This window comes from Monodelphis domestica, chromosome 2 (assembly GCF_027887165.1).
Source record: "Monodelphis domestica isolate mMonDom1 chromosome 2, mMonDom1.pri, whole genome shotgun sequence".
In the NCBI taxonomy this organism is placed as follows: Eukaryota; Metazoa; Chordata; class Mammalia; order Didelphimorphia; family Didelphidae; genus Monodelphis; species Monodelphis domestica.
The window spans coordinates 481,118,570-481,190,658 of NC_077228.1; the positions used below are offsets into that span (position 1 = coordinate 481,118,570).

The 72,089-nt window shown below is 41.0% G+C and overlaps 1 protein-coding gene across 3 annotated transcripts; it reads right to left on the minus strand.

Annotated features, from left to right (window-relative positions):
- Positions 1-405: 405 nt before the first annotated feature.
- DENND2D (DENN domain containing 2D) lies at positions 406-27,660 on the minus strand. Of its 3 annotated transcripts, none has more exons than XM_016429637.2 (12): positions 27,472-27,660; positions 20,003-20,181; positions 18,712-18,824; positions 15,349-15,418; positions 14,698-14,775; positions 12,496-12,636; positions 11,458-11,606; positions 7,853-8,030; positions 4,272-4,313; positions 2,343-2,427; positions 1,714-1,953; positions 406-947 (listed from the first exon to the last, which is right to left on the minus strand). In XM_016429637.2, exons 4-12 carry the CDS (start codon positions 15,388-15,390, stop codon positions 868-870), a joined length of 1,035 nt encoding a protein of 344 aa, XP_016285123.2. In that variant the 5' UTR covers positions 15,391-15,418; positions 18,712-18,824; positions 20,003-20,181; positions 27,472-27,660; the 3' UTR covers positions 406-867. The 3 variants fall into 3 exon arrangements, with proteins under 3 accessions (XP_016285123.2, XP_056675178.1, XP_056675177.1); XM_056819200.1 differs by having other exon boundaries at positions 27,264-27,592; XM_056819199.1 differs by lacking the exon at positions 27,472-27,660 and adding an exon at positions 20,968-21,949.
- Between the last annotated feature and the right edge of the window lie 44,429 nt (positions 27,661-72,089).

The window sequence follows — 72,089 nt, forward strand, 5'->3', positions numbered from 1 at the left end:
CTATAAATCTATAATAATAATAATATAATCTACTATAAATCTCCTGTGGACTGCCCTTTATACTCTGGCCACCGTCACAGCCAAGGTGGTGCCATCTCCAAAGAAGCCTCTTGTACTAGTGTTGGCATTCAATGGCCTCACACTCTTAACTCCATGGCTCAGAGAATGCATGTAGGTAAGAAAGAGGGCAAACAATTTTAGGGGCATAATGGGGGAGTCATTGGAACCTACTTTGTCCATCAACACAAACATCCAATGACCTATAACTCTTAGCATAAAGGAAAGTGTGAACCTGAAATAATTCTGGATGCAATGACTCTGGAAAGCCATGCTTTCCAACTCTGGTTCAGTTGATCACCTCCCCCATCTGTACTGGGAAACCCATGAAAGAAGCCGAATAACATCAACATTTTCTACCTTTATTCACATTCTTACAGGTTGTTTTTTTAAAGGTTTGAGCCTCTGGGTGAAAGCTGTTCTCTGCACTTACCATACTGGATGCTGAGTATATTAGTCCCTAAGGAAGGAGCAACACACCAGGCCCAGAATTTCTAGGACAGAGAATACCCAGGGGAGTCACAGTAGCTATTACCTAATCACCGCCTGATTTGGCATCCCCTCCAGAAAACAAGGGGAGAGCGCCCTGGGATCTCTTCTCAGGAAGGAAAAAGCCGGTCCCCCTGAAGATCCTGAGTACCAGCTCCAAGTACCAGCTGGAAACAGGGCTTGGCTGCCAAAAGTAACCCATCCTTGAACCTGACGATGCTGGGGTCCCGAGACCAAACCAGCGCTGGCTCAGGACAGAGTCCAAGTCCTCTGCAGACAGAGCTGGGCCGTAGGCTTGAGTAGTGACCCTGCTCTCCCACATCACTTATTCACAGTCTTTTCTTTTGGTTTCTTCTGTTTCTTCTGTTCCTCATATTCAGTGATTTTCTGTCGGAAGTACCCTGTGGAACCAGATAGACCCGTCAGATGGTCCCACCGAGGGAACATAAGCAGAAAATATTCACCCATCCTGGCAGATGCCTCCTAAATTCTTCCCATGGAGTTTTTGTTGTAAAAACCTTAATTTTAGTCTTACTAATAACTCTTAAGACAGAAGGAGCTTACATTCCAATGGAGAAGACAGCTGAAAAGTAAGAAGAGAGAGAGAAGGGAAGGTATGAAGTTGAAGGCTGGAAAGTTAGAAACAGAATCAATGTAGAAATGGATGCTCTGTGCCATTTTCCAAAATGGAGAGAATTTATTAACGGGAGATTTGGGCTAAAAAATAAGGATTGCTCCCTTGTTCCTCCAGGTTCTGGTGCAGAAACTAGCCCTATATCATGGAGAGAAAGGAACAGTTTCCAGATGTTTGTCCTTCACCCTCCTGGAAAAGTTTAAAGTGCCCCACCCCAGGCTTCTGGGTCAATGTCCTCCTCACATAATCCTGCCTTCCTTTGCCTTTTGCCTTTCCCCTTCCACACACATGCAGGGATTCTCACATAATCCTGCCTTCCTTTTCCCCTTCCACACACATGCAGGGATTCTCACATAATCCTGCCTTCCTTTGCCTTTTCCTTTTCCCCTTCCACACACATGCAGGGATTCTCACATTATCCTGCCTTCCTTTGCCTTTTCCTTTTCCCCTTCCACACACATGCAGGGATTCTCTGATCTGGGCCTTGGTCCAGGTAACTGGATCTAAACTTACATTGGTGTGAAAGTGCTCACCTGCATGGGATGTCCTGCTCTTCTCTGCTTCCTGGATGAAAAGGGAGAATAGCTGCGTCTTTACAAATTTCTTCACAAACCGACGTTTTGTTTTAGAGGTCAGGGCTTTACAGAAGGATTTCTCCTGGAAGTGGCCTTGCCTATCTGACCCCCACTTGATGTGGGAGGCATAATGGCCCACAGTCCTGATGAAAAACTGCACGAAAGGACCTGAGACATGCTCATTGATCTGTTCCAGTGCTGCAAAGACATAGAAATCCTTTCAAGACAGGTTCATTCACTGTCTCTCTTACTCAGAAGGAAGAAGCAGGGCTCTACAGAAAGAGTGGAGGGTGTAGCCTTCACCAAAGGTTGAATTCCTTGTGTATCTCAGATTAAAATTTAAGTGGGAGGTGTGGAAAGTGGCTCCTGGTTCCCTCCTTGGCCAGTTGGCAGTGCAGAAGTGAGGACATTGGGTCCACCAGTTTTGTGGACTTGGGACCATGGTTTTGCCAAATAAAATTGCTATTTCCCTCCAGGAGAGCCTGCCTCAGGGTTGAAGGCCCAAGTTTTCTTGGATACTTGGGAGTGCTGAGTAGACAAAGCAGAAAAGTGAATTTGAAGGAAGAAGATGGGATTCTTGGACTTACTCTGCAGGTCATTATTCCCCTGGGCAAGAGAAGTCAAAATGTCATTCTGCAGCTTGGGTGGCAAGACGTCCCCCTCATCTCCAACCTAAGAGAGGATTAAAAATTAGCTCATAGTTCAAATGGGGGAGGGTAGGCAGAAGGAAAGTGGGGAGAGGCAATTGGAGATTGGCGAGAATGGGAAATCAAGTCCTACCTCTAAAATTGTATTAGGGGAGTAACTAGGTGGCTCGGTGGATTGAGAGCCAAGCCTAGAGATGCGGGGGTCCTAGGTTCAAATCTGGTCTCAAATACTTCCTAGCTCTGTGACCCTGGACAAGTCTCTTAACCACCATTGCCTAGCCCTTACTGCTCTTCTGCCTTAGAACCAATATACAATATTGTGGTACAGGTTTAAAAAATAAAATAAAAACATATTAGCTTTGTGACTTTGGGTAATTCACAACCTTATATTTCCCTTAAACAACTCTAACTACAGTTGATGATAAATTACCAACAGGTATCAATGGGAAAAAGTCTCCATATCATATAGAAAAGTTCTCTATATCAGTGAAATCAAAGATCTAGACCTATCTCCCTCCCCCCAAAAAAAAATCTCTGGAAGAGTGGAAAAGAAAGAAAGAAAGGAAGGAAGGAGGGAGGGAGAGAAATAGAGAAGGGGAAAGAAAGAGAGGAAGAAAGAGAGAAAGAAAGAAAGAAAGAAAGAGAGAGAGAGAGAAAGAAAGAAAGAAAGAAAGAAAGAAAGAAAGAAAGAAAGAAAGAAAGAAAGAAAGAAAGAAAGAAAGAAAGAAAGAAAGAAAGAAAGAAAGAAAGAAAGAAAGGAAGGAAGAAAGAAAGAAAGAAAGAAAGAAAGAAAGAAAGAAAGAAAGAAAGAAAGAAAGAAAGAAAGAAAGAAAGAAAGAAAGAAAGAAAGAAAGAAAGAAAGAAAGAAAGAAAGAAAGAAAGAAAGAAAGGAAGGAAGGAAGGAAGAAAGGAAGGAAGGAAGGAAGGAAGGAGGAAAGAAAGAAAGAAAGAAAGAAAGAAAGAAAGAAAGAAAGAAAGAAAGAAAGAAAGAAAGAAAGAAAGAAAGAAAGAAAGAAAGAAAGAAAGAAAGGAAGGAAGGAAGGAAGGAAGGAAGGAAGGAAGGAAGGAAGGAAGAAACCAAAAGGAAGGAAGGAAGAGGGAAAAAGAAAAACCAAGAAGAAGGAAGGAAGGAAGGAAGAAAGAGAAAAAAGAAACCAAGAGGAAGAAAGAGAGAAAAAGAAAAAACCAAGAGGAAGGAAGGAAAGAAAAAAGAAAAGAGAGAAAAAGAAAGGAAGAGAGAGAAAGAGAAAAAGAGAAAAAGAAAAAAACCAAGCAGAAGGAAGGAAGGAAAGAAGGAAGAAAGAAAGAGAAAAAAGAAACCAAGAGAAAGGAAGAAAGAAAGAAAGAGAGAGAGAGAGAAGGAAGGGAAGGAGAGAAATCGGGAAAGAAGGAAGGGATGAGAGAAAGGAAGGAAGAAAAAGAAGGAAGGGAGGGGAGAATGAAGAAGGGAATATAGATGTCTCCCTATAACCCCTATCACCACAACATTCATCCAGGCTTGAAAGACACCCATCAACTCTCCTTTAGGTTTCAGTTTGTATCTGAATCCAACAAAGACTAACAAAGTTCTCTCCTTCCCAGAATTCTTTTGTTTCTTCTCCTCATGGCACTTATCTGTTTTATATTGCCATTATTGTTTTAGACAGTTTCTGTGGGCACATCTCAGAGCCCAACTAGGCTATAAAATTCGTGCAGAGCAGAAACTGTCTTACAGGCTTCTTCCATCCTTCTCAGCATCTTACTTAGTAAGTACCTGGCATTTGGTCCATGCCCAATCTAGGTCTGTTGAGTGGCCAAATGAAGGTCAGGCATGATAGAAGGGGACGGATAGTGGGGCATGGGGGGGAAGAGGGGGAGGGAGTGACTTACTGACTTTAAGAAGGTGCCTGCACACAGATCCACCAGCAGAACCTGAAAGAAACAAGAAATCCCTTTCATTCAGTGCCTCACAGGGACTTGGCCCAAATTCTCAAGTGAGATGGAATTTGTGAAGTACAAATGCTTCACACAGGGGCAGGCACACATTCAGTAAGTGCTAATAAAAATGCTTCTTTCCTTACCCTCTTTCCTCTCCCATTTCCCTTCTCCTTCCCTTCCTATTCTTCCCCTGAGGCTGTGCCTGCATCCCCAGCCCCAGGGAAACCTCAACACTCTTCCTGGCAGAAACCAAGCAGACTAAGGCAGATGTGAGAGCAGGAAGGAGGATGAGGGCCAAAGAAACTTTGCTTTTGTCTGTACTTCCAGAGCTTTGTATCTAGTAGGTGCTTTTGCAAATGCTCATTTAATTAAATAATAAGGGAATTCTTCAGATCCATTGCGAAACCAGAGCAGGTCCATCACTACCTCATGCCATTTATTCTCAATCAGAGCCACAGTAAGAAATCCAGTTGTGGGGGACTGGAGATGTAAGAGGGAGAGGGAGGAATGGGTCAGAAAGACCTGGGGTGTACCCACTGGCAACAGAAGATGGGTAGTTGGAGGAGAGACAGAAAGTTGCCATCTGGTAGTGCCCTAGTTTCCCTTCTCCTGCTAACTAGGCACTAATCTCAGTTGTTTCTGTGCTCATGGATGCCTGAAAGTGCTGTAAATTTCTGCCCTGGGATAAAACCCTTATTGCCCTCTCTTAGGAACACCCCTGTCTCCATGAACAAAGAAGAGGCAGACTTCCCTTCATCTCTGACCACCTAGTGTGTAACCTTTAAAGACAAGAACCTAAAAAAAAAAAAATAGAACCTGCTCTGTTCTGCTCCCTCATTAACTTCTGGGAAGCCTGACCCACCTCATCACACAGAAGCTGGGAAGAGGGAAAGGAGAAAGGAGAAGACTTGTCCCAGGAAAAGAAAAGGAGTCGCTGCCCGGCTTGGGGAGATGATGACAATACCTGATGAAAAGCAAGATGGCATGGCTAATAGAGGGATGGCCATAGAGGAAGACCTGAGTTCAAATCTCACCTCTGACACATCCTGCTTTGTGGCTGGGGAAGTCACTTAACTTTACGGTGCCTCAGGCAATTATCCAAAAACTCTTATATTTGTCAATCTGCATAGTGGGAAGTTTCTACACCAATAAAATCCCACACCCAGACCAAAAAAAAAAAAAAAGACCCAGCTATTGTTTATAGAGTGCTTTGTAAAGAGAGAATGACACTGAGGACAAAGAGGCAGCCTGAGAGTCAGGAAAGCCTGGGTTCAAGACCTGAGGTATATCCTTGCCCCATGACCTTGGGCAGATTACTGGGTCTAGGCGATTTAAATTGCAGGGAGAAGCATTGGTGCCTGCAGTATGCCAGAGTTCCCTACATCAATAAAATCACTTTTCTCCTTCTAAACGCAGCATCTGTCAGGTTTTTTTAAATAGCCACTCCATCAGTTTAGGGGTTCATAAACATGTTAATGGTCTCGAATGCTTTTCTGCAAAGAAAATCTTCCTAGTTTGGGAGCTTGCCTCCTTGCTATGGTTCCTGGATGCATCGTGTTTATACACAGCTTTTTTTGGATCTCGTTTCTCCAAGTAGAGGGCAGGAATTGCATTTCTTTGCACATAATTGCCGTTCAGTCATTTGCAGTTATGTCCAATTCTACATGATCCCATTGGAGGTTTTGTTGGCCAAAGATACCGGAGTCATTTGCCATTTCCTTCTCCAGCTCATTTTACAGATGAGAAAACTGAGGCAGACAGGGCTAAGTGACTTGCCCAGGGTCACCCAGCTCATAAGCATCTGAGGTCGGATTTGAACTTAAGAAAATGAGTCTTCCTGACTCCAGACCCAGCACTCTGTGCCCTGTGGCACCACCTAGCTGCCCCTAACAACAGAGTGGGTACTTAGAAATGTCTGTTGACTTGACTCTCTAACCTTCTGTTATGTTTTTGTCCTGAAAATGAAAATCTACAAAGATGGAGAGATTCCTCCCCCACTTGGCTTTGTTTCACTGACGGGTTCTGCAAAGTTGCCAACAGTCTTGGCAGGGGAGGTGGGGTCTGTGCGTGTAGGGGAGGGACGTTAGGGAAGAAGGAGCTGGTTATTAGGGTAGGAAGGGGTGTTGCTTCCTCTCTGGCGTCCAGAAGAGCCGCAGCTCCTGAGGACCTTGGAGCTGAGGTCAGGATATTTCAAAACCTCAGAAATTGAGCCATTTTAACTCATTGCCCAACGCATAGGGAGTGCTCCCTATTCCCACCCCCAGGTCATGAGGCTGAGGCTGTTCCTTAAATGAGAACACTTGTACTGCAGAGTAAGCAGAAAAGAAATTTGCTTGGGGAGAGAGAAGGAAGAGAAATAAATCAACGTCAGACCAGCTTTCTGATTTTATGCTCTCTAGGACTAGAGGTGGTAAAGTGGAGAGAGCTGCTGGGACAGGAGTTCAAATCTGACCTCAGATACTTACTAGCTGTGTGACCTTGGGAAAGTCTCTTATCCTTGTTTGCCTCAGTTTCCTCATCTGGAAAATGATCTAGAGAAGAAAATGGCTAAACCACTCCAGTATCTTTGCCAAGACAACCCCAAATGGGGTCATAAAGAGTCAGGCATAACTGAAAAACAACTCCATAACACTTCAAAAAAACAAAAACAAAAACCAACCTCTCAAACCTTCAAAGAAATCTTGAAAACATACCCTCAGGCAAGACACAATAACAACAACAATAACAGTAAATAATTCCAGGATCTTGGGTTCTTCCTTTGGCTCTATCCCTGGCTGAATAAGTATCTTCATCTAGGAAATGTGCCTCAGTTCCCTCATCTGGAAAATAATCTAAAGAAGAAAATGGCGAAACCACTCCTTTGCCAAGACAACCCCAAATGGGGTCATAAAGAGTCAGACATAACTGAAAACCAAATGAATAACATATTTAAAAAAAAAACCAACCTCTCAACCCTTCAAAGAAATATTGAAAATATACCCTCAGACATGACACAACAACAGCAGCAACAGCAACAGCAACAGCAACAGCAACAGCAGCAACAGAGAGATTTGCACACTGTCAGTAGTTGTCAGTAGTGTGCAGAGAGATTTGCTGTGGTTGTCAGTAGTGTGCAGAGGGAGGGGAGGAGCACTTGTAAGAGAACTGGCCAGTGGAGGGTCTCCCTCTGGAGCTATGGAAAAGGGTGCAGCCAAACAGCTCCCCCGAGAGTCAGGCTCACAGCCGAATCGCTTGCTTTCTAAATTCATTCACTCAGCCCACCCAAAGGGCTCGGAGGATAACGACTCAAGCGCTCCAATTAGAAAGCAAGCCCAGGTTTTGCAGGCGGGTGATAAGGGCTCTTGGCACATCTCCACGGTTCTTGCCAGAATCCCAAGCGTGTCTCTACTCTCTAGGCTGGACCACGAGGGACCAGCGGTCAGTTTCAGGGGAGGGACTGTAAGCGATGAGTCCAGCCTGGGTCAGGACTGAGCGAGGTGGCGTCCCTTCCCTCCATCAGAAGGCAGCGGGGCTTCGTAAGGAGGAAAACGTACCTCTTCCATAGGGCTGTCCAGAACTTCTTGGATAAACCGCTTTTGAACCCCAACCATGAAGGGCGTAGGGGAGCACACGGTGGCCAGAAGGCTCTCGGGGACCACCGGGATGTAGGTGTGGGCCCAGCTGAAGGGGTAGAGCAGGGCGGCGGCAGCATGGATGCACTGGGACAGCGTGCTGGGGAGGAGAACACGGGAGAATGAGAGGCCAGTCTGGCAGGCAAAGGCAGCCCCTCCCCAACCCCGGGCGAAAGCAGCCTCCTCAGTCCGTAGCTTTGCGTATAAGGACGGAGATGATGGAGTAGAGAGGGTACTGGCTTTTCAAAGCCTGGCTCAGCTACTGTCTCTTTCTGTGACCCTGGGCAAGTTGTTTGTTTGTTTTTAATTTATCTTTTGGCCTCAGTTTCCTTATCTGTAACATGAGAGGGTTAGACTAGATCAAGGGTCCCCCCCTCCCTTTTTTTTAAACATCCTTACCTTCTGTATTAGAAGCAATACCATTAGTTACAAAACAGAAGAATGTAAGGGCTAGGCAATGGGGGTTAAGTGACTTGTCCAGGATCATACAGCTAGGAAATATATGTGGGATTATTATTTAAAAAAAAAAACTACCTTCCTTTCCATCTTAGAATTAATACTGTGTATTATTTCCAAGACAGAAGAATGTAAGGCTAGACAATGGGTGTTAAGGGACTTGTCCAGGATCACACAGCTAGGAAATATATGTGGGATTATTATTATTTTTTAAAAAAGACTACCTTCCTTTCCATCTTAGAATCAATACTGTATATTATTTCCAAGGCAGAAGGGCAGTAAGGGCTAGACAATGGGTGTTAAGTGATTTACCCAATGTCTCACATTTAGGAAGTGTCTGAGGCTAGATTTGAACCTAGGACCTCCTGTCTCTAGACCTGGCTTTCAATCCACTGAGGCACCCAGTTTCCCCCTAGATCAAGGGTTCTGGGACAACTTATTTTTTATATACTGTATTAATTCCTCTATATTCCTATATCTGGGCTCCGAGTCTCAGAGATACCAACTAGTCTGCTACTTTTTTGCATTTTCTTTGTCCTTGGGAATCCCAAAGAATTTGGCTAATAAATGAAGGAGGCTCGGGTTCTGTCCCTATGGACTTGACCTTTCCACTTGTGGGGATGAGGAGAGGTAGAGAGATTGAATGGACCACCTCTTAATTAGTTATCACCAGTTAAAGATGTCTTGGGATGGTCAAGGGAGGGACTGAAAAATGAGCTCCTAAAAATGCATTTATTGGGCTGCCTATCATGGTCATCACCAGTTTTCAAGAGAGAGCTATGGGAGACCCATATCACTTTATCAGTTAACGATCCCGGGCTAACCAATAAACCTGATATAATGAATAAATTTATTTTCTTACCCCCAAATATTCTCAGGATAATTTTAATTGGAACAGTTTTCAACCTTTTCTTGTATCATGGACCCCTTTAGAGAGGGTCTGGTGAAGCTTGTGGGTCCCTCTCAAAATATTTTCAAATCCGTCAAATCAAAAACAATTTCCAAGGAAATCCATTCTATTAAAAATACGGTCACAAAATTTTTACCAAAAAGTTCAGATACTCTCTTAAGGTCCCTTCTAATTTTAGATCCCGTGTTATTATTTTAACAGTCCTCATCATTGATGGGGTCAGCATTGGATGGAGTTGGGAGAAGAGCAAGATGGTAGACGTATGGCATACCTCCATAAGGGCATAAGTGTGAGGGGCTGTTGGCATGCACCAAATCTAGATGGAGGACCCAAGAGGAGGAACTCTGCCTGACCCTCCCTTCCCCCAGATCAGTTCATCATCAACTAAAAGCCAGAAATAGGGTCTATAAAGTAGAATGTAGGGTCAGGAAGTAGTCACTGCATCTCCCTAACAGGGCATTGCCCCCTCTCCTCACTTTCTCCCTCTCTTCCCTTTCCCTTTGCCCCCAGCTTTACTGCCCTCCATGTGTCTGGAGTTTCTTTCACCTCTGACATCTCCCAGCTGGGGTTCTGGCTCCTCAGCCCAGGGTGAGGGTCAAGAAACTCAGGCTGGCACTCAGATGACTTGGGGAACTCCTAAGTTCCAGGAATATTCCACCCAACCTTTCCTAGATGGAAAGTCCCACAGAAGCCATCTCCTGGAGCATTCACTCCCCCAGCCTTGACACCCTTCTCCCCATAGCCCTGCTCCCCCCCTCCCCCAGTCTTCACTGAACTCTGGGAAGTGAAGAAGTGGAAAAGCCATTTCCATTTGTTGGCACTACCTGAGGCTTCCTGAGATACAAGTAATGAGACACGGAGCATCTGGCCAAAACCCAGTCTGGCTGGGAAGTCCCCTCCCCGATCCATCTTGGAAGATCCCCCTTGGAGGAGAAGGAAAATGGGAAATGGTGGAGGCAGCTAGGAAGCTCACCCTTGTTCCCATGTCTAGTGGGGGAGCTCGGGGTGGGGAGAGGAAGGAAACGGGAAATGGGGAAACGTTACTCAGTCCCCACCTTCTGGGCTCCATTCACACCCCAGAGAAGCGGTGGGAGACCGCCTTATGCGTGTCAGGAGTTACTTTCACTTCCTAAACACAGGAAAAGGCAGCAAGAAGGCTCTGGCCCTGAATTCTCCCTATTCATTCCTGGATGGGAGGGATTGGGGCTGGAAGGGCCATTTCCAAAGAAAATGACTGCTATGCCCCATAAGCATCAGTAAGGCATCTCCCCGCCTCCATTTATGACAATCAGGATGGCTCTCCGTTCTCTTTTCTCTGGTCCCTCCAGTTGGTGGTGCTCTCTTTCTCCTCAATTAACCTGGTGTGTTGGCTCCCCCAGCATCGACATCCCCTACCCCGGGGAGAGGGTTAGCTCTCCAATTGGACCCCTGTTTTATTTTTCATCTTCCTATCCCAGCCCTTAGCACAGGGCTTTGTATGTGACAGGAACCTAATAAAATATTGAACTGAATTCATTTGGTGCTCAAATCATTTATCCTTCTTCCCCCAAAACTAGAACCTGGGGCTTTGGGCCCTCAACTGCCTTCCCCTGCCCCAGCTTTCTCTTTTCTCTGACATGAATTCAAGGTTTATTGGCTTGTCGACCTCAAAAAGGCAGATGCCTTATCTGTGTTTTGAAGTCTCCATCTATTATGGGACTCTATATCTAGGGAATTCAGGGCTGCTGATGGTGTTTGCAGACTCAAGCTGCCCATGGCTCCGTGGCCCCTCTTTCCTAGCACGTCCTCTTTTTTCTGTTTAATTCTGTTTCCCTAGAGTACAGTTATTGCTGCCTCAGTGTGACTCATGATGGCTCTTTAATGATCTGAAACCTTTCTCAACACTGGGGTAGCAGGGAAATAGGAAACCTCCTGCCAAGGATCATGGGATTGTAAACTTAGAAATGGGAAGTCTGATTGGGAAATCCCAGTTTGACAGGTCTTTTCTTTTCCGGGATTAAAGAGTCAAAGTGAGGGTTTATGGAAAAGGAAAGGTGGGGAGCAGGATCCAGAAGAATGGCATTTCTCCATGTTCCCTTTTTGGGAATCCCCAATCTAGTCCCTGAATCCCAGGGAGTCTGGTTACCTCACACATATGGGCTCTAGAAACAGCCGAGCCTACCTGAGATCCTCGGCCAGGAAGATGATTCTTCTCTCTAGGGCTGCGGAGGCAAAGATTTGTAGGATCTGCTCATGACTCAGGCATCCCAGGAGGGATCGAAGATCCACATGCTCCAAGCGGGAGTCCAGGGGTCGAGTCAGAGAAATGAACTGAAAGGGGACACCAGAGCACAGCAGGGTCACCGTGGATGGATACCGGCCAGTTACCTCCCTCCAGGTCATGGTACCTTTATGGGATATAGACTAAGATATAGATTGTATATGGGATATAGACTAGATATAGACTATATATGGGCTATAGACTAGGATATAGACTCTTTATGGGATATAGACTAGGATATAGGCTATATATGGGATATAGACTAGGATATAGGCTATATATGGGATATAGACTAGGATATAGGCTATATATGGGATATAGACTAGGATATAGGCTATATATGGGATATAGACTAGGATATAGACCATATATGAGATATAGACTAGGATATAGACCATATACAGGATATAGACTAGGATATAGACTATATACGAGATACAGACTAAGATATAGACCATATATGAGATACAGACTAGGATATAGACCATATATGGGATATAGACTAGGATATAGGCTATATATGGGATATAGACTAGGAGAGATAGTCAGGAGGCCCAGTGAGGAAGATGTGCGATGGGAAGACAGAAGGCCAGAAAGGAGGACACAAGAGAGAAAGACAAGGACAATGATCCCATTTTGTGGCCTGCATGATGCTAAGAAAGCCCATTTCAATCAGGAAATAAATTACGTATCATCTTTCTGAAAGCCTGAAGTCTTTGTGGCTTTGGGAACCAAGACACCAGATTCTATTTTGTATTTGGTACCTCTGCCACCAACTCCTCCATTTTCCCATCTACTAAAAGGGGACACGTAAATAATTGGAGAAGGAATAAACAGAGGCACAAGGACACATCCATCCAGATAATATTGGCCTGGGGTATGGGGACACACTCCCTTCTTTCTTGATTTACGTGGGGGGAGTCTCCCCACACAACCTACCTCCGTCCCTGAGTCAGGAATGAAGCTCTTGAGGGTGACGGTCTTCCCTGGGGCCGGGAAGGCAGACTCCCGAAGACCTTGCATGAATGGATAGATCACAGCCATGGAGATCTGGTGCCTCTTTTCTACCTCATCCAAGATCTGTAGGGAATCATATCAAGTATGACTGGAAAACCCAAGACTCCAAGGCATTATCTGATTTGACCAATTTTCTGAGGTCTTCAGTGCCCTCTCTGGTGCTCACTCTCCTCTCTAGATTCTCCACTCCAACTAAACCAAGAGTTCTTTTTTAAACTTTAACTTCCATCTTAGAGCTTCCAAGGCAGAAGATCAGTAAGGGCTAGGCAAAGAGGGTTAAGTCACTTGCCCAGCGAGGAAGTATCTGATGCCAGAATTTGAAGCTAGGTTCTTTGGTCTCTGGACCTGGCTCTCAATCCACTGAAGCCACCTTGCTGCCCCTTGAAAACCAACCTGACCTGGAGTCCATGGACTCCCCCAAGGGCTCATGGATAGATTCCAGGGGGGTCTGTGTATCTGGACTGGAAAAAAATGACATTGAAAAAAATGTACATCTTTCTTTTTTACTAGTCTCTAACTAAAACGGAGTGTTTCCTTTCATTATTTTAAATATTATTCTGACAAAGTCCGTAGTGTTTACTAGACTTCAGAGGGGTCCATAAAAGAGGAGATTAAGAACCATCCTTCAACTGAACTAACCAAGTTTCTCTGTAATATAATAGAGATTTGGAGTCCAAAGGCTGGATTCAGATCCTATCAAACATTGCTTTTTATAAATGCACATTTTTTCCTCATGCCAGAAAGTCCTGCTCTCCCTGCCATGTTAGGTATTTATTCTGCAGAAAGGCAAGTTAACCTTTCTCTCACAGCAAAGACTCGGCGCCATCAGTGGCCAGTAACAACGAGAGGATGGAATTTTCAGATCTTGCCTCCACAAGACAAATACCTTTTCTTGGACTATTCCCAAGGCTTAAAATAATAGTTCTTTAAACAGTCATCGGGCTATACCTTTAAAAGCCTTTTCACTTTCAATGTGATGTTGGGCAGAATTTGGAATTAGAGGTTGTTGTTCTGTCTATGACTGTGCCCCCATTTAGGGTTTTTGTGGCAAAGATACTGGAGTGGTTTGCTTTTTCCTTCTCCAGCTCATTTTACAGATGAGAAATAGAGGCAAAGAGAGTTAAGGGACTTGTCCAGGGTCACTGTTCTGGAAAGGGCTGGATTTAAACTCAGGAAGATGAATCTTTCTGACTCCAGACTTGGTACTTTACCTGCTGTGCCATCCAGAGGACCAGGATTCAAATTCTGATTCTCTTCCTTAATATCTACTGGGCCTGGGGCAAAGACACTTAAGTTTTCTAGGCCTTACTCTCCTCCTTTGTAAAATAAGGGGACTGAACTAGGGAGTTCTAATTTTATTTTCCTATAATCTTGTTAGACCTTCAAGCCTGTGAAACACACTGTCATATGATGAGCCCAATGAGCTCGCTGGACTAGATGACTTCCGAGATTCTTCCTAAGCCCCAATGATAATAATAAAATAAATAATTTTATAATGATTTAAAAATTGCATCTACATACATGTGTAATACATTTGACAAACTCAACCTCATTTGATCCTCACAATAACCCTGAGAGGTAAGTGTCATTATTGTCCTCATTTTACAGAAAAGGAAACAGAGGCAGGCAGAGGTTAAGTAATTTGCTCAGGATCACACAGCTAGCTAATAAGTGTCTGAAGTTGGATTTGAACTCGGGTTTTCCTGACTCCAAATCCATCTCTCTATCCCCTGAGATCCCTTATTTCTTCATTGATAACATGGAAAAAGAAGTGAAGTGACTGGACTTATGCCAGACAATTAGTGGGCAAACTAGGGCAGGAATCCAGGTTTCCTATTTCCAGGTCTAGCACTGTTGCCGCCATGTTGGAACTTCCACTCTCCATCTCAATCTATTTTATTTGTTTGCATGTGTGTGTGTGCTCCATTATTTGCAAGTGAGCAAGATGGAAGCCAGCTCCTCTTGGCACCTTAATTGCATTTCTGACCTCAAACTCCAGGGAGACAGGTTTAAAGGGGTTGAAGCTAGACAGGGAGGACAGCCAGTCAGAGAAGAGCCGTCAAACAGGATGAACAGGTCCAGAGCCCTGGCGGGGCAACTGGGGAATCCCTGGCCCATCCCTACCTTGGAGAACAAGCCGAAGCAGCCAATGCAACTGATGATGCAGTACACTCTCGGGAGCCGGGGGCCTCGGCCAGCGGGCTGGAGACAAAGACAGGGAGGGAGGCGATTTCTCAGCTTAGGACTTTTCCTAGGAATCTCCCTAATTGGGGGCAATGGAGTCAAAGGCTTTGGCTCACAAAATAGGCAAAGCAGAAGGAATGGAGAAGGGGCTGACTATGGGAGACTCAAGGATGGGAGCCACTGCATGGTTACTGACATTCAAAAGTTTGATTTATTCAAATCTTACTTAGTCAAGTAAAACAGAGAAGGGGAAAGGTTATTAACTGAGAAGGAAATAGCAAAGGGAGAAAGAACTGGCTGGTCAGTGAGGAAAAAGGCCAAAAGGAACCAAATTCCAGGATATAGAATGATAGATGATGCTGCCAGAATGAGGATGAAATCAAAAGAGTAAGGGGAGCCAGACTGCCCCTAAGGACATCCACAATCCCAACTCTAGCCAGGGACATGGTAGAGGGTGCTGGGGGAAGACCTCAGCCAGGGAACCAGGGGTGGGGATGATCCAACCTTCCAAAGTCTAGATGCAAGGGCATTTATGGAGGGTACTCAGCAAAGGAAATAGCAACATTTCTGGGCAGAATGGTGGAGCAGTACCAAAAGTCGCCTGCAGTAGCCGATCTTCCTGGTCCCATCCATGTTGGTCAGGACAAAAGAAAAGGTTTCCCTGAAGTTGAGAAAGGGAGAGAGAGAGAGAGAGAGAGAGAGAGAGAGAGAGAGAAAGAGACATTTTCAGATTTGATCCTGAAACAAGAGAGCCTCTAACCCTTGCCTAGTCTCCACCCCCTGCCCAAAAGTTCCCCCAAGGGTCAGTTACTTATCAGATTCTGGGGCCATCGCTAGCAGGTACAAACTCCAAGACGAGGTAAAGGGACGATTAACGCTTTGGGGGTGCCTTATGGTAGGGAATAGGACCCCTCCTCCCTGCAAGCTGGCTAATTCAGCTGCTTAGAGTTCCAAGCCCAATGAAGAGTTCATAGGCTCCCCAAAGGGAAGATATTAGAATCTGCCAACTGTAATCCACCATGGGCAACTAGGTGGTACACTGGATAGAGTTCCAAGCCTGGAATCAGGAAAACCTGAGTTCAAATGTGACCTCAGACACTTCCTGGGCAAGTCCCTTAATTTTATTTGTCTAGCCCTTGCCCTTATGTCTTATAGTTGTTACTAAAATAGAAAGTAAGCGTTTAAAAAAAGTCAATCCATAATTCAAAGAGCTTTACTTTGTTTTCTGGCAAAACTCTAGAACATATTGTTAGAAGAATGGTTTAGACATCATAAAAAGCCAACATGACTTCATTAAGAATTGGTCAAGCAGAGGCAGGTAGGTGGCTCAGCGAATTGAGAACCAGGCCTAAAGACAGGAGATCCTGGGTTCAAATCTAACCTCAGACACTTCCTAGCTGGGTGACCCTGAGCAAATCACTTAGCCCCCATTAACTAGGCTTTCCCATTCTTCTGCCTTGGAACCAATACTTAATTTTGATTCTAAGACTAAAAGTAAGGGTTAAAAAAAAATAGGTCATACCATATTAATTTTATTTCCTTTTTTAGGATTACTAGACTGGTACATCAAGAAGAATGTTGTCATCTAATTTACCTAGATTTTAAGAAAGCCTTTGAGAAAGTCCCTCATGCTGTAGAGATGTGGGATAGATAAGCAGTAGTACATTTAGGCGGAGGCAGAGCTGGCCCCAAAGTAATCATTAATGGATCTCTGTCTGCTTGGAAAGATTGCCAGTGGAATGCTCCAAAGTTTAGGGCTGGCGTTGGTGCTGTAGAACATTTTTATCAGTGACTCAGTAAAAAGCACAGATAATGTGTTTATCAACTTTGCAGATAACAAAATTATAAGAGGTAGCTAACTCACTGGATAAAAGAGTTGGGATTCCCCAACAACTAACCAGACCAAAATGGTGGGCCAAATTTAACAAGATGAGATTTAAAGTGGATAAACACTTGGATCCAAAAATCTTTACAAGAAAAAAGCCAGGGAGGCAGATGAGATAGCTGTTCATCTGAACGAGAGCTGAGTTTTCATGGATTACAAAGTTTAAAATATGTCAACAATGACACATGGCATATAAAATGGCTGTAATCTTTAGGTACCATTAAAAGAGGGGTAGTGTCCAGGACACTAACAAAGGTTGTAAATTCCATTTTTTAAAAAATAACCCTTACCTTCCGTCTTGGAGTCAATACTGCGTATTGGCTCCAAGGCAGAAGAGTGGTAAGGGCTAGGCAATGGGGGTTAAGTGACTTGCCCAGGGTCACACAGCTGGGAAGTGTCTGAGGCCAGATTTGAACCTAGGACCTCCCATCTCTAGGCCTGGCTCTCAATCCACTGAGCTACCCAGCTGCCCCCGTAAATCCCATTCTTAAAGCTGGAAGGCATTCCATATCTGGCCTTTTATTTTCAGTTTGGGGTGCCACATTTTGGAGTGGGCATCGATAAGTGGAAAACATCCAAAGGATGCCAACCAGGATCATAAAGGGCCTTGAGATCACACCATATGAAGATTCATTGAAGACACTGAATATGTTTAAACTGGGGAAGAGAAGGCTCAGAGAGAACATAATGACTGTCTTCTATAAATATTTGTCATGGAAAATAGTTCTGCATTGGCCCCAGAAGGCAGAACTAGGAACAAGGAATAGAAGTTGGAGAGGGAGATTTCAGCTTGACGTAAGGGAGAAATGTCCTAATGGTCAGGGCTCTTCAAAAGTGGAATGGGATATCTCAAGGGAGTAGTTAATAGCTTTCCATTTACAGAGAGCATCTTTCTAGCAGAGGCTATTCACCCATTGAGTATGTGGTACAAAGGTTCCTTATTCTCTATAGCATAAGAGACTTTTGTCAAATGATTTTTTAAAAAATATAGGTAAATATATATAACATTCCCTCTGATGCAACAGTCTGGTAACCCTTTCAGTAAAGGCATTGAATTTCATACATCATGACCTTTCTTAACAAAGCCGTGTTGGTTTTTTGTGATTACTGTTTCCTTTTCTAAATGTTTACTAAGCATCTCTCTAAAACTATGTTCTAGAATTTTGCCAGAAAACAAAGTCAAACTTGTTGGACTATGGTTGGCAGACTCTAGTCTCTTCCCTTTGGGTGAACCTTTGGCTTCATTAGGCATAGGACTATAACTAAATGGCACGTGAAGTCCCTTCTAACTCTGAGATTATATTATTCCGTAATTTGTGCCATGGTCAGTAGGGACCTGGTAGGAAAGAGTATGTGAATAAATTCGGGAAAAATCATAAGTAGTGGGAAAATAATTCCAAAAGGAAAATAATGATGATATATATCACACACATATTTAAATATATATCAAAGGATACACACACACATGTAAATGAGGGAGATAAGCAGAGAGAGACATACAGAGAGAAGGAAACAGCCTTATATAGTGGCTAGAGATCTAGCCTCAAAGTCAGGAAAACCCAGTTTCAAATCCTGCCTCTGAGGTACACTGACTGTGAGAACCTAGCCAGTTACAGCTTCTCAGTGTCCCCAAACAACTCTCTAAGACTATGAGTTCAGAGAAGGTGCCCATCTGTGTTGGAAGAGAAAGTTCCTCATCAGGATTTTCCTTTATCAATGAAACCATAGGTCCAGTTTTTTTTTTTAAGTATAATAGCAAAAAATATATAATTGCATATATATGCAACCTGTATAGATATGTGTGCACATATGTATAAGTGAGTGTATGTGTGCATATATGTACATATACATCATTTATCTATTGAGATACAAGATGTCCCAAAAGTCTTAGTGCAACTTTAAGCTTTAAGAGCTGTAACCCTGTATATGCATTCCAATAAATATAAAATAGAGCCACAAGTAGACTCCCAAAAGGAAGAGGGAAGCTACTTCTTCCAAATTACCTAAGCTCCCTGGGACCATGGAACCCTTCCTCGACCTCCCCCTCAGTCTCAATGCTGAGTCCCTACCTGGGATATTCAGTGAGTGGCGCCCACTCGTTGCCATCGGGGAAACAGAATAACGGAATGGCGCCATGTAATCGTTCTTCTTCTTCCTTCTGGCCCCGGAGCAGATTTTCTCGCTGGAAGGGAAAGGATGATCAGAAGCAGATAGATAAGTGGGAAGTTGGGTGAATTGGCTGGTTCCTGGGGTCTTGAGGGTCAGTTCTCTTGCTTGACCAAAGGTTCCAAAGCGTTCTCTGCTTCTAGCATAAAAACCTTGACTAGGGCTTCACTGTGGATCTTCCAGGGCTGAGACTCCCTCCTCTGACCTGGTATTCTCCTGGGGACCCAAGTTTCACTTTCATTGATGTCCCTATTATCTATACAGCGAAGATGGAGGCCAGGACCACCTCCCAGGGTCAGAAATATCTACATAGCATGGGACTCTGAGGATAATAGATACACAGGTAGAAGAGACCTCAGGGCCATTTATGTAACCCCAGTCTGCTTAGGAGGTTCCCCAGTGTTTGCACTCTCAATCCCAACATACATGTACATCCATAATCGCTCTCTGTCTGTCTATCTGTCTCTTCCCTTCTTCCCACTGCACACTACTGACAACCACAGCAAAGAGATGGTCAAGAAGCCCAAGGAGTAGGGAGGTTCTACTAGGTAGACCACATAGACATTCATGCTGAAGAGTGTCAACCCTCCAGTGGCAACAAGCTAGGGTGAAGGTTATCTGAAGGGTATCCCATGGAGTCTGGAGAACACTCAGGGTACCGAGAGGAGAGAAGGGAGCACTGGACCCAAGCATGTCTGCTGAGGACGGTTCAAGTAGCCTCTTGAGGGCCTGAGTTCAGACAGTGAAGAGAAGTTCATACATGTGGGCTGCCCTTGGTAGCAGAAATTGGATTTGGGTTTAGGAAAAATTACCACTTGGAAATTCTTGTGTTTAAAAATAAAATAGATATATAAATGTAAATATTAAGAATGTAAATAAAATAAATAATTAACAACAGGTAATTCAGAACAAGGTTAATAAGGAAAGGCAGAGAACTCACTATCCCCTCTCTTCCTCCCACTCCCCTAAAATAAACTGAAAGGGGCGGCTGGGTGGCTCAGTGGATTGAGAGCCAAGCCTAGAGATGGGACCTCAGACACTTCCCAAGCTGTGTGACCCTGGGCAAGTCACTTAACCCCCATTACCTAGCCTTTAACACTCTTCTGCCTTAGAACCAATACATAGTATTGATTCTAAGATGGAAGGTAAGGGTTTAAAAATAAAATAAAATAAACTGAAATAGATGCTCCTCACCTTTGGGAACTGGTAGGTTATGGTGGGCTCATAATCATCCCCTGAATTCTTTTTTTTGAGAGAAACCACAAAGAGATATTCAAAAAAGTGTGGTCCCCCTGTGTAGTTGGTCAAGGAGGACTCTCTGATGCTCTCTTCTGTTTCTTTTTTGCCTTCTCCACAGGTTTCCTCAGCAGGAACTGAAATAAAAAGATTAGATCTCATTCACACAGGCTCCCTGAGGCACCAACAGTAGGGATCTGAGAGTCAGGAGACCCCTTCTGTGCCTTCAGATGTCTCTAAACCTAAGAAAGATAGTCATAGAGAGAGGCTGCCTTTCAGCCATATTATCAGGACTCTGGGATGGGAACAGTCAGCCAGCACAAAGAATGGAAAAGACAAAATAAATCACTTGGAAAATACGTAGAAACAAAGAAGCCCAGGAGTTCCCCAGCTCGCCCCAGGTCCCTACACATTCCAGTACTGAAGCAGCCCTAAGAAGCCTAACAAAACCATTCATTTTACCTGTAACACAATCCCCACTTAAACAGCGATCTAGATTCAAATTCTATTCGTGCTATTTGAGCAGAGTTCTGGGGAATAATAGATGTAATGCTAGAAGGGACCTCAAAGTCTCCTCATTAGAGAAAAAGAACCTGAAGCCTAGGGAGGAGGGATGATTTGCCCAAAGACACATAGAGCCGGGATTTGAATCCAGGTCCTCTGACTTCAGAGTCAATATTTTTTCCACACGCTTCATTGGACAGAAGGGGTAGAAGACAGAGGCTCAGAGAGGAAGGAGTGACTTCCCTTAGGTCACATAACTAGTTAGTAGCAGAAGGTACCAGTGGCACAGGTGGGGGTAGGGAGAGGGAAGCTTACTCATGCAGGAGACAGGGGAGGAAAGGGTAAGAGTGGGTCAAAAATAGAGAAGTCAGCCAAGCGAAGAGGGGAAGACGGCATCCTCCTGTTAACAGCGGGCAGACCTGTCCATCGTGGTCTCCGGGGAAGCCGAAGACGGAAGAATCTGAATACTCTGCCAAACCCTGGTCTATCCATCTTCCCACGGCTCGAGACATCAGCATCGAGGTCCTACGTGCCCCAAACGCAGGATCCATCCATCCCAGTCTCTGGCCACCTACTCAATCTCCCCCAGAAGTCCTCCGCATCACGTCTCCAGGAGGGGAAATCGGTTCCTCTCCCTGAGCACCCACGAGCTGTGTGAGAAGGATGTGGCAGGACCCAGGAAGGCGGCAAAGCCCCAGTCCCGACAAAGACGGCATCCTGGCACAGCCGCTCAAACATCAGCTCCTCCCAAGAGCCTCCGGGTGTGGTGAGAGAAAAGGTTATGAGCAAACACCTCCAAGACCCAGCTGCTCCCAGGCCAAGAGCCTCCATCTAGCTAGCAGATTGTGCAATGAGCTTATTTATGTTTAATGAGTGACTTGGGAATGCCGATAACCGCCTAATGACATGTAGGAGAACCTGATCCACTCAAGGATAGGGATCTCCGCTCTGGGTCGCTCTTCATTCTTGGCCTTTCACTTAATCAGTCCAGCAACAAAAAACAAACAAACTAAAAACCCAGAAAGTACATGGATCTCTGGGCTTCTGGGATTTCAAGTTTGAGTCCTGAGCACGGAGGGGCAGTGGCTAATAGAGCAATTATAGTTCCCTGATTGTTTAAATCAACGAATGATTCGGACCAGGAAGAGAAGCTCTGGCAATTCCCAACAGCCAACAAGAGTCTTAAGGGTGCCTCTTCTGATGATGAAACACAGACCAGAGTCCAACTCTGGGCCCTATTCCCGCCTGCTCTCTGCTGCTCCAACAAGGAAATGACATCAGGAGCCCCTGCCACGCTGGCCAGAGAAGTGGCCAATTGTTTACAATTCTCCCACTCTCAGCCCTTCACTTCCTACATTGACATGGGGGAGTGGGAGGGGGGACTACCCCCCAAAACAGTGGAGTTTGCTCCAAGGCTTCCTTGAGCTATCCAGCAGCTCAATTTAGGAAGCAAGAGATTCATTCATTCATTCATTCATTCATTTGACATACATTTATTAAGTGTGATGGGCACTGGGGCTTCCAAGATTTGATAACTGGCTATCCAAGGGGACTGGAAGTCCACAACTGCAGTGGCATTCTCTCAATCCCCCCTGATGCTTTTCAGGGGCTCTGAGGAAAAGACAGACTCAATTTTCTTGCTCAAGTCAGAGCTGGCACCAGCCCCAGGGGTGAGTCCCTAGAGAGATCTCCATCTGGCATCATGAAGAACTGAGCAACTGCTGTGCCCTGAGACACAGTCAAGAGAAGTTACCCAAGAACAGATTTCTTTCCTCTCTTAAAAAAAATGTTTAAGCATAAGATGACTCCGATACAAGGGAATCACAAAATCAGAATTACATATCAGGAGGACCTTCCAAGGACATCTAATCCAACTCATGTTTGGGCCAGAATCTCCTCTATAATATGCTGAAAATGGGCCATATAGCATGAGAGAGGAGATTATGGGGTAGGGGAAGACTAGGATGAGATGGTAAATAAATTTAATAGCTGATTCTAAAAAAAAAAAAAGGACATTTTCAAATTTAATCTGCATTATTCAGGGGCAGTTGGGTGGCTCAGTAGATTGAGAGCCAGACCCAGAGATGAGAGGTCTTGGGTTTGAATATGGCCTCAGACACTTTCTAGCTGTGTGACCCTGAGCAAGTCACAATCAAAATGGTCCCATGATCCACATGAGCCACCCAAAGCTCCCCTGTTGTGTACAGTCTATACAGGCCTGCAGGCCTTGCTCTGTATATCTACTGCTTTATTGTGAATAATAGAGAACTTATTTTTGTGTGTGCCATGTTGTAGGTCTACACTGAGTGAAAGGAAGACAGACTAGGGGTAGTATTACAGCAGTAATAAACCAGAACCGAAAAACAAAACAAAACCCAATACACCGTATTTTTTTTCAAAGTGATAGAGAAAATTAGAATGCAGATTTTTTTAACCCTTACCTCCCATCTTAGAATCAATACTATGTATTGGTTCCAAGGCAGAAGAGTAGTAAAGGCTAGGCAATGGGAGTCAAGTGACTTGCCCAGGGTCACACAGCTGGGAAGTGTCTGAGGCCAGATTTGAACCTTCTCTATCACTTTCTTAAATCTAAACAGCCCTGATCTGGTTAACATCTGCTGTTTCAGAGGAGTAAATGCTCACACTGAAAATTTAACAACAGGCTCTGGCATCTATGCCTTTGGAGAGAGCAAACCATTACACTTTTGGACAGCTTTAATTATTAGGAAGTATTTCTTTACATGAAATTAGTGTCTGCTTTTCTGCAACTTGTTCTGAAGGCTCCTAGCCCTATCATCTAGAGCCAACTGGAACCAGACAGAATTATATACCTGATTGTGATGATGGCAGCAATGAAAGGGGAAGATGTAATTTAGGACTGGACTCTGCAAATCTCTAAAAAAAACCTTGAATTGCTTTGAAATCAAGAGGGTGAGGCATTGGGGCTCACTGAGGGAAGTTTAGAAGGAACTGGAAAGTAAAAGCCCCAAAACTAGTGGCAAAGTCAAATTCTCAGAACTGGAATTTTCCAGGAAATGGAATCATGAAGATAAGATAATATTAGAACTGGAAAGGGCTTTGGACATGACTAGTTTAGAGTTTCTTAGCCATTTTTGTGTCATGGCCCCCTCCAGGAGTCTGGTGAAGCTTATGGATCAGAAGAATGTTTCTCAATGCATAATATAAAATATAAAAACACAAAGGAAATCAATTACATAAAAATATAGTTACTAAAATACTTTTAAAAATAAGTGGATGGACTCCAGGTTGCAAACTGCTAATGCAGTTCAACCCCCTCATTTTATAAAAGAGAAAATGAAAACACTAAGAAATTAACTGACTTGCTTAAAGTCATATAGCTAAGAGATGGCAAGATCAGAATTTGATTCTAGCTCTTCTTCCAAGTCTAGTGCCTATGTGTGTGTGTGTAATGTAACATCTCATTTGAAGACCACTTCCTTGTCTGAGGAAATACTATGTCCTAACTACAAATGGGGAAACTGAGACAAGAATAAGTGAGTAAATAAGAATGAGAAATCCTGAGCAGACCTTGAGAGGTCACCTTTGGGTTGGAATAGAATTCAGTTGTTTCAAACATGTCAGAACATCTCCTGTTTGTGTAGATTTTCAAATCACTTCAGATAACATCCTTCAGTCCTCCAGGAAATCCTTCTCATTCAGAAATACCTTATGTTGCATTTCTAACCCATTTCCTCTTGTTTTATACTCATTTAGAGTTATAAGGGCAGAAGGTCTCAAGGCAAGAGTGTCAGGGGGTTGGGAGGAGGGTAGCTAGAGTTATTGTGCCCCAGTCCCAAAAGGGAGTATTGCTTTATTTCCTTTTTATTTCAGGGGAGACCCAAGAAAGAATATAGAACCTATATTGAGCTGGGCATCTAAAACAGAAGAATGAGAGCTAGAGGTCAGTGACAATAGAAGAGCTTCAGGGAACCTTTAACTCCTAGAAGCATCTAGGTTATACATTAGTTAGAGCACTGGATCTGGAGTCAGGAAGACCTGAATTTGTATCTAGCCTCTGACACTCCCTAGCTATGTGACCCTGGGCAAGTAATTTAACTTTTTTTTTTTGCATCAGTTTCCTCATCTGTAAAAGAGACATCTACCTAACAGGGCTGTTGGGAGGATCAAAAGAAATAATAATTGTAAAGCATCTGGCACATCACTTTGTTACATTCTAGGTTAAAATGGAATGAATGAAAATAATCTTCCCCTATAATCCTTTGCTGAGAAGTCAGGCACCAAGATGAACCCATTCAACCAGCCTACAGCTAATCCTACAATAATTGGATGCTTTTTCATCCCTCAAGGAGCTCTGCCCAGAACCCCTACTGAAAATCTATAGATTATAGGGAGGCAGCAGTGTTAGGGGTGAAAAAAAAGGACTGATCTGAAATCAGGAGACTCGAGTTCAAATCCCAGATATGTCATTTCCTACCTTGATTCACTTAACACTTAACTTGTCTATAAAAAAATAATAAAATGCCTATAAAATGAGTTGGACTGGAGGGTGACTAAAATTCTTTCCAGCCCCAAAGCTGATGATCAGATGACTAGTAGAAGCATCAGAGAACTGGCCTCTCTCTCCCTTCTGTCTTTAGCTACTTTTGAGCTGAGGACTATTTTGAGGACCCTTCCCCCAATGAAGAAACCACTTTCCCTCCCTCCCCTTCCCTACTTAGCAGAACTAAACCCAAAAAGCACAAAGGAGGAAGCCTAAGTCTAGGAGTTTCCTAATGATGAGGGAAGAGGAAGAAAGGGGTGGAGAGGAGCTGGCACACCTTCTTGCCTAGGCAGGATGCCAAACCCCAGGACAGGTAAGACTGGCTACTCTACTATTTCCAACATTTTAGTGCTCCCTCTCCCTGCTACCAGGAATAGCTGCTGAAGCCAGAAAAACCTTAATTCTCCAGAACAAACCCCATATACTTCCTTAGAACCAAGAGTATTAACCAACAAACATGTCAAGGCATGGGGAGGGAGAGCATTGTTAACAGAGTGAAGTCTTCCAAAGTTAGTAATCAGGTTTGGGAAATGGAGGACACATTCAAACATTATGGTGGAATCAGAAAAGATCTTTTCAAGAGCACCCCAAACTAAGGCCACTTTCCTTCCTCTCCTTAAAATGGGTTTTTATGGTCCAGTAAAAGATCAGTCAGTCACAGAATACCTTGCTCTTTCCCCTTGCTTAGACATGTCTAGGAGATTCTATAAAGGGTATGAGGAATGGACAAAACATTGAGCCAGGAAAACAGAGTTACATGAGGGAGGGAGCAGAAGGTGGCAATGGAGAATTAAGGACAAAATGAATACAATTTTGAAACAGAAATTAGTAAGATTGGACACCAACTTTCCTCCTTTTGGGTGTGTGTATATGAAATTAGGTTGGGAAGGTGCTGATTCATTGAGACTTTTTTTTTTAACCCTTAACTTCTCTGGTACAAGCTATACTCAGTATCAACTCTAAAATGGAAGGGCAAGGGCTAGGCAAATGGGATTAAGTGACTTGCCCAGGGTCACACAGTAGGATGTGTCTGAGGTCATATTCGAACCCAGATCACCCTAACTCCAGGCTTGACCTGCCATAATTAGAGGAAGAAAATAGTATTGCTTTTCTGCCCCAATAAATAACCAAGTGTATCCTGCCGCAGTATCTCCCTACTGCAACTGCCAAACTCTTCAGGATACCAGACCACTTCCTATACTAGAATGCCAGGCTGCTGTGTATCATACCCAGATCCTCACTCAGGACATGACTAAATTTCCCCCATCTCTAAAATTATAGCCCATTTCGACAGAGCAAATATGTCATGATCGGTGTGTGTGTGTGTGGGGGGGGTACTATGGGTAAATTAATTAAATCCATTAAAAGATAAAGCTGGAAATTGAGTCCTTCAGAGTCACCCAGTCCATCTTTCTTATTTTGCTGGTAAGGAAACAGGTCTAGAGCATGAAAAGTGACTTGCTCTGGGTGACAGGATGTTGGTAGCAGATCAGGCCAGTTTAGCCCTTAAGAGACCAATCCTTGAGATTTGGGGTACGCGGTGAGCCACCCTCACAAACTCGGAGTTGTCAGGTGCCTTGAGGACTGAGAATGACTCACAAATGCCTTACATAGAATCAGGCAGAGCCACAAGCGACTTGTGAAAGGTAAAGGGGGAACTGGGACTGAAAGCCGAACAGGAGATCAGGACTAGGACCAAGGGTCGGGCCAGCCCCAGGACCAAAGCAGACTCCCGAGGCTGGGCAACACTGCCATGTGTTGTCAGTGGTTGCACCACCAGTTTCCTGCCAGGAGGCACACGTGGCCCTGGGCCCCACAACAGCTTCCTCCGGGCGGTGGGTTTCACCACCCATCTCCTCCCTGATCTCAAACCTAGTCATGACCCCACCCCATCCTACTCCCCTTAACCGCCACGGTTCCCGAGGTTCGCTGGCTCCGCCTAACTCTCACTTCTACCAGACTCCCCCCCCCCTTCCTTCTCAACCCTCAGCCGCGATACATCCCCTTCTGGACCCCAAACTTCCCAGCCCCAATTCCCGTTACTCCCCGGAACCCCTCACTGTCTCAGGCTCTGGACCGCCGGACCCGGCTAAACCTTGGGTTCTGGTGCCCTAATGACCTTCACCCTGACACTCCTCCCCCTACCTCACCCCCGCCCCCAGTCCGTCCCCTACCCCTGGGACCCGCACTGACCCCAGCTGCGGCGCTTCAGTCTCAGGCTGGCTCGGATGCGGCGGCCGAGCCCATCCATGGCCCCCGCAGGGTGCGGGACTCCTCCGGCAGCGGGTGTCCCACCGTCCCCGCCCCCCTACTCCACCCCACCCCCCACTACTGCCACGGCACTTTCACTTTCACGCGAGGGAAGGAGAGCGGAGGGCGGTCCGGGGGCGGGGCAGCTCACCTTCCGGGCCCTGGAGCCGCCCTCGCCTCACCTGCCCCAGGAGCTGGCTCCAGTTCCAACTTCGGAGCTCCAGCCCCGGAGGCTGACAGCAAACCCGCGCTTTGCTCTCCGGGAACTGGGCGGTGCTGAATCTCTGGGGCTGGGCTCTCCGACCCTCCCGAGGACACTCGACTTTCCGATCTCCTCCTCTCCCCGCCCCCTCAAAAAAAAAGAGGAGGGAGCCGAGTTAGAGATAATGAGCGTGCTAATTACTCTGCCTGGGTCGGTCCGCAATTGGAGAATCGTGCTAAGTTTGGGGCGTCACACGTTGGGAAAACATTGGCGAGCTGGAGAGCTTCCAGGGGAGAATGGCCAGCATGTTGGGTGGATTGGATACCAGCCCATACAAGGATAGGTTGGAGGAACGGAGGGTGTTTAGCCCGTGGAGAGACAAGCCTGAGGCTGGGGAGTGGAGGTGGGAAGTAGGGCAAGAACGCACAAGATGGGGGGCTTCAAATATAAGACAGTCTACGAGTAAGAGGAATTCTGCTTTGCGCCAGGGGGCTAAACCATGAGCAATGAGTCCTCTAGATGGAAATCTAGAAATTAGAGCTGTCCAGAAGTAGGATTTCTGTCTCTAGAGGTAGCAATCTTTCATTCACTGGAGGTCTTCATAGAATCACAGATTCAGAGAGAAAGGGGACCTTAGAGGCCATCTAGCCTAATTCTCTCATTTTATAAAGAAACTGCCCCACCCCTACAAAGTTCAGTGACTCCCCCAAGGTCACACATCTAATGACAAAAACAGGATTTAAGCTGAGGTCCCTTTGACTCTCAGATCACTTCCAGGGGAGGCTGGGTGAAGACTTGCACGGATCTTGAGAGAATGACTATATATATTTAGCTTAATTTCCCCCCCCCTTCTCTCCACCTATATCCCACTTGGGCTATTGGAACAAGGCCAGATGGTAGAGTGGAAAGAGCTCTGAAATCAGTGGGCTGGAGTTCCTCCCTTCTAGGTTTACTACCTTTGTGGCCTTGGGCAAGTCAGGTGACCTCCCGAGTCCAAACTATCTTTATCTGCAAAGTAAGAAATTTAATTAGATGGCTTCTGAGGCCCCTTTCCACCCTGAATCTATGATTCTATCTCATCTCTCCCCATGTCCCTAGTCTTTGTTACCCTCTCAGCAGTCCTCTCCACAAAGCCTTGCTCTTCCCCCTGCTCTCTCCACCTCTAGGCTCCTTTCTTTCAGCTCTATATCTGCTCAGACCCTTAAACCTCAGTTGTTAGACATGAACCTCAACATTTGCAGAATCCCCCCTTTTGATAAATCTAACCTTCCACACCCTGGAAAGAGGATTGTTCTAGAGGATCCTCTGTTCATAGCTCTTCTGCCCTGGCTGTGCCCCCAGATCCACTGGTTCCCAGAGAATATAACACCTCCCATTTTGATTAGCAAAGAAAAAGGATCCTCTAGGGAACTTGGTTAAATTCCTCCATAATGCAACCCCACCCCCCACCCTACCCCACAAACCTCTTCCAAGCAGCATTCTGAGTTCAGACTATCCAACTTTAGGTATGGAGATGGGAGGTTGGGGGTGTGGCATTGAACCCTAGCATTAAATAGTCTAGCCTAAGCTCAAAAGAGTCTGACAGCACTTTAAGTCTCTACTCTGCAATTTAGGCTCAATTACATACTGTCTTGTATTGTTTTCTGGTTCATGCATGTATGCCGCTCTCCATACTCCATATCCATTTCACCACCAACTCATAAGCTTTGGAAAGAGATTTTACTATATAGTTGTTTTGTTGCCCCTCTTTCCCCATCAGGGCATGTACTAGATAGTCAATGATTGATTATTTGACAAAACTGGGGGCTCAACTTTTGCCCAAATTTTCCATCCCCATGCCACATCCCTCTCTTCCTTTGAAATCACAACTCCAGATCCTTCCTCCAATCACTCCTCTTTAATTTTCCTTCAGTATTCAGTCCACCTCTATTCATATTTTAATAGCCAAGGATATATAATTTCATTGATATAAATATTCTTTCTGCCTATGCAGAAAGCAACCTCTCCATTACTTTATCACTCAACCCAAACTATTCTCTCAAAAGTTATCAATAATCTCTTAACCAGCAAATCTACTGGCTTTGTCTCAATCCTTAAATTTCTTTATCTCTTTGCAGCATTTGACACCGATGACCACCCTCTCTCTCCTGGCTATTTCTTCTTTTTGTTTTTGTGACTCTCTTCTTTCTTGGGTCTTTCCTTGCAGGATTGGCCATTTTTCTATCTCCTCTGCTGGAGGATAATCAATATTCCATCTTCTAATTATGAGTTTATCCTTGCCTTTTCTCTTTAGGCTCTCTGTGACTTCATCAGTGACTACAATGATCATTTCTACAAAGACTACTCCTATAGTCAAGCCTTTCTTCTCTCTTGAATTCCAGTACCAAATCAACAACTGACTTGAAGGTCTCAAAGGCATCTCACACTCAACATAGCCAAACTAGAATTTATTATCCTTCTCTTCCAAGACCTTTCTCCCAAACTTCCTTATTTCTCTTGAGGACATTACTATCATTTCGGCCATCAAGATTCACAACCTCGCTCATGGATAGGACGAGCCAATATAATAAAAATGACCATCCTACCCAAACTTATTTATCTATTTAGTGCCATACCCATTGAACTACCAAAATACTTCTTCACTGATTTAGAAAAAACCATAACAAAGTTCATTTGGAAGAACAAAAGATCAAGGATATCCAGGGAATTAATGAAAAAAAAACACATATGATGGGGGCCTTGCAGTCCCTGACCTAAAACTATATTACAAAGCAGCAGTCATCAAAACAATTTGGTACTGGCTAAGAAACAGAAAGGAAGATCAGTGGAATAGACTGGGGGAAAACGACCTCAGCAAGACAGTATACGATAAACCCAAAGATCCCAGCTTTTGGGACAAAAATCCACTATTCGATAAAAACTGCTGGGAAAATTGGAAGACAGTGTGGGAGAGACTAGGAATAGATCAACACCTCACACCCTACACCAAGATAAATTCAAAATGGGTGAGTGACTTAAACATAAAGAAGGAAACCATAAGTAAATTGGGTAAACGCAGAATAGTATACATGTCAGACCTTTGGGAGGGGAAAGGCTTTAAAACCAAGCAAGATATAGAAAGAATCACAAAATGTAAAATAAATAATTTTGACTACATCAAACTAAAAAGCTTTTGTACAAACAAAACCAATATAACTAAAATCAGAAGGGAAACAACAAATTGGGAAAAAATCTTCATAGAAACCTCTGACAAAGGTTTAATTACTCATATTTATAATGAGCTAAATCAATTGTACAAAAAATCAAGCCATTCTCCAATTGATAAATGGGCAAGGGAAATGGATAGGCAGTTCTCAGATAAAGAAATCAAAACTATTAACAAGCACATGAAGAAGTGTTCTACATCTCTTATAATCAGAGAGATGCAAATCAAAACAACTCTGAGGTATCACCTCACACCTAGCAGATTGGCTAACATAACAGCAAAGGAAAGTAATGAATGCTGGAGGGGATGTGGCAAAGTAGGGACATTAATTCATTGCTGGTGGAGTTGTGAACTGATCCAACCATTTTGGAGGGCAATTTGGAACTATGCCCAAAGGGCGACAAAAGAATATCTACCCTTTGACCCAGCCATAGCACTGCTGGGTCTGTACCCCAAAGAGATAATGGACACAAAGACTTGTACAAAAATATTCATAGCTGCGCTCTTTGTGGTGGCCCAAAACTGGAAAACGAGGGGATGCCCATCAATTGGGGAATGGCTGAACAAACTGTGGTATATGTTGGTGATGGAATACTATTGTGCTCAAAGGAATAATAAAGTGGAGAAGTTCCATGGAGACTGGAACAACCTCCAGGAAGTGATGCAGAGCGAGAGGAGCAGAACCAGGAGAACATTGTACACAGAGACTAATACACTGTGGTATAACCGAACGTAATGGACTTCTCCATTAGTGGCGGTGTAATGTCCCTGAACAACTTTCAGGGATCCAGGAGAAAAAAAACACCATTCATAAGCAAAGGATAAACTATGGGAGTGGAAACGCCGAGAAAAAGCAACTGCCTGAATACAGAGGTTGAGGGGACATGACAGAGGATAGACTTTAAATGAACACTCTAATGCAAATACTATCAACAAAGCAATGGGTTCAAATCAAGAAAACATCTAATGCCCAGTGGACTTACGCGTCGGCTATGGGGGGTGGGGGGGAGGAAAAGAAAATGATCTATGTCTTTAACGAATAATGCTTGGAAATGATCAAATAAAATATATTTAAAAAAAAAAAACAAAAAAAAACTTAAATACTCAAAAAAAAAAAAAAGATTCACAACCTCAGAGTTATCTTTGCCTGCTCATCCTCCTTTACCCTGGTCCCACATCCAGTAAGTAGCAAACCTTGTCAATTCTACCTTTATGGTTTTTTCATTTATCTGTACCCTTCTATCTACTCACACAATCATTTTCATCACATCTCATCTGGTCTACTGAAATAATTGCTTCTTTTTTTTTAAAACCCTTACCTTCTGTCTTAGAATCAGTGGTAGGGGCTAGTGTAGTAAGGAATTTAGGATATTGGTTAAGTATTGATTAAAATAATATATTTGATAAAGAGATGGTGGGGGGGGGGTGGGTGAAGGCAAGGCACAACAACAAAGTATCTTACCACAGCCTCCCCTTCACAACAACATGGATAATCTTAATACTTCACTGGGCAATGGATGTTAAGTGACTTGTCCAGGGTCACACAGCTAGGAAGTGTCTGAGATCAGATCTGAACCTAGAATCTCCCCGTCTAGGCCTGGCCCTCAATTCACTGAGCCACCCACCTGCCCCCTACTGCAATAGTTTTGAAATAGGTCTCCCTGCTACCAGCTATCAATCATCCTCCATGACTGCCCAAATGATCTTTGTTAAGGACTATTCTCACCATGCTTAATCAATTATTAGTTCTCTATGGCCTCTAGGATCGATGATAATCCTGTGTTTGGAATTTCAAATTCTTTACAACATGATTCAAACCTACCTGCCCAGTCTTATTTTCCACACTGTAGAGTCCATCCAAACTGGACTTCCTACTGTCTTGCAGATGACATTCCATCTCCCATTTTTCTGTATCTGTACAAGCTGTGCTTCAAGCCTGGAAGTCACTCATTCCTCACCTCTGGCTCTTAGAGTTTCCAGACTCCTTTATAGCTCAGTTCAATGTTATCTCCTATATGAGACCTTTCTTGATTCCCTTCCCTGCATTCTGCTAGTATTTCACCCTCAAAATTGCTGTGCTTTTATTTTGTCTTCTTCCATGAGCACTTCTTGTCTCCCCCAAAAGAATGTAAGCTGATTGAGGGTAGGAATGATTTCTTTTTTGTCTTTATCCTGGCACCAAGCACAGTGCCTGACATACAGCAAGCCTTTAATAAAAGTTTGTGGGTCGATTGACTTAGCAGATAGCTTTGGAGAATTGCTATGATCAAAAATGTCATCAATCTGTGACCAAATTGATGATGAGCCTCTGGATATTTAACCTGATGGTCCTTAGGACAACAGCCAGGCCTCCAAGCATTTCCAGATTATGAGCTGCCAGGCCTTCTACTCCACTGGCATAGCTTTAAGAACTCAGGCAAATGGAAGCATACACTTTTTCAATTGTTTATTTGGGTTTATGTTTGGGGGGTTTGGTTTTATAAGATGACTTGTTTACAAAAATGAACAATATGGAAATTTTAAAAGGAAAAAAGAATATTATTAAAAAAAGAACCCAGGTTCCCTCTCCATGGTGATGAAATATCAGAGTAGTACTTCAGTGGGAGGGCCTCAATATAATTTTTTAATTTTCAAAGATATTTTATTTTGCCTATTCCATGTAATAATTGCTAACACAAATTTTCCAAAATTACAAGATCCAAATCATCTTCTTCTCTCACTTCCTCCCCCTCCTCAAAGATGGCAAACAATTTGATCTGGGCCATACACATATTATCATACAAAACACACTCCCATATTGGCTAGTGTTGTAAGAGCACACTCATAAAAAATCAAAACCCCAAAATCAAATCATTATACACTGGTGTAAAAAATAGGGTGCTTTGATCTGCATTCAACTCCAACAGTTCTTTCTCTGCAGGTGGAAAACATTCTTTGTCCTAAATTCTTCAGAACTGTTCTAGCTCATTGCATTATTGAGAGTAGCTAAGTCTTTCACAGTTGATCATCAGACAATATTGCAGTTACTGTGTACAATGTTCTCCTGGTTCTGCTTATTTTGCTCTGCATCAATGCACATAGATCTTTCCAGCTCTTTCTGAAATCACCCTGTTCATCATTTCTTGCAGCACGATAGTATTCCATCACCATCAAATACCACAATTCGTTCAGTCATTCCCTAATTCATGGACAACCCTTCAATTTCCAATTCTTTGCCACCACAATAAGAACTGCCATAAATATTTTTGCTCACGTACATCTTTTCCCATTTTTTAATGATCTCTTTGGGATACAGACCCAGTAGCATTTCAAAACAATTTTTGACCAAATTTGTATCTCTCCCATCTCTGTTAAAGACAGAATGTTCCTGAGTGTTAGAACATCAACTCTTCTTGAATCTGCTCCCCAGGGTCTAGATTACCTTCTGTGGGTACTTTCTAATAAAGATGTACTCTCTTGTGTAATCTTAGCATACCATTATCCCTTTATAATGAACTTGTATAATGTTGTCTTCCATATCTATCCAAGTAGAAGCACATCATCAGACCTAAGGATGGGGGAATTTTTCAGCTATGACTCCTTAAAACTATCTTCTAAGACTTGATGGATTATGATTTGCATGTAGAGATTGGTGGATCCCTATAAAATCACAGGGCAGCTGGGTGGTGCAGTGGATAGAGTGCCAAGACAAGTCAGGAAAATTTATCTTCGTGAGTTCAAATCTGACTTAGGACATTTATTATTTTTGTGACCCTGGGCAAGTCACTTAACCTTGTTTGTCTTAGTTTCCTCATTGGTAAAATGAGATGGAGAGGGAAATGGCAAACTGTTCCAGTATGTTTGCCAAGAAAAGCTCATATAAAGTCACAGAGAGCTGAACATAACTGAAAATTACTCACCCCCCAAAAAACCCAAAATCAAAGATCCTTGAAATATTGTGCTTGTTTCTTATTCTCCTCCTAGACAGCTAACTCCATGAGGGCAGAAACAGTATCTTTCCTAAAGTTTTTATCTTCTCTATCCTGTATTTATCAGAGTGCTGTGCATATCCTGGATACTTTTAAAGTCATAAGAACACAGATTTTAGACCAAAAGAGACCTTAGAGGCTAGTGAGTATAACTCTTTCATTTAACAGATGAGGAAACTGAGGCACATTACAATGTCATGTCCAAGGTCACATCATAATATTTGAGATAGAGTTTAAACTCAGCTCTTTCTGTTTGTTTAAATGAAACATTGAATATCTTTATATGCATGCTTACTTGCCCCCACTAGTTTTTCATCTCACTGAGAATAGGGAAAACATCTCATTTACACTGTATCACCCCCAATATCCAGTGGTCCTTTCCCCTATACTGGGGTACATAAGTCGTTCTGCTTGATTTATTCTACTCCCATTCCCCATAGTGATGATCCCAAACCTTTCCCATTCTCATTTAAGAAATTCAATCCCACCCAAACACTACACAGATCGACAGTTTTCTATTTCACTGAAAAGATTTCTTTCCTCAGTTATAGTACTCAGATTTCTCAGTGGCAAAAAGCTGAGTCCTTGCTAACCTTGCAAATTGCTCTAGTATCTTTGCCAAGAAAACCCCAAATGGGGTCAATGAAAACTTGGGCATGACTGAAAAAACGACTGAACAACAATCAACATTAAGTTTAATTCTACTATCTTCACCACTAGTCTCCTCCCTGGTCCTCTAGCCATTTCTCCGATTTTGCTCTGAGTCTCATCCCTTCTCTATCATCCATTTTCATTATCTCTGCCTTCATTGACTTTCCCCCTTCTGCCTTGAATAAACAACATGCTTAAGTCTCTCCACACTTAAAAGGGTTGTCCCCAATTCTTCTAAACTAGGGATTATTATCCTTTTTAAGTGTCACGGACCATGTTGGAAGTCTGGGGAAACCTATAAACCTCTTTTCAGAATAATGTTTTTAAAAGTATAAAACAAAATGCATAGAATTTTGAAAAAATGAATTATTTTCAAACAAAAGATGTATTTTCCTTTTCAAGTTCTCAAGCCCCCTGAAATCTATCCATGGATCCTTTGAGTGTCTGTGAAGCCCACCCAGGTTAAGAGCTTCTGCTCTATACTATCCAGCTACTGACCCATCTCTTTCTTTGCTTCCTTTCCATGGTAAACTTCTTGAAGAAGTATTTTGCATTCATTTCTTCCACTTTCTCAACACCCACTCTTTCCTCAACTTGTTGCAATCTGATTTCCTTCCTTACCACTGTACTAAAAACTGTTTTTTCAAAGGCTGATAATAACGTAATCATCAAATCTAAAGACTTTTTTTTTCATTCTTTATCATCTTTAGCGGCATTTGACTTTGCTGACTATCTCTTTCTTCCTAATATTGTCTCTTCCTCAATCATCCACCCTAGACATCTTATTATCTGTTCTAAGAACAAATGTATTTTGTAGATCAACATGAGATCATAACATGGAGGACTTTGCCCATTAGCCTTTGGAACTCTAACGTCCCTTGCTATCCTGATTGGTGGGCTCATATGTTTTTGATGGCCTGCTTTATCTAGCTGGCTAAAGCCATATCATCACAACCCAACCTATTTCCTTTTTAAAAAAGGGAAATTTTCTTAGCAATAAAATGAGAAAAATATTCAGTAAAGCTACAGCACTAGTTCATTTGGTGTCAGATTCCTTTTTTTACGTATTTGCCATTGTAGTGTAACCAATCAGATGGGTGATACTGAATTTTATGCTAATAGATATCTGTTAAGCTTAAGGAGTGCCAAATTACTCATGTGTTGGCCTTCTTTTTTTTTTCTTTAAACTCAGGTGACCAGGAAGCTATGCTCCCTTAGACTAGTTAAATCTCAAAAATAGTTTCATTTCCTTTTTTGGAATTACTTTATTTTTTTTTCTGAACTAAACAAATGATAAATAAAATGAACATTTCCATATCCATTGTAAATAAAGCAAAAGGGTGTTATATAAAATTGTAACTTCTGTTATACCTAGCTTGCTTTTCTTTTTAAACATATGATAAATTTAATGTACAAGATTCAGAGCCATCTTGCTTGAATGTGATTCATTTTTGACCTTCTTTTTGTTTTTTTTTAAAATTTTTTAAGAAGAAAAACATAACCCTTGTAACAAAATTAAATCTCCAAGAAAATCAAATTCCTACCTCGGTCATATCCAAAAATCTCTCCCTTATTCTGCATCTTGAGGCCCTCTCTTCTCTATCAGGGGTAGGTGCTATTACAGTAGAATTTTAACAAAAAGGATAAACTGAGGCAACTTCTGAGCAAGATAACATTTATTAGCAGGGGCATGTTAACTGTTAATAAGCAGATCAGTTGCTTGCCTCCATTCATTCTAAAGACCCCAAGTGGACAGGCATTTCCCTTTTTATAGAGTTTTGGGTAGTAAAGAGCAAAGAGCAAAGCAGGGAAAATGGCATTATGGGATTGAATACAAAATGATAGGTTATAGAGATGAGGTGCATGGAACAACATAATTGATTAGAAGTTTGGTAACTGGAATTTGCAATGACCCCTCTTCTTCTCCCAAGATGCAAAGAAAGGTTCATTGTTAGAGTCCAGGTGCAAGATAGAGCTCTAATTTTTGGACAGAAAACCAGACATCCTTGAAGGATAGCTTCATTGCACAAAGATATCAGGCCCAACTCCCTTTCTTTCTCACACAGTCTCCAAGGCCAGAAAAAATTCCTTGAGGCAGGAAAAGACCAGCAAGAGAGCTGGATTTCTAAATTTAACCCATTACAAATAAGTTGAACTCTGGACTAAGTTCAGAAACAATGAGACATGATTCATGTAGTTATAGGACAAAAGCAGTAAGGGAGAAAATCAATGACTTGTAAATAGGATCAATAAGAAAATGATACAGGATCAATTTTAATTTCAGTAGGAACTAGGTAGCATGCTTCATCCTCAGTTTTCTAGTGCCATAATTGGTCACTGTATTGAACAGAAGTCTTAAGTCCTGTCAAGATTTTTGTCTTTATAGCATCATTGTGATTATATAAATTGTTCTGGTTCTTCTCACTTTAATCTCCATCATATTATATAAATCTTCCCATATTTATCTGAAACTCTCCTTGTCATCATTTCTTAGGGTATAGTAATATCTCTTGACAGTCACATACCCTAATTTGTTAAGTCCTTCCCTTGCTGATGGGCACCCCTTTAAGTTTCTAGTTCTATGCCATAACAAAAAGAGCTGCTATTCATATTTTTGAACACATAGATCCCTTTACTCTTTCTTTTGCTGCTTTGGGGCATAATCTAGGTAGTCATATCCCTGGCCATCTTCCCATTAGCATTCTCTCCTACATATACTTCTGGGAACTATACAATCAAATAATTGATTCAACCATTCTGGAAGGCAATTTGGATGCCCAAAGGGTGCTAAAAGGCTTCTTGCCCTTTGATCCAGCCATACCACTTCTGGGTCTGTATCCCAAAGAGGTAATAGGAAAAAATACATGTACAAAAATATTTTTAGTTGCACTCTTTGTGGTGGCAAAAAATTGGAAAACGTGGGGGTGTCCGTCAATTGGGGAATGACTGAATAAATTGTGGTATCTGTTGGTGATGGAATACTATTGGGCTCAAAGGAATAAGAAAGTGGAGGAATTCCATGGGGACTGGAACGACCTCCAGGAATTGATGCAGAGTGAGAGGAGCAGAACCAGGAGAACATTGTACACAGAGACTGATACACTGTGGCATTCATTCCTCCTTAGATTTCAGCTCCAGGTCTCCTCAATTCTAAAATAACTTTCCCTTAATCCTTCTACCCTACCCAATTACTGTCCCATTCTCTTCTCTTCTTTGTTGTCAAGAATCCTTTAAAAAGCGATTCACACTAAATGTTTCCTCTTTCTCATCTCTCCCTCCCTCCACATTTCTCAATGTCTTGCAATCTTCTCAAGTTAGCAATAGTGTTCCATTTGATTGTCAGATCCATTGGTTGTGTCTTCATCACTCAGTCTTGACTTCTCTTTCCTTCTTTATCTTCAGAGATACTGTATAATTGGTTGTATTATCTTTCAAACTACCTCTTTCTGCCTTCCTTACCAGCAGCAATATTCTCCAAGAATCTACCCTTAATATTCTTCTCTATATATACTTTCTTCCTTGATATTATCACTTGCTTCCTGACTTCAACTATTCTATTCCACAAACATTTATTAAATACCTGTTATGTATAACACATTGTTCTGGGTTCTGGAATTAAAAAATAATGCAGTTTCTACCCTCAAGGAACCGATCTGCCTCTGATGGGGACTCATCAAGTATACAGATAATTATAACACAAGGTAGAGAGTGAAGAGAGCAACAGAAGAGGCTGGACAAAGTGTTCCACAAAAGATAGTGATCAAATCAATGAAGTGAGCATGCAAGTAAAAAGATTTGGACAAAAACACATGAAAAATATTCAAATAAATAGTAGGAGTAGAAACTCTGAAGATTAAGGAAAAATTAATAAAACTGAAAAAGGACAACTGAAATTTATTTAAATGATTTCTAATCTTTAAATTAAAATTTAAAAACATTTTTCAATTTGAGGGCAAAAAAGACAATGACAATTGGGGAGATGGGAATCAAGGAAGGCTTCATGAAGGAGACAGCTCTTGAAATCAAGGGGAATAAGCATTTATTAAGTACCTACCATGTATAAGGCATTTTATAAATATTATTTCACTTGACCCTAGCAACAACTCAGTAAGGCAGATGCCTATTTTATGGTTAAAGAAACTGGCAAAGATTAAATGACTTGCCTAGAATCACACAGCTATTAAGTGTCTGAGGTCAGCTAAGAACCCAGGTCTTCTTGACTTGAGTTCAGGGCATCATCTACTGCTCCACCTAATTGTCTGAAGAGCCCTCCCCCAAAAAAAGATGAGGACCTCTCAAAGGCAAGAAAGTGTGGACGGAGCTTGTATAAATACAAGGAAATGGAAGATAGAATGTTAAACTGGGAGGACACTTCAGAATCTGATGTGGCTGGAACTTAAGAGTGTGAGATGGAGAGTAACTTTCATAAAGCTGACTCTTAAATCTGATCTCAAACCCTGAGCTCTCTTGAGCTTCAAATTTGGTGTGGTGGATAGAACAGAAGATTCAGAATCAAGATGTCTAGGTCCACATCCTATATCTACAATGGACTGGGCCACCAGCATAACTTTGGATAAATTCTTTCACCTCAGATCATGGTATTGGGTTAGAAGATGATTTAGTCCTCTTCAGCTCTAAATTATGTGATTCATATCTCCACCTGCCATTAGGACATATGATTTCAAAACTTATTGGAACCTTAGAATTCATTTAGTCTAATCACTTCATTTTAAAGATGAGGACACTGGAAGTGTTGAAGGGTCAAGTAACTTGCTACAGGCAGCTGAGGCACAATGGCTAGAGCCCTGGAGTTTAAATCTGGCCAAAGACACCAACTCGGTGACCCTGAACAAATCACTTAACCATTGTTTGCCTTAGTTACCTCAACAGTAAAATGGAAATAATAACACCACTCACCTTGCAGGGTTGTTGTGAAGATTTTTGTATTATTTGTAAAGTGCTTAGCATAGTGCCTGGCACTATGCTAAGATTTTATTTCCCCTTCCCTTCCTTTTCCCACTTTGTTCAATATTACAGAAGTAGTTAACAACAGAGCCAGAATTAAAAGACTGGTCCTTTCTACCTTTAAATCTAGTGTTCTTTCCACTAACTCAGACTCTTTTTCCAGTGACACCTCAAACACATCATTTTTGTGGTTTAGTCATTCAGCCTTGTCCAACTTTTCATAATCCCACAGACCATAGCATGCCAGGTCCTTCTATATATCCTCTACTATCTCTCAAGTTTGTCCAAGTTTATGCTTGTTGGTTCTATGACACTATCTATTTATCTCATCCTCTGCCACCCCCTTCTCCTTTTGACTTCAATCTTTAAACTTGGCATGCCCCAACCCACATTTACTGCCTTTCTATATAAATACACTCTTTCTACTTTCACTGTTTTTGTCAGTGGTATAACAATCACAAAGGAAACCCCACCCCAAACAAAAAAAGACCCAAACTTTATATTATTCTCTCTCTCTCTCTCTCTCTCTCTCTCTCTCTCTCTCTCTCTCTCTCTCTCTCTCTCTCTCTCTCTCCTTACTTTTTGAAACTTCTTCCATCAAAGCATTCTGAGACCTAGATTCATCCAAATACTTTGTTGAGGCCACATAAGACCAGCTAAAAGTTATAGACAGTGGGCTTTCTGTGCCCTCATTATTCCAGTTCTACTTTTTCCTCAGGAGAGAATCACAGAGCCACAGAATTTCAGGTGAAAAGGCCATCTGGTCAACCCATATCTGAAAATAGAATCCCCATACCTAATAAGTGATCATCTAGTCATTTGCTTAAAGACTTCCAATAAGGGGGGGGGGCAGCATATCACTTGATAAAGTTGGCCAGTCTACTTTTGAATAACTCTAATCATTAGGAAATCTCTTCTGTCAAACCTAAATTTGTCCCCTTGCCATATCCACCCACCATTTCTGGTTCTGCCTTCTAAGGACAAATAGAATACAATAATTCCTCTTCTGTAATATAGTTTTTTTTTTCAAAAAAATGAAAACAACTATTCTGTTTCTGACTAACTTCTTCTTCTTCAGATAAACACCCTCCAGTTACTTCAGCTGAATATCATCTGGCATAAACTGATAGCCCTTCACTATTCTGATTATTTTTCTTTGAATGCTCTCCAACTTGTCAATATCCTTTCTAAGAGATGGCCCCTAGAACTGAGCACAAAGCTCTAGATATGGTCCAACAAGAACTGAGTAGGGTGGAATACAGAACAGAATTATCTCCTTATTCCTCAGAGCTGTGCCTCTCAATGCAGCCCATGGTTGCCTTTTTGACTGATCTTGAGGATTTTATAGCCAGGATCTTTTATAGCCAGCTGTTGTCTTGGACTTCTTCATTTTCTATCCATGAAGGCAATTTGCTGTTGTTGTTGCATTATTGCAATTGTATCTAACTCTTTGTGACCCCATTTGGGGTTTTCTTGGCAAAGATACTGGAACGGTTTGCCATTACCTTCTCTAGCTCATTTTACAAACAGGATGAAGATGACTGGCCCAGGGTCACCTAGGTAGTGAGTGTCTAAGGTCAGATTTGAATTTGGGTCTTTTTGACTCTAGGCCTGGCACTCCATCCAATATGTCACCTATTTCCCTGTGAAGTCAATAGTCTATTCAGAAAGTCATAATGTAATGAAATAGGTCCCTTTTTGCCCACCCCCATGACAATCTGAAGAGTTTGTTCCTCCATCACCATTCCTGAAACTCGATGTCCATCTCTATGGTTATTCACCCTCATTACAATATGGGGGACATATGGTCTTTTAGAGGCTCAATCCAGTTTCTAGGGGAGGTTGATCAATTCCCTTATGGCCAAATTCTCCAGAAGGAAGCCTCTTATCCAGGTAACAGTTCTACCATGTTTGCCCATTAATAATTTATTATTAATAATAGATTCATGCATTAGGTACCTCAACCTATTCCCTGCTGGTTTGGCATTGCTTTGTTGATGTCCACAGAATCCTGATGACCTTCCAATGTATAGTCCCATCCTATCTCCTCTTGTATTCTCTAACATAAAATGCTCATAAAAATAGCAAGATCATGCATTATTTTATTTTGTTTGATATTGAATCTCCTTAACTCTCCTAGACTGAAATTGCACCAACCACACATCAAGTCAAGTCGTCAAGTCAATAATCGTTTATTAAGCATCAAGCCTATATGCCAGATATCATGCTAAGAACTAGGAACATGAGCAAAGACAAAAAAAAAATCCTCTTTTCTCAAGGAGCCCAAAGTCTAGTAAGAGAGACAACATATAAACAATCATGTACAAACAAGCCACATTAAGGGAAATTGGAGGTAATCTCACAGGGAAAGTATGACAAATAAATGCTAGGAAAGTTTTCTTATAGAAGATGGAACTTTAGCTATTATTTGAAGGAAGTCAGTGGATAAAGATAAGGAAGTTCTAAGCATAGGGGAACGACAGTAAAATTGCTTAGTCAGGAAATGAAATGTTTTCTGCAAGAAACAGCACTCATGGACCCAATTCCACTGCTTTGGGGCTCAGAAGTTTTTGACCTGATCTATTTCTAACCTGGACTGATTTGCCCCTCCTTAGGAAGCCTGGTGTCTACCCTGCTCCTTAGGGTTCACCATATGTCTTTTTTTTTAAACCCTTACCTTCCGTCTTGGAGTCAATACTGCGTATTGGCTCCAAGGCAGAAGAGTGGTAAGGGCTAGGCAATGGGGATCAAGTGACTTGCCCAGGGTCACACAGCTGGAAAGTGTCTGAGGCCAGATTTGAACCTAGGACCTCCCATCTCTAGGCCTGACTCTCAATCGACTGAGCTACCCAGCTGCCCCCCACCATATGTCTTAAAGCTGAACTAGCTTTAGCTCTACCAAAGCTCAAAACTCAGTCTCAGCAATCCACCAGTTTTATTCATTCATTCTCAGACAACAAACATTTATTAAGTATCTGCCATGTACCAGGTACTATGCTGAACCCTGTGGATACAAAAGGCAAAAAATAGTTCCTATTCTCTAGGATGGACAAACATGGAGTAGACAACATGCAAGCAAAGATGTAAACAAGCTATATACAAGGTAAAATGGAGATAACCAACAGAAGGAAGGCATTAACATTAAGAGAGATTGGGATGGAGGCAGCTAGGTGGCACCATGGATAGAGCATCAGGCCTGGAGTTAAGAGGTCCTGGTTTCAAATTCAACCTTAGAGATTTCCTTGGGCAGGTGACTTAATCCTGTTTGCCTAGACTTTGTTCTTCTGTCTTGGAGTTGCTACTAAGAAAATAAGGGTTTTATTTAAAGAGACAGACAGACAGACAAACAGACAAAGACAGAGACAGAGACAGAGAGATTGGGGAAGCTATGGATATGTAAGAGAAAGTTAGCTCTGGTTGACCAAGGTAAGTGGTAAATGGTACTGAGCCCTAGTAGATGGTTTTTCATCATCTTCACCATTATAATCATCATTATCACCATTTTCTCCTCCTCTTCTTCCTCCTCTTCCACCTCCCCTTTCTTTTTCTTCTCCTCCTCTTCTTTTATAAAGGAAACTAATTACAAATCTGTTCCCATCTCAAAAGGTGCAATACCACTGGGTACTGAGATCAGGAAGTGAAAGGCTGGTTTTCCCCCAGCAACATTGTCTTTGAGAAAATGGGGGATGGGGTGAAGGCTGTTTACCACCTTCCACTCCTATAAAAGGGGATGGAACTTCTACCTACAGCAATAACCAGAGGAAGTGCTCTACTCATTGGGTCTCCACAAAGTGGTTGTATTTCCTGCTCAACATACCTAAAAGCACAGCTCTGTTTTCTCCTCCTCCAGCCCAGCCACTGACTCCTTCTACCCCATTCTGATATCTTCCCTGAATTCTCATTCCTGGCATCAAACTCTCTGCTTCTACCTCAAAAGTCCTGCTGTAGGTTCCCATGCACCATTCAGCCACTTGCTTGACCCTCCAGGCCACCCATAGACCATTCTCCCTCACCTATAACAACAATAAAAACAATGATGCTAACACATCCACTGCACAGTAAGGTTTGCAAAACCTTTACCTTCAGGGAGATTGGTATTGTTAAAATATCATTATCCCTATTTTCCCCTAATTGGGAAAATGAGCTCAGAAAGCTCAAGTATTTGAAGAGCTATCATGTGGATGATTCCATGAGGAGACATCGGGAGCCATGGTGGAAGTGGCAATGAGGTAAATTGAGTCTTGGACTAGAACTGCCCACAAGTGTAATGAGTTGCCTGGAGAGGTGGGCTCATTGGAGGTCTTCAAGTAGCAGCTGAACAAACTATTTATTAGATATATTATAGGGGGGATTATTTATTTCTTTTTCCATGTCTTGGATTAGACGGTCACTGAGGACTTTGAGCTCTAACTTGGGTGATTCTGCACTTGCCTATGGGCACATTACTTAAGTATGAGAGAAGGGGGGGTACTACTCAGGATTTCTGGCAGTTTTGACCCTAATATATGGCCCTCTTCATGTCTTTACAGCAAACAACCTGTGGTTCCTTCTTCCTTCCAAACCCTACTCAAAGCTCAACTTTTCCATGAATATTTCTCCTGCTTACTCTCCTATTCTGCTGGGGCACTGTGAGAGGAGTGCTGGAGTTCCATTGTTGAAGAAGGAAGTAGAGAGACAAATAGATAGATAGGTAGATCTAGAGACCTATAGATAGATGAAGAGATAAAAAAAAAAGCAAGAGCCAGACAGGGAGGCACAAGGTCCATGAACTCCATTTATTATGACAAAGAGAAAGACTTTTTAGTGAGTAGAATACTAAGCATCACAACATTCGGGGGGGGGGGTTACTTTCCCACAGGATGATGCTTATGAAAATGACTTCACGCAAGAACATTATCAGGGTTGCAATTACAGATGTAAGTAAGCAAGTTGAGAAAGCTTAATCTATCCCATGCACTTAGGCAGGCTCGGGACTTTCAGTTTTTATATTACTGAGACTTCTTTGCTCTTCAGAGTGAGGAGGGAATCAAGGTTTAGTGATGACTGTTGGCTGAGAGCAGCAGTGCCTTTGTGTGAGAGATTGGGACCTTGCCAGCATGGCTGCTTTCCTCAGTGGGCCTGTCTTGTCTTTTATATATCCTCACCCTATTCCATGTTCCAATTTCTAGCATCTTCTCAGTTCTTACTAATATACCCCCCAAAAGCTTTCCAGTATTTCCAAAGTCTTACTGCAAGTTTTAAGCATTGATAGTTTTGGGAACATTTTTCCACTAGGCTTCCTTGCTGTTCCTCTCCTACGTAATCTAACAGGTCACATAAATATTTCTGAAACAGAATCCATAGATAAATTAGTTTATTGTTATGAATAACAATAATAATAAATAGTATTTATTATTTACATGGCTCACTGGATTCAGAGCTGGGGTTAGAGATGGGAGGTCCTGAGTTCAAATTTGACTTCAGACACTTCCTAGCTGTGTGACCCCAGACAAGTCATGTAACTGCACACAGTATTGATTCTGAGACAGAAGATAAGAGTTAAAAAAAATAGTAGCTCATATTTCTTTAGCCCTTTATAGTTTTCAGAATCTTTTCCTCACAATAGTCCTGTGGGGTATATATTGTGAATAGTGGTTTATTCTGAACTCCAAATAAGACTTTGCAGAGGAATATTCTTTGTTAAACCATATATCTCCAGTTTTTTTTATTCTGAAAACATGATTGTCATTTTTAGAAGTCACCTAGGTCACCACTTTGTTTCAAGGCCGGATGACATCCCTGATGACCATTATCCACGTGCTCATCCTAAGCTTTGGAAATGGGCAGCAACTAACAGAAAGACATCAGGTTGCTTTAAGAGCAGAGGAACCGAAAGGAGCAGAAGTTGTTTAAGTCCTACAAGACCCTCAGAAGCAGCTGCAGAGGCAGAGTGAGAACCCAGGTGTTCTGGGCTCCCAAACCATTACTTCAAGTTTTAAACTGTACTTCCCCTCTCCCTGCTAATTCTTGCTTTCTAGTTCCCTTATTGACCTTACAGTATAACGGATTTCCCAGCCCAGTAGACGAAATCTTCCTGTATAAGCAAGTCATCTGTCTGGTCTTCTTGTCACAAGTTTCTCCCCACTCCAGTTCATATTTCACTCAGTGGCCAGTCATTTGCCTAAAGCATAATTGTGACCCAAGGCCACTACTTCCACCCCTCCATTCAGTAAAGGTCAGTGACTTCCTATCATCTCCAAGACCAAATATCAAAACCTCTGTTTGGTGTTCAAAGCCCTTAATAGCTTGCCTCCACTAACCTTTCCAGTCTTTTCCTACTGTGTAGCCCAACCCCACTCACAGGTACTTGGTGAGCCAGTGACACTGATCTCCCTACCGTGCCTCCAACAAGACATTCTTTCTCTCAGCTTTTAGCATTTTCACTGGCTGCCCCCATTCCCAGGATGCTTTCCTTACTCATCTCTGCTTCCTGGCTCTCCTGGTTTCCTTCAAATCCCAACTAAACTCCTGCCTTCCATATAATAAGCCTTGCCCACTCTTTCCTAATTCTAGCACCTTCCCTATATTAATTCCCATTTTTCCTGTATATGGCTTGTTTATATATAGATGCTTGCAAATTGTCTCCCTGGTTGGATTATAAGCTTCTTGAGGGCAGGAACTGTGTTTTACCTTTCTTTTCCCCACTACTATGGGCTAAATGCTTATTAATTGCCTGTTTAGTGACTCAGATATATATGAGAAGATCCTGGAGGACCAAATCAAGCTTCATTAGTCTCATTTGGAAGAAGACATTTTCTTTCTTTACTTTTTTAGAATTTATTTATTTAATTAATTTAGAATATTTTTCCATGACTCCATGATTCATGTTCTTTCCCTCCCCTCTTCTCTCCCCCTTCCTATAGCCAACGAGCAATTCAACTGGGTTTTACATGTATCATTGATCAAGAACTGTTTCCATATTATTAATATTTGCACTAGGGTGATCATTTAAAGTCTATATCCCCAATCATATCCCCATCAACCCATGTGATCAAGTAAATGTTTTTCTTCTGTGTTTCTGCTCCCACAGTTCCTCCTCTGAATGTGGATGGTGTTCTTTCTCATCAGTCCCTCAGAATTGTTTTGGATCACTGCATTGATGCTAGTGGAGAAGTCCATCATGTTTTATTGTGCCACAGTTTATCAGTCTCTGTGTACAATGTTCTCCTGGTTCTGCTCCTTTCGCTCTGCGTCAATTCCTGGAGGTTGTTCCAGTTCACATGGAATTCCACCAGTTCATTATTCCTTTGAGCACAATAGTGTTCCATCACCGAGAGATACCACAATTTGTTCAGCCATTCCCCAATTGGAGGGCAGCACCTCATTTTCCAATTTTTTGCCACCACAAAGAGTGCAACTAAAAATATTTTTGTACATGTATTTTTCCCTATTACCTCTTTGGGATACAAACCTAGCAGTGGTATGGCTGGTTCAAAGGGAAGGCAGTCTTTTAAAGCTCTTTAAGCATAATTCCAAATTGCCTTCCAGAAAGGTTGGATCAATTCACAACTCCAGCAGCAATGCATTAGTGTCCCAATTTTGCCACATCCTCTCCAACATTTATAACTTTCCTTTGCTGTCATATTAGCCAATCTGCTAGGTGTGAGGTCGTACCTCGAAGTTGTTTTGATGTGCATTTCTCTAATTATGGAGATTTAGAACATTTTTTTAATGTGTTTATTGATAGTTTTGTTTTCTTTATCTGAAAACTCCTATTCATGTCCCTTGCCCATTTATCAATTTGGGGAATGGCTTGATTTTTTTGTACAATTCATTGAGATCTTTATACATTTGAGAAATTAGAATTTTGTTAGAGGTCTTAGTTATAAAGATTTCCCCCCAGTTTGTTGCTTCCCTTCTAATTTCGGTTGCATTGGTTTTGTTAGTACAAAAGCTTTTTAATTTAATGTAATAAAATTATTAATTTTATATTTTGTGATATTCTCTATGTCTTGCTTGGTCTTAAATTCTTTTCTTTCCCATAGATCTGATGGGTAAACTATTCTATGTTCACCTAATTTACTTATAGTTTCTTTCTTTATATTTAGGTCATTTACCCATTCTGAATTAATCTTGGTATAGGGTGTGAGATGTTCATCTGGACCTATCTCTCCCATACTGTTTTCCAATCTTCCCAGCAGTTTCTACCAAACAATCGGTCCTTATCCCAAAAGCTGGGATCTTTGGGTTTATTGTACACTATCTTGCTGAGGTCACTTACCCCAAATCTATTTCACTGATCCTCCCTTCTGTCTCTTAGCAATACCATATTGTTTTGATGACCACTGCTTTATAGTACAGTTTAAGATCTGGTGCTGCTAGGTCCCCCTCCTTCACATTTTTTCCATTATTTCCCTTGATATTCTTGCTCTTTTGTTCTTCCAAATGAACTTTGTTATATTTTTTTCTAATTCAATAAAAATGTTTCTTGGTAGTTTAATAGGTATGGCACTGAATAAGTAAATTAATTTGGGTAGATTGTCATTTTTATTATGTTAGCTTGTCCTACCCATGAGCAATTAATGTTTTTCTAATTATTTAGATCTAGTTTTAATTGTGTGGAAAGTGTTTTGTAGTTGTGTTCATTTAGTTCCTGTGTTTGTCTTGATAAATAAATTCTTAAATTTTTTATATTGTCTAGAATGATTTTAAATGGAGTTTCTCTTTCTAACTCTTGCTGCTGAGATGTGTTGGAAATATACAGAAATGCTGATGATTTATATGGGTTTATTTTGTATCCTGCAACTTTGCTAAAGTTGTTTATTTCTACTAGTATAGGGAATTTTCTAAGAGGCTCAGAACTAGCTCATTACTCTAGAGAATCATGATATAGGGCAGCCTTGGTGAAGTATTGGCACACATGCCCAGCCAGTACTGGGGGAACTGCTTTGTTCACCCTCTTCCCAGTACCCAAGGACATTTTTGCATGTCCCACCTCTTTGTCTAGCTACCTAAAGTGAGGACTTCCTCTCTCCACTCTCTGGGGGTAATGCAGGATGCTCACAGGCAGTTTGAAGTTGCAGTTTGGGCATGTGAACTTGAAAACCTTTGCCAGTGCTGGTATAGACCTGTAATCAGAGGCTCTGAGTTGGAATCCTAACTATATTGCTCACTACCTATGAATTCAGGCAATTCTGGGCAATTACCCTTCTATAAAATGAAGAGGTTAGACTAGATGGTCTATAATGTCCCCTGGAGACCCAAAGTCTATATGGTCTTTAGAATATGTAGATTTTTCCTGTATTTGCTTTGATACCTGCCCAGGTAATCCTAGAATGCTAATAGATCGTAGGTTCCAAAGATTTAAAACTGCATGGGTGCTAAAAGGTCATCTCAGGCAGTCAGTCAATAAGTGTTTATTAAATGTTTACTTTGTACCAGGCATTGTGCTAAGTGGCAGGAGTATAAAGGAAGCAAATGGCACTTCCTACCATTGAGGAACTCACAATCTAATAGGGAAGACAATATGCAAACAAACAAGAAAAATTGGAGATGATAAGCAGAGGGAAGGCACTAAAATTAAGAGGGACCCAGAAAGGCTTCCTTTAGAAGGTGGAATTTTAACTTGGACTTCAAACAAGGGAAGTCAAGAGGCAGAGATGAAGATGGAGAGCTTTCTAGACATGGGTGCCAGCTAGTAAGAAAGTCAGGAGTGGAGAGATGGAATGTCTTTTTGGAGGTTAAAATTAATTGATTATAGAGTACATGGGAGGGTTTAAAGTATAAGTAGATATAGATTGGAAAGGTAGAGTTGGTATGGGCAGCTTATGAAAGGCTTTGAACTCCAAAGGATTTTATATTTGATTGTGGAAATTATAAATAGTCACTGGCATTTATTGAACAGGGGAAGTGCCATGGTCAGACTTGCATTTTAGAAACAAAGATTTGACAGCTGAATGGAGGATAGGCTAGAATGCAGAATCTTGTGGCAGGAAGACCAAACAGCAGGCTATCATCTAGGCCAATTCTCTCATTTGTAAAAATTGGACTTTTTTATTTTTAGTTATTTTGAACTTGATAAATGCCATCCTGAACATTGCCATATACAAATGTGGCAACAAGGTGGCATTGTGGATAGAGTAAATTGTAGACAGATCTACGTTTGATTCTGGATTCTAGATCAGGAAGATCTAGGTTTGATTCTAACTTCAGACACTAACTATGTGACCATGGGCAAATCATTTAATATCTATTTGCCTCAGTTTTTTCAACTGTAAAACAGGAGTGACAATACCACCTACGTCCTAGGATTGCTATGAGTTCTTTATACTATCCATTATGCCACCTAGCTTCCATGGTTGGAATGGTCAAGCCTTTGATTACCTGAGCTCCTATTCAGAATTCTATGGACCCTGTTTTGTCTGTACTCAAATGGTTGACAGGTTTCAAAGTCTCTTTGATCTCTTGGGTTCAGAGAATTGGGGTCTTCAGGATGCTCCTCTGGAGCATCTCAGGTCAAACTGCTGTGGGCTTCCTGCCCTCCTTTGACTTTTGTGTCAGAGCAATGGCTACAAGTTTCTGAGGTTCCACAGACCTCCCCACTGAAGTACTTCGAGTCTCCTTCCCCCTTGCACAGAGTGCTGTAAACATTGAGATTCTCTGTAGCATCTCAAGTCCCAACCTCTGCATTTATCAGAGGAAAGAACTGAAGTCTAGTGAAGTAAATTAACTTGTTCATAAGCAAGCATCCTATTAGAAGGTACCTCACATGATCAGTACAGAGAAGGGTGACAAAGGAGAGAAGCACCAAGATGAACTCTAAGTGATTGTACTGGCAGCCAGAGGACCTGAGTGGTTGGAATTCTCTTTGGGATATGGACCTAGTCATGGCATTGCTGGGTCAAAGGGTGTGCAGTTTTATCGTCTTTGGGGCATAGTTCCAAATTCTTCTTCAAAATGATTGAATCAGTTCACAACTTTGCCAACAGTGTATTAGTGCCTCATCCCCCCCCCCAAAAAAAAAATTCTCTCTAACACTTACCATTTTCTTTTTCTATCATGCTAGGGAATCTGATAGGTGTGAGGTGGTATCTCAAAGGTGTTTCCATTTGCATTTCTCTAAAAAGTTTAGAATGTTTTTTCACATTACTATTGATCACTTTAAGTTTTTCTTCTGAAAAGTGCCTGTTCATATCTTTTAACCACTTATCAATTGGGGAAAGGCTCTTAATTTTTATGAATCTAGTTTAGTACCTATTTTTTTAAACACTTAACTTGCATCTTAGAATCACTACTTAGTATTGGTTCCAAGGCAGAGGAGTGGTAAGTGCTAGGCAATGGAGGTTAAGTGACATGCCCAGGGTCACACAGCTAGGAAGTGTCTGGGGCCAGATTTGAACCTAGGAACTAGGAACAATACACAGTATTGATTCCAAGACAGAAAGTAAGGGTTTAAAAAAAAAAAGGAAAGAAATATTCTGTCAGAGAAATTTGCTGTAAATTTCCCCCTTTTCGGTTTCCTGCTTTCCTTTTAATTTTAGCTGCATTGGTTTTGTTGATGAAAAAACATTTTAATTTTATGTTATCAAAATTATCCAGTTTTATCTCTCATGATCCTCTTTGCCTCTTGAGATGTCAAGGGTTCTTCATTTTATTTTATGTCACAAACTCCTTTGGTAGTCTGGTGAAGCCTGTGGATTTTTTCTTAGAATATATAGGATAACATAAGAAAACAATTATAATGAAATAAAGATGTAATTTTTTCCACCCAAGTTCAGAGTCTCTCTGAAATATATCCACTTTCAGAGTCTACGGTCACCAGATTAAGAATATATGGATAGTACACCAGGTCTGGAGCTGAGAAGATCTGGATTCAAATCTGTTCACAGATACTTCCTAGGTGTGTGACCCTGGGCAAATCACTTAACCTCAGGTGCTAGAACTTACCTTGCTTTTGCCTTAGAATCAATACTAAAGACAGAAGGTACAGGTTAAAAAAAAAAAAGAATACATGGACTAAACCGCAAGTGTCTAATCTTTCATCATTATATGAATGATTTGTGCCTAGAGTGAGACCCCATATCATTGTCCTCCAGACACTTTCCTATCTTTTATTCTGGGGTGAGGGGGTGTGATGGGCATCCCTGAAGAAGTGAATCATGTCTGAGACCAATCACCTGGGTGCTCACCACCCTCAGTTCCCAGCATTTAAATGTAAGTACCCTTTCCAAGCCAGCCTTGAAAAGAGTCACAATATGGTAACCTGAAGAGATGTAGGTAAGGGTAAAATGCATCCAGCAGGGTTTGTGTAATTTGAAGGAAGAGAGAGGGTGGGTAGCCCACTGGCACAATGGATACTGCACTGGTCTTGGAATCAAGAAGTCTCATCTTCTGGAGTTCAAATCCCTCTTCAGACACTTCCTAGCTGTGTGACCCTTGACAAATCACTTAATCCTGTTTGCCTCAATTTCCTCATCAATAAAATGAACTAGAGAAGGAAATGACAAACCACTCCAGTGTCTTTGCCAAGAAAACCCCAAATGGGGTTATGAAGAGTAAGACACAACTCAACAACAATAGCAGCACAGAGAGAAAGAATTAAGACTGACTATCTTGGGCTATCTCTTCCCTTTCTGAAGTTTGCCACTGCCTGGTCTCCAGCATCAGCAGCAGTCTGGAAATGCCTGTGATCCTAACTCAGGTGTGCCTCTTGGTCCCTATGGTCATGGTAGCAAATTGGAGACTTGGCATTAGCCCGAATATGATCATTGTCAAAACAAAAGCACTTTTAGGTCTCCAAGTAGGGTACGAAGGTGAGAGGCCCCCAGAAACCAGCCCACATCCTGTATGAGTGTACTGGGTTCCCACGTTTGGTTTTCATCTTATAGTCACTTTATACAACATCCTTCTCACTCAGAGCCCATTGGGTGGTAGGAACCACCAAATCACTAACCCAAAAGGTCACCCAGGCAAGCTCCCCACCATTAAGCAAGTCAGGGCTGCTACTAGCTATCTGGGTGACTTCAAGTGAACCACTTGGCCCTTCTTGACCTCAGCTTTCACATTAGTAAAATTTGGGGGATGGGTAATGCTTCTTCTACCATTAGTGTTTTATGTTAAATCAATTCAAAACAAATTTTGGTCTAGTTTGCTTTAAACTTGTGATTTTTATGAAGTAGATGCTGAAGCTCAGTCTAACTGCTTGGTGCTGCCCAACTCAACTCTGGCTGATGTTCAGAATGTGTGAGTTTAATTTTAATATCATCTTTAGCAAAGCATGTTTAGGCAAACCTCCGGGGGGGGGGGGGTGGAGTCATTCTTTCTAAAATCAATAGAAATTCTTTGGATTATCTGCTGCTGAGGGTGGTCATTGTCACTTTTCCCTTTTTCAGAATGATAATTTCCTTGTTACTCCTTTAAAATTTTTTCTCTTTACCTTTCTATCATATAGTCTTTCCCCACTTCAGGATTTCAGACTGTTAAGAAAAGATAGCTTTTTTGGGTAGAAGTTAATTTTGGAACTGAAAGGAGACTCAAGGATTATCCAGTACAAACACAACTCACTTTCTAGAAGAGGATGCTGAGGTCCAATGAGTTTCTTAAAACCATATAGCCTTTCCTTCTATTCATCTTTATCCTTATTCAAAGTTGGATTTCCATTGACCTACTCTAGGTGCTGAGCTTCCCATAAACCATCAGAGGGCTCCCTCTGTTACTAGATTGACAGATTTTCACACCCACACACTTCCTCTAACTCATAATGGCCAGAACCTTGAAAATCAGAAGGGCTCTGGGGGAATTTTAAACCAGAGGACTCCATGTCCTGGTCCTGGCCCTTACCTCTGGCCAGCTTTGTCTAAAATTCTGCATCTGTTAATACTGTGGTTATTAGAAAGAGCGCTAGAGATATAGAATAAGACCTATATTTTCAGATGTGGCCACGGTGTTGATTTCTTTTGCTAACTATTCAAATTTGTTAAATGAGAAGGTCCAATTAGTAGAGAAAGAATTAGTACATAAAAATAACAAAGATGCAAAAAATGGAAAAGGAAAAAATATCAATAAAACAAAAAATGCAAAAAAGAAAACACAAAAGTTCAGAAGGGTGACAAAACAGGGCAATTTTGTTTGCTACTTTGTTAAATTTTATATATCATTAAAAATCAAACTAAATATATGGCTTCATATATAATCTTGTTTTTGTTCATTTTATACTGAAATATTTGAGTGTCCTGATCATTTTTAGGCTCATAGAAATGGAAAATTGGAGAGAGAATGAGAGAAAGATAGAAGGAGGAAGGACAGAAAGAAGGAAGGGATGAGAGAGGGGAAAAGGGAAAAAAGAAAGAAAGAAAGAAAGAAAGAAAGAAAGAAAGAAAGAAAGAAAGAAAGAAAGAAAGAAAGAAAGAAAGAAAGAAAGAAAGAAAGAAAGAAAGAAAGAAAGAAAGAAAGAAAGAAAGAAAGAAAGAAAGAAAGAAAGAAAGAAAGAAAGAAAGAAAGAAAGAAAGAAGAAAGGAAGGAAGGAAGGAAGGAAGGAAGGAAGGAAGGAAGGAAGGAAGGAAGGAAGGAAGGAAGGAAGGAAGGAAGGAAGGGAGGGAGGGAGGGAGGGAGGGAGGGAGGAAGGGAGGAAGGGAGGAAGGGAGGGAAGGAGGAAGGAAAGAAGGAAGGAAGGAAAGAAGAAAGGAAGGAAGGAAGGAAGGGAGGGAAGGAGGAAGGAAAGAAGGAAGGAAGGAAAGAAGGAAGGAAGGAAAGAAGGAAGGAAGGAAGGTAGGAAGGAAGGAAGGAAGGAAGGAAGGAAGGAAGGAAGGGAGGGAGGGAGGGAGGGAGGGAGGGAGGGAGGAAGGAAGGAAGGGAGGGAGGGAGGGAGGGAGGGAGGAAGGAAGGAAGGAAGGGAAGGAGGGAGGGAGGGAGGGAGGAAGGAAGGAAGGAAGGGAGGGAGGGAGGGAGGGAGGAAGGAAGGAAGGAAGGAAGGGAGGGAGGGAGGGAGGGAGGGAGGAAGGAAGGAAGGGAGGGAGGGAGGGAGGGAGGGAGGGAGGGAAAAAAGTAAAAACAAAGAATAAAGACAGACATAGAAAGATAGAAAGAAAAAAAGATAGATCTCAATGAACCTCACTACAGCACTCTCCTGAGGATCCTGGCTTCAGGGACATGAACAGTTTTTTCTTCCTGGAATTCTCTTCCACCTTACCACATGGGAAGCTCTTCTAGACCATGACTCCTGAATAACCCAAGCTAGTTACTAGTAGCCTAGAGGCAGTGAATCCTATGTGGGATAGGGGAGGAGACATGAAGTTAGAACAAGATTTTTCCTTGACTGCCTCGAGGTTAGATGATGCAAATCATGTTGACAGAGTTGGAAATGGGAAATTCTCTGAAGGAAATTGGCAGGTTGGTCAAGAAAGGAAACCCAACAGTGGTTACCACCATGATATAATATCATGTGCTGAAATAGTTTCTCTTTTACTTATGTGCTAAAATAAACACACCTGAATAAACACATCTTATACAATTACCTCATCCAGACACCTCTCTTTGAATTTTACCCTGTCCTCAAGGAAGCCCTACCTGCACACTTCCTAGGATGACCCCTGTGAGCTAATTCAACCTGAGCTATGCTGGGTTTATTGAGCACTAGGCTACTATGTTCTGTTCTTCTTAGTCTTGATTACCAAAACTACTCCATTGACATTTCCTATTTTTTTAACCTTACTAAAGAATTTTAATGATTACTGCTATAGGATATAGTTTAAGCTTTGGTAATGTTATGTTCCCTTCACTCTGACTTTTCTTGTTATTTCCTTTGAGATTTTTTTTACTTTTAGTCCCTTCAGATGAATTTTATTATTATTCTTAGTTCTAAAAAGTAGCCCTTTGTTAGTTTGATTAATATGGTACTAAATCTATACATTTACTTTTGTAAGAATTTATTTTTCATATACTATATTAATTCCTACATATTAGGGAGAATTATTGTGTATTCCTGTGTCTGAGATCTGGGTCAGAGATTCTATCTAGTCTACTGCTTTTTGCATTTTCTTTGTCCTTGGGAATCTCAAGGAATATCTTCCTTTTTAAAAGAATTTGATTAATAAATAAAGGGGAGAAGATTTTTCCAGGGTACATGCAAAACTTTACTTGTCAATTTGGGGAAGGGCTGAGGGTTTGATGGACCACCTCTTAATTACCTACCACCAGTTAAAGATGTCTTGGGATGGATGTGACTAAAAAATCTGTTTATTAGACTGCCTGACCCTGTTCAAGTTGTCCCTGGTCCTCAAAAGAGCCACAGAGACCTGTAGCATTTTATTGGCTACAATGCTAGCCTAACCAATAAACCTGATATCATCAATATACTTATATTTGCACCCCAAAATCAGTCTCCCTAGATAATTTTAATCGTAATACTTTATAATATGTATGTTACATTATACATGATATATACATTGTGAATTTATGCATTTATATGAATTAATTTAGGTAGAATACTATTTTTTTATATTGATGAAGTCTAACTATGAACAGGGTCAAAATCTCTCAAGCTAGAAGTCTTTTTTTACTTCTGTAAATAATTCATTCAATAATTCATTCATATTGAATTCATAATTCAATAATTCATAAATAATTCCTGAATATACCTTCAAAGGTAAACTCCCAGATATTTTACACATTTTGTAGTTATCTTAAATTGAATTGTTCTATTTCCTCTTCTTCCTGGATTTTGTCAGTAAAATACAGAAAAGTTGATGATTGTGTGGGTTTATTCTATATCCTGCTCTTTTACTGAGTTTGTTGACTCTCTCAGATTTTCTAAGTAAAAGTTCATCAATTTATTTTTTCTGTCTTATCGTGGTAGTGAGCATTTTTAGAATTACAATGAACATGCACAACTTTGTTTTGCTCTTAAATTTCTTTTATTTCTCCATAAGAAATAATGTTAGTTCTTAATTTTAGATAGTTTGTCTCAATAAAGAAAGGCTCATTTTTCCTTATCCTTTTTAATGCTTTAACATGAATGAAAGCCGAGTTTGTCTAAGGCTTTTTCTGTATTTCCCGCTTTTTAAAAAACCCTTATCTTCTGCTTAGAATTGATACTAAGCATAGTTCCAAGGCAGAAGAGTGATAAAGGCTAGTAAAATTGGGATTAACAGACTTGCCCATGGTCACACAGCTAAAATGTATCTGAGGCCAAATTTGAACCCAGGACTTCCTGTTTCCAGGCCTGGATCTCTATCCACTGAGCCACCTGACTATTCCTTTCCCTGTATCTTTTAGTATAATCCTCTTACTTTTATTTATTTTACTATTAATACTGGAAAAATCAACCAAGAAAACAACTACTGACTTCTGGTAAATAAGGATAGAGAGACTAGACCTCTGGTTTCATTGGTATAAGGAACTCCTGGGTGAGGGAAACCTTCTACCAAAATCAAGAAGATAACTTTTCTGAAACTTACAATCTTAGAGAACTGACCAAAGAACTGAAAGATCAAGAGACTTTCCCAGAGCCACATGGCCAGTAGGTATCAAAGGCAGAGTTTGAACCCAGTTCTTTTGACTTTGGGGGTGTCTCTCTATCCATTATGCCATGTTGCTGCCCAGAGCTCTCATATAGACATACACATATATTATATTAATATGTAAATTCTATTATATATAATCATGTGGGCAGCTAGGTGGTGCCATAGTGGCTCAGTTTCCCAGTTACACAGGACTAGGTTCAATTTCCACACTCGCTGTCTTCCTTCAAGTCTTCGAAGAAAAGAGAAAAACTTGATTTAAAGTTGTCCTGGGGTTTTCAACATATCACTAGCGTCCAGTTTACATTGTGGTTTGCTTCTCCCAATGAGCAAACAGAGTGAACCACAGGTAAAGCCCCACAGACCAAAGTGGACCATGGATAAAATGACATCAATTCCCTGGAGACACAGAGGAACAACTACCCAGACCAATGACACCTTCCTTAATAACTAAGCAAGGAACCTCTACACACACTCTCCTACCTTTTACCTTCTTTACTCTCTCCCGATTTCTACATTTACTTATCTTCTTACCTTGCCTTAATTACTTAATTACTATACCACTATATATACTACTCTGCTACTGTATTCTCTTATAATAAAACTTATTTCCTTGGGATGGAGTCAGTTGAGTCATCAATCAATTCTTTGGACGAGACCCAATAAGAATAAACCCCATCATTACTAAATTGTATGACGGCGAGCACGTCGCTTAATGTTGTTGACCTCCATTACTCCATCTGTAAACGAGCTAGAAAATAGTAAACCATTTTAATATCTTTGCCAAGAAAACCCCAACAGGGATCATGAAGAGTCAGATGCGACTGAACAGTAGTAGCAGTGATACATACTGAAACAGTGATATAGGTATATTGATATATATGTAGCATATATAAAATATGTAAATCTCTAAAGGGATACATAGTACAAATAGGTGATAGTTTGGTCCCAGAATTAAACCAAAAGATTCTTCAAGTGGGAAGATTGCCTTTGACCAGCTCCTTTGGTGACTCCAAGAATTCCCCATAGAAGAAAGAAATTATTGATTGCCAATATTCAACCAGTTTTTGTTATATGACTTCAAAACATGGACCATTACAGCCTCTAAGGAATTGAACATGAAGATTACTCAGAGAGTAAGGAAGGGGGAAAAGTGAGAATTTCAAGTGGATAATAGCAGGCAGAAGCATAAACTAAGAAATTATTTGGAAGAACAGAAGGAAAAGATGCCATCAGAGAAATATACTGAAAAGAAAGATGGGCTCATAGGGAGGCAAGAGTAATGGATGAGTGGACAGCCTGAGTGTTCCAGTGGTCTATTCCTGATGTTGAAGGAAATTGAGGCAGGCTCTGGAATGTTCAGGGTAACCCTTTGACAATCTTTCAGCAGGACATAGACAAGAGTCTAAGTACAGGATGGGTAGACATGGATGGGTATGTGATATGCATCATTGGAAGAAACGCCTGAATGGATGATATGACAAAGCCATCTGGGCATTTGTATTATCACGATTTCTTTGAAGGCTTGAATTTTTTTGGATATGTGTTGTTCAGTTCTTTTTAGTTGTGTCTGACTCTCTGTGACCCCATTTGGGATTTTTGGCAAAAACATTGTCATTTCCTTCTCCAGCTTATTTTTCAGATGAGGAAATCAAAGGAAACAGGGTGAAGTGATTTACCCAGGGTCACACAGCTAGTAATTGTCTGAGGCCAGATTTGAACACAAATAAGTGAGTCTTTCTGACTCCAGGCCCAGCACTGTCCACTGAGCCCTTTCTAGCTGTTCTTTTTTGATATGGAATTGAGTTTAATGGCTTCTAACAATTTCCTTTACTCCCCCTTCAATTGAGGCAAAATTTTAATTTCTTTTTTTAAAAATTTGATAATTTAATTTCTTTCTTAAAAATGAAAATGTCTAGTGGATTCTCTATTGTTCTTTTAAAAAGTAGACCTTAGTTTAATTGATCACACCAATAATTTTATTTAGTTTTGTTTTGAACTTTAAGATCATAGATTATGGGGTGGAAGACCAACTAATCCAACTCTCTCATTTAACAGATGAGAAAATTTCGGCATAGATTTATCCAGGGACATATAGTTACTAAGGGACAGAGGTAAGCTATGAACTCAGGTCTTCTAACTTCAAATCCAGAATTTATTTCACTGTGCCACATTGATTTGTCTCTTCTTTAGGTTTTCACAATTAATTCTGCTATGGTTATGTAGGGATTACTAATTTGCTATTTTTCTAAAGTTTTTGTTTGTTTGTTTGATTAGAAATTTGCTGGGATCTTATAGTTGTTCTGGTTCATTCTCTTCATCGTGCACACCAGGAATGTAATGCTTAAAGAGATGAATTGATTTGCAGAGAGCAACACAGGCAGTAAGTAGGAGAGGTGGGATTCAAACCACTCCAAATCCAACCTTCTTCTCTTCCTTCCCTAGGGAAGTCTCTTTTTACTTCTTTCAAATTTTTCCTTAAGATCTCCAAATTCACTCCTTGTTTTTCCATTTCCCTCTTCTTTCATTTCTTTTTTTTTAGAACCCTCTTATTTTCTGGCTTAGAATTGATATTTAGTATTGATTTTAAGGGAGAAGAATAGGAAGGACATGTCAAAGAAGGTTAAATGACTTGTCCAGGGTCACACAGCTAGGAATTTGAACCCAAATCTTCTCAACTCCATGCCTGATTCTCTTTTCACTACTTACCCCTCTATATACATTTAAAAAGATTAATAGTATATGTGTAGCCATGACAATTGTGCAACTAGGTAGCATAGTGGATAAATTACCAAGCCTAGAGTCAAGAAGACTCATCTTCTTGAGTTCAAATCTCCCCTCAAACACTTACTAGCTGTGTGATCCTGGGCAAATCACTTAACCTTAGTTACCTCAGTTGCATCATCTGTAAAATGAGCTCGAGAAAGAAATGGTACACCACTTCAGAATCTTTGCCAAGAAAACCCAAAATGAGGTCATGACTTTACAACAAATCCCTGACATATTGCTCTTTCATTCTATAGAATGCAGATCAAAATGACCAAGCTTGTTGTTCACAGGGATTTACAGATCTGTCACAATGGATCCTCATCATCACCCCAGTAGGGTCTATGGTCCTGTTGGCAAACATTAATATAGCACTTTGAGGTTGGCAAAACACTTTCCATATATTATCTCATTTGATCCTCACAATACCCTGTAAGGTGAACAATATTATTATCCCTGTTTTACAGATGAGGAAATAGAGGCTGAAAGAAGTTAGTTAATTTGCCCAGAGTCCTATTGCTAGTAAGGGTTTGAAACTTAATTTATTCTCAGGTGTTCTTGAGTTGAGACCAACATTCTATCCACTGTTCCACCTGGCAGACAAGATTCAAATTCAACTTTACGCAGTATTCTTTTTTTTTAAATATATTTTATTTGATCATTTCCAAGCATTATTCGTTAAAGACATAGATCATTTTCTTTTCCTCCCCCCCACCCCCCATAGCCGACACGTTTATGCAGTATTCTTTTCTCTCACTTTTTAATAAACTTGGAGATGCCGTGGTCATTTATTTGTTTTTACATGATTGTTGTCATCCGGGAAATTGTTCTCCTAGTTCTACATTAGTTTATACAAGTAAAATAAACACAAGTCCAATTATCACATTCGTAACTGCTAGTATTTCTTATGGCACAGCACTATTTGATTACAGTTATAGACTCCCAGAATGCCAGCTGTATGCCATCACTTGTTTAGCTAGTCACCAACATGATCATTTTCTTACAAGGTGCCCATCACTTGACTTAACCATTAGTTCTTTTTTCCCTTCCTTATTTGTGACACTCTCACACTAAAAAATGATGGGGACGAGTCTCAGAGCAATCATTGAAACAGTTATGCAACTTGGGCCAGATCTGACTAGCCTTAGATACCACCCTTACTGGAAAGTTGGCCTCCTACTATCAGGGGAGGTGCCAGATTTGACTTTGGCAATGCTGCACCTGAGCAAGGAAGACCAATTTATAATTAATTTGCCTACCCAACTGCCTTATGTAGTTGTTGATCTGAAGAAACAACAGTGAAATATCTATGAAAAGGGTACTACCTGGGAGATGCTGATAATGAATTGATGCCTTTCCCAAGACCCAGGGGTTACTTGGATCCCATCCTCCACAAATAGCTAAATACGCCCAAGAGTAGGGCTGTAGCAAGCCTAATAATCTACTGATATCATGCATTTCTAGCAGCTAAGTGGCACAGCAGATAGAGTTACAGGTCTGGAGCCAAAAAGACTCATGTTCCAGAGTTTAAATCTGACTTCAGACATTCATTAGCTATATGATCTTGGGTAAGTTACTTTACCCTGTTTGCCTCAGTTTCCTCATCTGTAAAATGAGCTGAAGAAGGAAATGGCAAATGTTGACAGGCTGTGTGACCCTGGGCATGTCACTTAACCCTGTTTGCCTCATTTTCCTCAATTGTAAAATGAGCTAGAGAAGGAAATAGAAAACCATTTCAGTATCTTTTTTTTTCATTTTTTAATTGTCAGGCAAAGCACAGCTCCATATTGGCCATTGTTGTATGAGCAAACATATATAGCCAAAACCCTAAGCTAAAATCATAAATACACATTCCAGTATCTTTGCCAAGAAAATTGCAAAAGGGGTCATGAAGTCAGACATGACTGAACAGCAACAAATAATGCACCTCCCTTCTTCCTCCATAAACAGCCCAGCTTAATGTGACATTGGAGGACATTTGGATCCTCCCTCTAAACGTGTTGATCACATGCCTATAATGCCTATATACCTATTAGCTGTTCAGATACATTGGTTCTTAGGTTCACTCATTTCCCTAGTTATTGTATCTCTTCCAGAAAAAGCAATGGGAGATTCCAAGAGTATCAGACTATCAGGATGATTTCTCTTTATCAGATGAAATCTCCTCCACTATTAACTCCCATATGTAGTCTCCTGGGCATTTTCCTTCTTATTAAATCAGTAGTTTTGCAAACTACTTAAAGAACAATTATGTAGCAGTTATATTTATTGAGGCTGTATGGAATAGTGACTAGAAAGTTGTTTTTAGAATCAGAAAGACCTGGGTTTAAATCCTGCTTCTAATTTACACTGGCTCTAGGAGAAAGGGCAAATAACTTAATCTCTCAATGGTCTGGGCAACTGTCTAAGAGTATGTTAGAAATGAGTTAACAACCTGTGTTGGTAGAGGGAATTGCCATAGTAGGAGTTCACCAATATGATAGATATCAAGTTAGATGAAGATATTGTAACTGAGGGAAGTTCTGTCACAAATCCAAAGTATTCCAAACCTTATATTCTTCTTTGGTTATAGTATTCTCTAGATCCTTCTGTTTTTCCTGACTGGCATTCTCTAGAGCCTCCTTGCATTCTTCTCTGGCTATCTTATTTTTCTAGAACTATGATGGTGAATCTATGTCACACATGCCAAAAGAACACACAGAGCCCTCTCTGTGGGCATGCTGGCAGTTACCTGCCAGAGTTTGTTACTAGAAAATCAAAGGGACTCAGAGTGGAGCTGTTCCTCACCCCATCTCCATGTGCCTGAGGACATTCCTCACTTCACCCACCCTTTTGCCCAGCAGCTTCCTCCCTCCCCTGTCTTGGGTAAGAGGGGATTTGGGGGGCAAGGTGGGCAGAATGGGGTGCAATACTAAGTCTGGGGGGTGGGCATGGAATTCAGTCTGGGAGGTGGGGTGGGAGCAGAGCCCAGCACTCTGTCTTTAAAAGGTTCACCATCACTGCTCTAGAACCTCCTAATATTCTTCTCTGGTTATATAGTATTTTCTCTAGACCCTCGTATTTTTCTCTAGCTATCATTGTCTAGAGCCTCCTTATGCTCTTCTCTGGCTATATTATTCTCTAGAACCTCCTAATATTCTTCTCTGGCTATTGTATTCTTAAAATCCTTCTTGTATTCTTCTCTTTCTATCATATTCTCTAGAACCTCCTTGGGGTCTTCTCTGGCTATTATATTAGATTTTTCTCTAGAACTTCATATTCTTTTCTTCTTTAAATCATAGCTACAGACTGCCCTAATGTTGCAGAAATGTGAATAAACATACCAGTTTGAGGTATAAGACATGGAAGACTAGGTGAGCTTTCCAGAGTCAAAATAGCTTATTTGTTTTGAGACTGAATCTCACTATCTCAACTAGATTCAAAGAACATTGAATATTCATAGACCTGATCCCAATATTGATTGACTTGGAAGCTTTAACTTGTCCCACCTTTCCTACTTGGGCTGGTTGTCCCCAGTCTGTCAGTGTGGTGACCTTTTCCTCTAATGGACTCACCATATTTGTGTCAGATTTGGCTCAGATTCCCAGTTGGGTTAGCCCCATTACAGCTCAGAACTCACAAATTCAACTGGGAGTTCAATTCCAACAATTCAACTGATTCATCCTCCTCCAAAGGAAGGCATTCCAAATGGGCACAACTACAATCCCTGATCATGTTAGTTTGAATTCATACATCACAAAGTTCAGTGATGATGGATTTGGATAGCTATATTTTTTAAAAATTAAGCTATATTTTAAAACTTTTATTTAATTTTAATTATATTAATTTAATTTTTTTTTCATTGAACTCCCAGTGAAGAAACTCTCTATCAATGAAGATTGGTGCTTGCACTGTAACCTGTAGGCACAGACTTTACCTGGGGTGCTAAGGGTTAAGCGACTTGCCTGCAGTTGAAGTCAGAAGAGGGTCAGAGGAGGGATTTTAATCCAGGTATTCCCTATCCAGAGATCAGTTTTCTATTTACTCTGACACATTGCTCTCAATCATCCTAAGCATACATGTATATATACAACATATTTAAATGTCTATCATCCTATATAGAAACAGAAGATCCTATATACAAAGAGGGTGATCTAATCTGACCTGGACTCTGGGTTCAATAACTGAGTCTTTGTTCGTTGTTAATCTCCCTGTTGCCTTCCCTGTTCCTGTACATGATTTAATGCTAACTGAGTGGTCCAGATTTCCTTTTGCAGGTGTTGTTTGCAACTCATTTTTTGAGTCTCTGCCACAAGTAGGGATTGCCTTCTTGGTAATTAGAGGGCAGAGTGTTTATAATTGTTTTTTACATACTGTACCCTTAGAAAGATGTAGACTTAGGGCCAGCTAGGTGGCTCAATGGATAGAGAGCTAGGAGGACCTGGGTTCAAATTTGACCTCAGCTACTTTCTAGCTGTGTGACTCTAGACAAGGCACAACCCCAATTGCCTAGTCCTTGACTTTCTGCCTTAGAGTTGTTACTAGGACAAATCATAAGAGTTTGGGGGAAAAAAAGGAAAGAAGTAGACATAGTTCTGCTATAGGTTTGCTATGTAACAATACTAACACAATACTAACAGATTACATCCATATAATGCTGTAAAGCTTGCAAGATGCTTTATATGTATTGACTTATTAGATTTTTGCAACAACACTGGGAAGTAGGATAATCCCCATTCTACAGATGAGAAAACCAAGGCTGAGAAATTAATTGAATGGTCATTTTTCCATCTGGCTATTAATAGCTTGGCATACTTCCTCTGAAATCTGTATTAATTTTACCATTTGTCAATGGGGGAATGGTTCTTACTTTTACAATATTTCCCCCTATTTACTAACTTCCTTCCTTTTACTTTCATTGCTTTTATTTTTGCAAAACTACCTAAAATTTTGTAAAATCAAAATTGTCACTATTAGCTTCTTGTGCAAAATGCTTTTACATAAATAATTTCATTTGACCTTCATAACAACCCTGTGGGGTAAGTAATATTATTATCCTCATTTTAGAGATGAAGAAACTAAGGTTGAAAGTGGCTAAGTGACTTGCTCAGGTCACACAATTAATAAGCATCTATGCTTCATTTCTGCCATACTATTTTCCAGTTCTCTCTTCAGTTTTTGCCAGAGTGAGTTCTTCTCCCCAAAGCTCAGATATTTGGGCTTATTAAACACCAGGTTAATATCTATACTCATTTATTACTATGAATTTAATACCTAATCTTTTCCACTGATCCTCTTCCTTCCTTCCTTGCTTCTTTCCTTCCTTCCTTCCTTGCTTGCTTGCTTCCTTTCTTTCTTTCTTCCTTCCTTCCTTTCTTTCTTCCTTTCTTTCTCTCTTTCTTTCTCTCTCTTTTTTCTTTCTCTCTTTCTCTCTCTCACTCTCTTTCTCTTTCTCACTCTCTTTCTCTTTCTTTCTTTCTCTCTTTCTTTTTCTCTCTCTTTCTCTCTTTCTTTTTCTCTCTCTTTCTCACTCTCTTTCTTTCTCACTCTCTTTCTTTCTCACTCTCTTTCTTTCTCTCTTTCTTCCTTTCTCTCTTTCTTTCTCTTTCTCACTCACTTTCTCTTTCTTTCTTTCTCTCTTTCTTTTTCTCTCTCTTTCTTTCTTTTTCTCTCTCTTTCTCACTCTCTTTCTTTCTCTCTTTCTTTCTTTTTTTCTCTCTTTCTTTCTTTCTTTCTCTCTTTCTTTCTCTCTCTCTTCCTTCCTTCCTTTCTTTCTTCCTTTCTTCCTTCCTTCCTTCCTTTCTTTCTTTCTTTCTTCCTTCCTTCCTTCCTTCCTTCCTTCCTTCCTTCCTTCCTTCCTTCCTTCCTTCCTTCCTTTCTTCCTTCCTTCCTTCCTTTCTTCCTTTCTTCCTTCCTTCCTTCCTTCCTTTTTTTCTTTCTTTCTTTCTTTCTTTCTTTCTTTCTTTCTTTCTTTCTTTCTTTCTTTCTTTCTTTCTTTCTTTCTTTCTTTCTTTCTTTCTTTCTTTCTTTCTTTCTTTCTTTCTTTCTTTCTTGCTTTCTTTCTTTCTTTCTTTCTTTCTTTCTTCCTTCCTTCCTTCCTTCCTTCCTTCCTTCCTTCCTTCCTTCCTTCCTTCCTTCCTTCCTTCCTTCCTTCCTTCCTTCCTTCCTTCCTTCCTTCCTTTCTCCCTTACCTTCCATCTTAGAATCAATATTGATTCTAAGGCAAAGGTGGTAAGGGCTAGTCAATAGTGGTTAGGTGACTTTCCCAGGGTCACACAGCTAGGAAGTATCTGAGGTCAGATTTAAATTCAGGACCTCCCATCTCTAGGTCTGGCTTTAATTCACTGAGCCACCCAGCTACTCCTCCATTATATTTTTTAGCCAGTACCAAATTGTTTTGATGATGATCACTTTATAATACAGTTCAAGATCTGATTGGAGCATATAACTGGACAAAATAAATCCTAATAATTGCTTTCCCTCCTTTTAAATTCATTTGTTGTGCACCGACCCTTTTCATTTTTAATACTGGTAATTTCATTTTCTTTCTTTTCTAAATTAAATTAATCAATGGTTTATCTATTTAATTGTCTCCCCCCTCCCCCATAAATCAGCTCCTTGTCTTCAATATTAGTTTGATGTTTTTCTTACTTTCAATTTTATTCATTTCTCCTTTGATTTTGAGGATTTCCAATTTGGTGTTTAATTGGGGATTTAAAATGTGTACTTTTTCTGTTTTTCAGACTTTCATTACCTCTCATCTGAACTCCTCACTTTTATCCCTCTCTTTCTGCTTCAATCTAAAAACTGCCAGCCTAATCTTTCTAATGCTTAGCAGTGATCATGTTCAAAGCTACTGGCTGAAATACAGACACTTTAGCCATTTTTGTCTATTTCAAACCTATCATTCTATTCTCTCATCTTACACTAACTTGTTGTTCTGGCATGTCCCCATTTGGAGTCTTCTTGGCAGAGATACTAAAGTGGTTTGCCATTTCCTTCTCCAGCTCATTTTACAGATGAACTGAGAAAACTAGTGTTATGTGACTTGCTCAGAGTCATGCATCCAGGTAGTATCTGAGATCAAATTTGAACTCAAGTCTTTCAGATTCTAGGTCTGATACTACAATACTGAGCTGCCATCTTACACTAACTATTCTCCCTTAAATAATCAATGTTTTACCAAACTCTACTACTTGCTATTTCTTCTGAACCCTTCCTACTTGTTCTACTCTTCATTCTTTTGCTCATACATGTAATTATCTCCCCCATTATCTACCTCTGGTGTGATGCCTTCCCTGATATCCCCAGCAGGAAAGGATTTTTTCCATCCTTTGGATTCCCATATACTTCCTCTGCTCTACCCTTGAGCCCATTTCAAAATTTAATAAACTGAATTATCTTTATTTGCATATGTGGATTTTTCTCCCTGGTAGCTGAAGGAATTGAGGGAATTAGGGCATCAAGCTTAACTGTGGGAATTGAGCACCCTAACTCCATCTTGTGGCTCAATTCTGAAGTTAGTTTATTGTTAGTTAGTTATTTTTATTGTTGTATATTTTATTGTATGTATATTGTTAGTTAATTATGGGTCTAGCCCAATTTTTGTCCTGTGAGAAAACTTTTATTCAATTGTGGGAATTGGGAGAAATTTACTTGTTGCGCTGTTTGAACTTACCCTTGTGTGGCTGGGAAATTGGGCCACCTGTACCTGCCCTTTAGAGATCCTTAACCAAAGAACTAGGTTATGTCGACCAGCTAAATCCAAAGATTGATGCAAGGAGTTTTCTCACCATTGTTGGCTTATCTGAAAACTGGCCCCATGCTGACCAGTCTGTGATTGTTCCTTTTACTGTTTACCAACGCTTGGGGGAGTGCACCAGTTCACTCTCCCCTCTCCCAAATAAAAAAAACCTCCAACCTTTCATTCAATTAGAAATCAGATTAATTAACGTTATATTGTTTCCTTTTAACTCATTGACCTTATTTGATTCATTGTTTTTAATAGATATGTCTTTCTCTTCTTGTATTCAAGGTTTACCACTAAACTGAGGAATTGGGACTGGTCCCAATTTATTGGGCAATTGGCAGGCATTGTTTATAAATTAATACACTGGGAAGGTCAAACCTTCATTTCCTCAATCATTTCATATTTCACCCACCACATAGCTATCTGATTACAAACTCCGTAAGGGTAGAGAGCAGGTCTTATTTATCTCTATATCTCCCTCAGTTTATGGGAAAGTGTTTTCCCCTAGTGGACAATTAAGATTTTATTTTTTTCTGAAATGAATCAAAGGTGAATTGGACTGAAAAGTAGTGATAATTCCTGGTGCCCTATAGGTATGACCCCCCACCCCCACCCCAGAGTTCCTGCTCGTCAAAGGCTAGCCCTGATGGAAGAAAAGATGCTGAGGGCAGAAGACTGAACTATAAAGTCATGCAGACATTCTGAGTATGCTAGGCAGAGATCTGAACAGGTTTAAGAAATTCAGTGTCTTTACAGAATTCAGTGGGATACAGAAAGTGTCCTTTCTCTCTGTGTGGTAAATTCTGGTCCCTACATGGATTCATGGTTTCTCTGTAATCTTTTCTGTGCAAACAGTTCATCTGCTTATGTAGAAAAAAAAATGGAGAGATGTGTATACCTGGCAGTCAAATGGATATGTAGTCAAGAAAACTAGGAAGGGGTGGGGGAAAACCTCGAGGATGCCAAAGATATAGGAGGAAGTTTTAAAAAGCCAGTCAGGAAGAAAAAGAGAAACAAATGGGTCCCGATTCAGAGGAATGGGAAGAGAAAAAAAAAAGCAAGAATACAGATCATTCTCAAGAGAAAAGCACAGAGCCAGCTTGGCATGGGATGACAAGCAGCTTTGTCACTTTGGGGAGATTTAGACCAGAGATTGTTGACCTTTGCTCATCAGGGAGTGCTTCTGCCCAAGGTGATCCAGGAAAGGCTCTACTGAAGTGTGGTGTGAAGAGAAGGAAATGCAGATTTGAAGTCCAAAGGCCTGGGTTTTCATCTATGCTTAATTTCATGAGATCTTAATTTCCTTAACATATACAATGACTATAAAGTCAGATATCTAAAGAAGAGGTTCTTAACTTGGTATCTATGAACTTTTTAAAAAAACTCTTGCTTTCTGTCTTAAGGTTAATTCTAAAACAGAAGAGTAACAAGAGCTAGGCAATCTGGGTTAAGTGACTTGCCCAGGGGCACATAGCTAGAAAGTGTCTGAGGTCAGATTTGAACTCCAGGGTTGGCACTCTACCCACTCTGCTACCTAATAGCCATGTGTCTTTTTTTTTTTAATATTTTTCACTAAAGAAACTGCATTTCCATAGAATTGGTTTCCCTTGGAATCTTATGGATGCGATTTTTTTGTATTTATAAGCGTTCTCCTGATAAAGGAATTAATTCCATAGACTTCACTAGACTGCCAAAAGGGTGAATGCTACAAAAATAGCTTAGAAGGGATTTCAGAAGGCATTCTGTTCTAACATTCTCATATTACAGTGGAGGTAAATTGAGGCTTGGTGAGATTAAGTGAATTACCCAGGGTCATAGAGATACCAAGTAGGAGAACTGGTGATAGGAACGTGTCACCATCTCCTTGGGTGTTCTCCAAGTCTTAGACATGCTCAATCTACACTTCTGAATCTATATTCCCTCTTTGTCATTGTCACCCACCCTCATGACTTCAATTGTCACCTCTGAGCAGATGCTTCTCAAAGTTATGATACAGTTTTGTCCTTTCTCTTGAGCATTACTCACACATTTCGAACTTCCTTCTGGATAGCTCCCCTTGGATATCTTGCCACCACCTCAACACCCGCCATGTTGGAAACCAAACTCAGTAGCTTTCCCCTAAAACTAGATGCCAAACCAGAAACCTCTATGTCTCTTAATTGTACCAATGCTCCCCCAGTTACCTGGTTCAAAATTTGGCATTAACTTCAACTCCTCCCTTCCCCTCAGACCAGGGGGTTACCAAATTCTCTTGAATTGTTCTACATAATCTCCCTCCAATCCATCCCTTGCTTTCTAATCTCCTTGCTTCCACCTAGTTCAGGCCCTCATTATCTCTTACTATATCAATAATATTCCTTTTTATAAAAGTTTTATTGATATATTTTGGTTTTCTATCAATCATTTTTTAAAACTCTTACCTTCTTTTTAAACCCTTACCTAGAAGGGCTAGGAAGTGTTTGAGGGCAGATTTGAACCCAAGTCTTCCCAACTCCAGGCCTAGTGATTTATCCATTGTACTACCTAACTGCTCCTGTAATAATCATTTCAAAATATACTCATCGGACCTCCACATACCTGCCCTTGTGAGCCTTGTCTAGTAGCAAAGAAAAGAATATTTAAATAAAACCAAACATTATATCGACCATGTCTTATAATATATACCATGTTCACAGAGTTTAGCTTTGTTTATCTGAATTCTTTGTAGTAATTTCTTCTTTTTTCTTTAATTTTCTTTTTTCAAAATTTGACAAACCATTCATAATCACAGCCATCTCCAGACATGAAGAAGAAAAGAGATCATACATGGAACTATCAACGTATGTAGTGGTGCCTTTTATCTCTTTAAGAAAGAATTGATTAAAAAAACTCAACAGTATAAGGCCAAGAAATTACAGTGTTTTTTTATTTAAAAAATGTATGTGTACACACACACACATACACGTACACACACAAGCACATGCACATGCACATCTGTATTAATAGTCTTTTTTTTTCATCTGAGTCTAACATCTCTGCTACAGAGAATGGCCAGGGATGTAATGCTGTCTGGGAGAAGTCAAATTTCCACTCTTGCAAAATGGTTTAAATTCTGTGGGAGGAAGAGGTTTAACACAAGGGGAAATTTGTTAACAGTAGAAGTTAATTATAGGAGCACAAAGAAAGGAGAGGGTAGAATAAGATAAGAACTCAAGGGATAGAGTTGTATATTATATATATTCACATATATAATATTTTATATATCATATATGCTACATATTACATAGAAATAGATTTTTATATTATATTAATATTATATATGTAATAGACAATACCACCAACCATTTCTTTTATATATATATACATATATATACGTATATAATATATTCACGCTTTTAACTGGGTTTGAATAAATTAATGTTGCTTACACTTCCCCCTCTCTAACGTTTAAATTCACTAACTGATACTCTCTTGTTTTGCCCTGTATCACTGCCCATCAGCCTAGCTTCCTCCAACCAGAAGCTTTCTCTTATAACAAAATGTACATTAGCCATATCTGAGAATGCATTCTGGTTTTATTCCAGTAGTCAGTCTATCATCTCTCTCTACTGTAAAAGATGGAATGTATGTTTCATTCTTTATCTTTTACTCCTTTAGCCAAAGTTCTGACGTCTTTCAGTGTTGTCTCTTCTATTATGGAAATCTGTGGACAGTTTTCTTCTAGTTCTCCTCAATTCACTCTGGGTCAGTCCATATACGTCTTTCTATATTTCTCTGCATTCATCATAGGCATTATTGCTTATGGTTAA

Excerpts from the sequence above, each read along its gene's own strand:
- DENND2D (XM_056819199.1), bottom strand. The coding sequence starts at position 21,040 with ATGGATAGACCAGGGTTTGGCAGAGTATTCAGATTCTTCCGTCTTCGG. Across the intron at positions 11,607-12,495 it reads TTCCTGACTCAGGGACGGAG|TTCATTTCTCTGACTCGACC; the intron begins GTAGGTTGTGTG and ends GTCCCCTTTCAG. Across the intron at positions 2,428-4,271 it reads CAGGCACCTTCTTAAAGTCA|GTTGGAGATGAGGGGGACGT; the intron begins GTAAGTCACTCC and ends ATCCTCTCTTAG.